Source organism: Protopterus annectens, chromosome 5.part0 (assembly GCF_019279795.1).
Source record: "Protopterus annectens isolate FY-2018-M chromosome 5.part0, PAN1.0, whole genome shotgun sequence".
NCBI classification, from domain to species: domain Eukaryota; kingdom Metazoa; phylum Chordata; order Ceratodontiformes; family Protopteridae; genus Protopterus; species Protopterus annectens.
Window position 1 is genome coordinate 1,073,567,638 of NC_056735.1, and position 72,089 is coordinate 1,073,639,726.

Consider the following 72,089-nt stretch of genomic DNA (forward strand, 5'->3'; position numbering starts at 1 on the left):
GTTTGGTTTATTGATAGTTTACCAGACAAATGCAAAGTTATGACAAGCCAAACAGATATAGGAGGCATAGGTGTGGACATTCTGTGAATCCCTGTAATTCCACGGTTATGGATGGTGCTCACTGACTTGTTGTCAGTACTGACACAGTAACATGGCAGCCTTTATATCCTGATAGTACACTGACCTGTCCCACCCTGCTGTTGTACTAGGCACCATGTACGTTACTCAGAGCTGTGTACTATCCATATGTGTGGCTCCCTTTCCCTCCACCATCTAGCTTTCCTGCAGTAACGTATAGTTCTTCTGGACAGTCTGTATAAGTCCTACTGTAGATGTAACTGACATGCAGATTTGTTGCCATGGGCAGTCTGGAACCATGGACCCTAACAACCACAGTACTATAGTTAGACCAGTAGGTCACAACAGACACCAGTAAGTGCTGTATACTTCCTGACACTATTAACCACAGACATACAGAGCACAGAACCTCTGCATATTGTAGAACTGGAACAAGGTATCAAGTTGATTGTGACCGGCCTGGGAATGTGTGGTCTGCTGCTATTACCTTGCAAGCATACATGTTACTTCAGTTCTATGTGAACATGAGTGAGTTGGGGGGGGGGTCATACCGCTCAACTGTACACATCTTCACTGACTGTCCAAATGCTTGGTTCATATTTTGGTTATATTTTTCAATAAACATGTGGTTGTTTGGCAAATATTAGTGAAATCATTTAAGACTGAAGTTAAAAAGTTATGACAGCCATTTGAGTTTCAGACTTCTTGCCAGCACTACAGAGAAGTCATGCTACTGCAACAGCTGTTATTGCATCAACTTTAGATGCTTGTAAGAGCAATCTTTATGGCATGTGCCTGTTTTTGAACCTTTGCCACACATTTCTTAATGGCTTTGTACAGCTATCCTGCTGTTGGAGGTTTAGACCTATGTATGGGACTCCAACATTGACATCCATGCATTTGTCCTGTGACCCCACTGTAAGTCTCTCACATAGTGCAGAGGATTTTGCTGGCACAGGGCCTACTGCATATTGTGTGGTGGACAGAACCTGGCAGTGTGTGTTTGTTGTCCCACATAGCTGTCCATTGTCTGCTGCTATCCCAGTAACCCACTCCATTCCCATGCATACATGCAGCAATACCATACATATGCTACCACAGTGTACTATGCCATTCATTTATTGTTAAGAAGGGTGACTTACCTTGTGGCAGTAGCAGTTGCGAGGACAGTGTTTTCAGGGCTGACTCTGTTGGATGCACACAGTACACAGCCTGTATATGGTAAGGTATAGGTAGTGTGATGTGTGTGCCATCCATTTTACTGTGTATGGGAGTTGGAAAGTGGTGTCAGTCCCTGGGTCCCTAAGGCATCAGTGTATGTGCTGTGCATTGCCTCTTTGCCAAGGCCAGGGTGTACTGGGTACACCTACATCTGCCTACAGGGACAGGCTGAGGGGTTTCCTCCTCCAAGTCCCCCTGTGCTTGTGGTGACCTTGGCACTGGTGGGGGCTATGTTTCCCTTCCCTTTGAGGTTCCTGTTGCAGCTGTTTCCACAAGATCATATTGTGTAGCATGGCATATACTATGAACATGTGTGCACATGTGGTTGGAGAGTATACTATGAACATGTGTGCACATGTGGTTGGAGAGTACTGCAGGGCTCCACCTGTAATGTCAAGGCAGGGAACGATGACTTGAGCATCCCAAACACATGCTCTATGATGTTCCTAGTTTGTGCATGTGCCTCATTATGGCATTCTTAAGTGTGTGTGTGTGCATTTCTGATTGGTGTCATCATCTACAGTTCCAGTGCATAGCCAGCAGCCCCCATGAGATGGCTGTATGGGATATCCCAGAACAAGGTATATATAGGTAAAACAAGTAGGTATTTCAAGAATAGAATTAGTGAGCATCTACTGGACATTAAAAAAGTTAGAATAACAAATGCCTTGTGTAGACATATCAAGGAGTATAATGATCACTATTTTAAGTTTTTACTGATATAACAATTAGTAAAAGACCCACAAGGGAAATGTGTGGACATACACCTGGATATATGCGAGTTGAAATGGCAGTTGCATTTAAATGCAATGGAATACCCAGGCATCAATGAGTCAATTAACATTTCATGTGTTTTAAAACTAAAAAATATTTTAGGATAGAATCTTGGGTTCAGTAAGGGCGTTTGTTTGCTTGTTTTTTCTTACTTTTGAGACATGGAATCATCTGTCAATTAATCAGTTTGTAATTGTATTTCTTTAATTAGCTTGATTGGATGTGTATTTAAGGGCTGGGTTGTTTTATGCACTTTGTTATGAGGAAGTCCCTGCATTGAGGGAAGAAAGCACTTAACCTTGTTCATTAAAGCTGTGGTTTTATTAACTTTGGTCTTCCAGCTGTGATCCTTCAGTTGCTGTGCTGCCCTGTTCTGGAGGGGGTTTTTTTGCTGTGGTTTTGGTCATCTGGGATATCCCCCCTGGCAAATGCCTGGTACAGCTGTGAGGCATGCTAGATGTGGGAGTCATGATAACTGCTAGGGCTGCCAGCACACACATTGATGATAATGCCCTGGGCATTGCACATGATCTGACAGTTGATAGAGTGATAGCCCTTGTGGTTGATGTAGATTCTACCATCTTCACCAGGTGGTGCTTTGATGTGGACATGGGTGCAGTCTATGGCACCCAGTACCTCTGCGTAGTTTGCTACACAGTGGAAGAGATGCATATTGCTGGTCCTCTCCTCAGGGGTGATGGGGAAATAAATGTGCTCACTGGCATGTCTTAGCATGACATCCAGGAACTGGTGGAGTACCCTAGATGCGGATGCCTGGGAGACTCCCATGATATCCCCAGTAGGCCTTTGAAAAGTACATGTAGCTAGTATTCTTAAGGCTACACATACCTTTGTTTCTACTGGGATGGGTTCCCATCTGTTGGCTCTGGGTCTGTGGTGAGGGCTGCACAGCTCAGTGAGTAGCTAAAGTATGTCTCTGTCCACCCTGAAGTGCTCTACTCTCTCCAGCCCATGTAGCCCCTGAAAGGTTATCCTGGGTCTGAACACTCTTCTCCTCCTAAGTCTGGGCCGGTTGTCAGCATCATCACCATCATCACCCTCAGTCTGTAGCACATAGAGAGGTTGCAAAGCAGCAGCAGCCCCTATCATTTTGTCAGTTAAAATTCCCAAGTCTGTACTTCACTGGTGCTGAGTATGTGAGAAAATAAGATTGAAGGGTGTTTGTATACTTTATACTGGTGTGCTGCAGATGCTGTCTTCGTGGTTGGCTGACTACACATTCCACCTGTCAACTACATTATTGCAGGGTTTGAATGGGCCAATGTGAGTGCCAGAGGCCTATTAGTTATTTATATTTGATTGCTTTTTGTCTGCTATTTCCCTTTACCCCCCCATTTCATCCAGTTTTTAGCCTTTAAAACTGTTGCAGCTAGTGTGAACAGTGCTGAGTAGAAAGGGTCCTCCCCTGGACACAAACACACTCATCATTTCTGAAACCAGGTAAGCATAGCTAAGCAGCCTCAGACACATACCCTTGCTCAGCTGTGCTTAGCTGGTTTCAGAAATGCTAAGCAGTGCTTAGCAGTGCACAAACCTGCTTTGCTGGGCTGAATGCTGCTTAGAATTAAACTTCTAAGCAATGCTCAAATGGGCTAAGCAGAGCTAAGCACTGCTAAACATTGCTCAGTTTTCATTTAAATAAATGTACGAACTGGACATTAATTACTCATTACGGACATATTATTAAGTGTATATGTTTTACATTACATGACGTGGCCCCATGTGCTTTGATTACATTACCTTGGGGTGTGACTGTACTGCATGGAACTCTTGTGTTTACATGGGTGAGTTCACATCATATATCCACTGACATTGGAAATTTGGACTAGCTACACTACCCTGGTTAATAAATATCAATTACTACTTCATTAAATAAAAAAAAAAGTATTTAACAGTGCTTTCCCATGTAAAAGCTGAATGGCCTGTCTTGGTATTTGAACCATGAGCTACTGCATGCAAAGCTGGAACTCTAACCACTAAGCTAAGTCATAAGTAAAAAGTTTGGCTATACATTTCTATAATGCTCTTTCATTATGCAAATACAGTGGAACAAATACAACCATTGCTTGATATATATATATATATATATATATATATATATATATATATATATATATATATATATATATATCAAAACCTGTCATTCTATCAACTTTCTAAGTTTGCAGGAACAATATTTAAAAACTACCCCTATTTCTGACCTTTTCCACCACTTTTAGTGCTGCATTTATCCGGACTTCTTGCTCTAAGAGATTCAAAGGTGTGTGTCTGAGGACACTATTTTAATGTAAAGTACCATACTGCACTTTCACAATGCAGGGGGTGTGTTATAATTCCTGTCACACACACCCCTGCAGTACATTCCATTCACAGATCTCTTTTCAGTGTCCATGGACACTGAAGGGTTTGTAAGCTCCAAATGTGTTTACTCCAAGCATGACACACCACCTTTTCATGTCAGCTGCTTCATCTGCCTACACCATTGCATTATAGCCCCTACATGGCTAGGTACCTGCAGACATGGTGGCTCATTTTGCTGTTCAGTAAACTTAGCTAATTTGCATACACCTGATTACCTATACCTTATTTACAGCACTACACAACAGTCTATGTCCTTAGCAACTACTGTTACCTGCCATTGTATAAGTCTGCATGCTGGCCAGTATAATGGGGAATTTATTTTTAGCTTAAATAATCCACTTTTAATATTTTCATTTTAAATTGTGTCAGATCCCATGCTTGGGCACTGCTGCACTCCACTTGCACATAGCATATGTGCAATTAAAATTAACTTTTGATTTTTCATATTATGCATTAGTTTTACATGCTAATGACCATAGTTTTGGCCATTGGCATGCCTGATGCAACTAATACATTCTTTACTTTGAGTTGTCATAGCCCTGTTTTTTTATTTTGCAGTATTGTACATGGACAATACTGCAAAATTTCCACATACATTTGTAATGCAGACATAGCTCCTACATGAATGCCTGTCTGCTTTCTGGATCAATAAATCACCTCATTTACATGCTTTTCACCAGCAAATGAGGTAATTTGCATTCCACAATTGTCTTCATGTTTGAACAGTGCTGGAAGGCTTGTGCATGCCCCCAGCACTGTTTACTGGATCACACAGCCTCCAAACTCCGTGTTCAGGCTGCAGCACTATGCTTACATGGAGAGTAGCTCTGTGTACACTATATTGAATTACCCCCAATGACTTTTTCACTATTGGACACTTTCTAAGTATATAAACTCCATGAAGCACATGAGATGTACATCATACTATCGTACATAAACTAGATAGGTAGGAGTTCTAATCTCACTACTTGTAACTGTGTGTGTGTGTGTGTGTGGGGGGTTGGTTATACCATTTTGAGGCCTCTTCCACCCTGTTAACCCCCATTGTACTACTTTACAGGGCCTGTTGATGTCATCTATCTTTGATGCACTGTTGGACACTCCCCAAGCATATAATCTCTTTGGCGCACATGAAACATATGTAATACTCTAGTACATACAACTAGATAAGTAGGGATTCTAATCTCACTACTGGCAACTGTTTGAGTGTATATGTGTGCATGTTGGTTATGCCATTTTGAGGCCTATTAACCCCCCATTGCACTACTCTACAGGGCCTGTAGATGTCATCCACCTTAGATGCACCGTTGGACACTTTCTAAGCATCTAAGGTCAGTGGCGCATGTGATAAGTACATAGCCCTATAGTACATACAACTAGATAGGTAAGGGTTCTAATCTCAGTTCTGGTAAGAGTGTGTGTGTGTGTGTGTGTGTGTGTGTGTGTGTGTGTGTGTGTGTGTGTGTGTGTGTGTGTGTGTGTGTGTGTGTGTGTGTGTGTATGTGACATGGTTATACCATTTTGTGGGCCAGTTCCACCCTGTTAACCCCCTCCCATTGGCAAACTATTCAAGGCCTACTGATGTCATCCACCTTAGAAGCACAGTGAGAACTTTTCTAACACAATAGCACTGTGGTGCATACAATACATATGTTAGTCTATAGTGTACATAACTAGATTGGTAGTGGTTCTAATCTCAAATGCAGCAACTTTGTGAGTATATGTGTGGTTGAATGCATATCCCCCTGCAGTGATGAGTGTGGATGTTTGAATGCATATCCCCTTGCAGTTTGTGTGTGTGTGTGTGTGTGTGTGTGTGTGTGTGTGTGTGTGTGTGTGTGTGTGTGTGTGTGTGTGTGTGTGTGTATGTGTGTGTGTGCGCAGTTAAACCATTTTAAGGGACTGTGCAAACCTATTAACCCCCCACTGGCAATCCTTACAGCACCTGCAGATGTTATCCACCTGAATAGTAGTGGCAGACACTGAAAAAACATATAAGCTCTGTGGCGCATGTGATATGTATATAGCGAGGCAGGTAGGGGTTCTACTGTCAAAAAGGGCAGTTCATGAGTGTGTGTGTGTATGTATGTATATCCCCTTGTAGCAGTGTGACTGTGTTAGGGCCACCACTATATCTCTAAACAACTTAGATCAAGACATCTGGATAAAGCCATACAGAAAAGTGGGGGGACAAAGGCAAAACATTAGGGTCAATCTTTACATATTGCTCTTACAAACATAGGAAGTAGATAGCATAACAGATTATGCATCAGTATGCAGTTTCTGCAGGGTATGAAGTCTGAAATGAAAATATCTGTCAGTATTGTCTAATGTCAGTCTGTAATCATGTGCCATTAATTTGTCACAAAACCACAATGTTATGACAAACAGACCTAAAATATGTGCCAAGCATCAGAACATTCTGCAGAAATCTGTATAGGTGAGAGGAATGGCCACCACCTGTCCCACCCTGCATGTTGCAGTCCATGTTTAGCCAGGTGTGATCTGTGAAAACAACTCAAACAATACAGAGTTCTTAAGAGTGTAGGACAACAAACATTTCCTAAAGTTGTGTAACAGGTGCATAAAGCAGTTATGTCACAAAAGAAGCACCTTAATGTAATGAGAAATAGCATAAGCTATGAAAATGTTACACAAAGAAGCTGTTATATTGGAAGACCAAGTGAAACCCTGTCCATTGCACTTGAGGGTATGGTTTGTCCTGCCAACTCTCACCATACTGCAATAAATGTCCTACATTGCACATTTGATAAGGTGGCAACCCTACACTGTGTTGCCTGTGTGTGCAATATGTAGACATGTGGAGTCCTGTGAGTAGCTGCTGTCCCCAGTGACCCATATCTATCTAGGCATGAATGCTAGCTGCCACCACCCACATTTGTAGGTACTGCCTAAGGCTGTGACAATTGTACGTAGTGTGCTGTCTGTCAACGACCCACCAACTGATGCTAACACACTTCAACGGGGCCATACATTGGGTATGGAATGGTGCCAAAGTCCTGGTGTCAAGCTGAATGCAGAAACAGTGCCATCATAACATACAGAAAGGGCATGGCCCCACTATTTCCCACATCAATGGTAACCCCATAAACACACAACCTGTGTTGAGAGACCTTGGTAGTCAGGTTGATAACACTGTTGCATTCAGCCATCAAGTAGTGGCAGTGGTTAGAAAAGGCTTGTACATGGTTCACCACATAGGTAAGGGGAGTGCATAAAGACTTAAGGTGGACATTGCCTATGTATAGTCCTCGGTCAGTGCAACAATAATTCAGTACCATGGCTATTTGGTATGTACCTATTCACACATCTGCAGCAACTGGAAAGGCCATAGTAATATCCACAAAAATAATCCATGGCCTCCAACACCTGTTCCATGCAGACAGCCTTGATTCAGTAGTGGCCCACTCGGTACTGGACAGGTTGTCCACAAGTGGGCTGTAACCTGCCTAGATGGCAATTTTGTGCCCAGCCCTTCAACAGTTGGCACATATATGTGAGTATAACTCCTTGTGCTTTATCAGCATGACAGGCCTGAATCTGATATGCGACATCAACAAAACCTACTGGAAAGACAGGTTTGTCTCCCAGATGTTGTCCTGTCACAGGAATGCACTTCTCAGACATATGAGAGTACCATGCAGACCCTCATCAATTCCAGCCATGATGAGTGGCAGGGAAACCACAAATCTGTCCCAGGTTTCTCACCTGTGTCCCTCAATGACAGGGGCAACATGTGCTGATCAATGATTCTGTTGGGGATAAAGTAATGACTAGGCTTGTAAGGGACCCAGGGTCATTACTCTATAACCTTCTATGATCCTATGAACCTGTGATCCTACAGAACTCCCAGGTGACATGTATCAAGAGTAGCATGCTGTGTCAAGGGGTATGCATGCAAGATTACGCTGTCCACCCCCATTGTCCCTCACACATTGTTCTAGACATATGCACCTAGGTAACCATGCACATATACAGCCGTACTTTGGCAATGTCACATTTCTGGTGTTGCCACTATGCCATCCTGAGCTACTGTACTGCCAGCAGGTCCCATGATGTAACACACAGATGCCTGCAACAGAAACATAATAAGGTCTGGGAGCCAGCAGTCAGTCAGAAATACTAACAGCAATACAGCATAATGGCACAAAGGTACATACACTTTGATGTGTATGCATGACAATTGCCAGCAGACCGCACCTTACTGGGCATAACAGAACTGGACTAAAAACTGCCATTAACTTAACTATATTCACCTTGTGCATCAGACACACATTAGCATGCCCCTACAGTGATGGTATAGATCACAGGGATGTGGCACAAGTATTATCATATGCACAGGGTGTGGTGTGGGGTTGCCAAAGGCTTAAGCTGTGCCACACAGTTGACATCGTGTGTGTGTGTGTCTCTGGAGGGGTGCTGGTCAGCTGGGCCATGGAGAGGAGCTGTGCATGTCTGCTGGTGACCTGCAGTGATGTGTAAGTGTGTGCGTGTACACAGTGAAGCCATTTGCCAGCCCTACACAACGGTATGTTGGACAGCTGTAGGCAGTACATGGTAAACAGGACAGTTTACCATCTCTGGCCATGAACATGGGAACTGGTTCTGCTAGGAGTGCCACTGGCACAACCATGCCCAGGACCAGATGAGGTACTACATGCTGATGGTGACCGGTGTCTACTGGGTTTGTATCCCTCATGGCCTGCCATGTTGTGGTGTGGACATCACCCTCCCATCAGTACTGCTGCTGGTACTGCCACTACGGGAGTGTAACTGTGCACGGCCACATGAGCTTTCAGCTGTTTATCCACTAGATCAACAAAATGGTGTAAGGCATCACCAATGCCATGGATGGAGTCATGCATGTCATGCAGTGTGGCATCCATGACCCTGAGCATCCATCTGGTGTACTGTTCACAATGTGCCTTGACCTCCATGACAGACTGAAACATGCGTCAGGTGACATGTGCTGTGACACCTCTGAAAGGTGCTGGATGGGCAGCAGCCCTCCTTCAAGCACCCCTGTCAATCTGCCTGTGTGAGACCTCACCAGCTCCCTGGCTATGGCTAGTGTCTATAGACACAGATACCATAATTACCACACTCTCCTGTTCAGTGCCACCACCCTCTGACTGTTCAATACCTGTGGTTGCTGGGGACTGGGTATGTGTGGGCATACTGACTGTGTGCGGGGACATTGGGGAGGATGTGAGAAGTCAACCGATGGGACAGATTCAGCCACCAACAACCCCGCCTGTGCCTCACTATGGCCACCATTATCATCAGAGTCTGATGAGACACTGACATCAGGTTGTAAGGGGGACACACTCCAACCGCCATGGTCACCTGTGAGGGGAAGACAACATGACTACATTAATTCCTGCACTACATTGTCTACTGATCCACATACACACACACATAGACACACACACCCGCTACAGGATGATGGCCCCTGGGCACACCAGAGATACCTATGTATTTGTGTGGAAGAGGTATTGTCAACAGACAGAAATGTGGCATTGCTACAGGATAATATGTGCATATATCAACATGTACAATACAAACTGATACTACCCACAGTACTGACATTCACAATATATGTGCACACCCACCCCCCACAAATGCAGCTTGACCTGACATATGTGTACAGGTATGCAAAGGCTGCCACTGTGAATACTACAGTATTAACATGATGACAACTGTATGCTTACCTGGATGCTCCTCAGCTTTGGAAGCTGGGCCACCCACCTCCATGACATATGGTGTTATTGATTTTTCTGAGCTGATGGCTGAACCCAGGTTTTCCAGGAACTCCTCTGTGGCTGAGAGCAGTTGTTGTGTAGCAGGCCCTCCACCAGTGCCAGCACTGTCCCTGGTCACAGCTGCAACCCTTTGCCATGCATGATGTATCAGAACAGTGGCCCGGTGTTGGACCTGCTCATACCTCCTGTCATGCTGGCCCACATGATTAACTGATGCCTTGAGGTCTGCCCACAGTGCAGCACATTCTTGCTGGTTATGGCAACTCCTTGACAACTACACCAGGTGAAGGAGTCTCAGGGAATCAATTATGGTGGTAGTCTCAGCTTCGGAGAAAGATGGATTTCTATGGCAGTACATCCCACCTGAAAGACATGAAGAGGGGACACATCACAGCACCACATGCATTGCTCGCCATGATGTACACACCCTGCACATCTACAAGTGTCACCACTATCCACTGATAATTCCCACATCATACCCTGCCATCCATCACCACAGTATGTGTGTAGCTATCAACAACATAGTGGCAATACATCATGCATTGCCCTCCTGATTTTGATGCTTCCTGATACTTGTTGCTACTTGCTGCATGTCCTATATGGTGTTCAAATGCATTGTTCTGTTGCACTTATTACTGCTTGTTCATAGCCTTTCTACATTGTATGAAGTGGTGTCAGCCTCCTACTGTTGTATTAGGCACCTGGGTTGTAGGGCCACCCCTTAGGTCTCTCCGGCCTTCCTACCTCAGATTCTGCACCATATGGCTGGACAATGTCCTACAGTTTCCCCTGCCAGTCCAGTTCATATGGGCATCCTGGCACAGTGTAGCACCTGCCACATATACATGGATGGCCAACCATCTACACACACCAGCAAGGAATACACTGTGTGAGAGATGCAATGACATTAGGAATCTATAGTCCAAGCTGCCTCCCTGTCAAGCACACATATCTGTCCCCGTACAGGTTGTGAATACAATCAGTGCACCTCACACACCACCCATACTACACAACACACACACACACACACACACACACACACACACACACACACACACACACACACACACACACGCACACACACACGCAGAGGTCCTCAACATACACATACACAAACAATGGGGACCTCTGAGGCAAAGCCACATGTGAGTTCCACAGCCCTACATCCACAGCACATCTCACACATGACCACACACCCGTGTCCCACAGCCACCAAGGCATCAACACATTTCAAACATATTACATATAGAAGACTTCATTGTGAGACACAATGATGTGCCTATCACCTGGCTGTATATGTGGATGGTCAGAGTTACTTGTGTGGCAGGTGACAAAATCCACCATATCGCATATGCACAGTCTCTCACCAAGAGGTACTATCAGGAGTCTGTCACAGTCCATGTTGGTGTGCTTGACCTGAGATGTACGTCCCTGGACTATATGCAGTGAGACATGCATGAGCACACTAATTATGTGTCCCAGGAAGGTATGTCCCTAACCTTATGCAGCATTCTGCTGTGTCCCAGACTGATACTACAATACATTCAGGAAATGATTGACCTTAACATGTGGCTTTTATCCTGTGATATTCCAGGGGTTTCCAGTACCTGTGACCCTGGGATGATATGGTCAACAGAACACAATGCTTTCCCTGAGATGGCCTCCATCTATCTCAACTGGCCTTCAGGTGCCTGGCAATGGTTCTCACCACCCCCATAGTGCCTTCAGTAGGACAAGTGGTGAGTTTATCACTACCAACATACAATTGTCAGCGCAGGACACATTGAAGGCCATGTTGCTAAATGCTATGAGTCTACACATGACTCTGCCCTCAATGTAAGCATTGTTAATCCTGGGAAATGTTGACATCTGTGCAGTCACACACATGAGTCAGAGCTGCAGAGAGCACCCCAGCCTTACCTGATCAACCATGCTATCATACAGTCATACCCAAAGTGTGGGCGGAAATGCCATGGGACATGGCATTTCAGTATATATGACACACCTAAACACCTCCATGCTGTACAGGCAGCAGGATGCACAGGGGACACTGCAGGGGCAGTTCACCATTGATGACACACATATGCAAATCATAGCCAGCTACCAGCCACCATATGTGCCAGGACGCTCATTCTTCCTATATGGACCTCAACAACTGTATTATGATTTGGGTCTGTACCCTGATCCTGGGTCACTTGAATGACCCAAACATACATTGGAAGACATACCCATGCCAGCACACAAATGGCCAGAGAGCCATCAACAGTGGTATTACAAACACCTTGGTGCAACTAGAGGCTACCCCTACATGAGGTGAAGGTGTGTTGCAGTTGATATTACACAACACATGTTACCACTGCAGCATCTCTACAGTGCCATCCTCTGTGGCAAACCAGCCATCATGTGGTCATGTTTGCAGTCACCATCTCCTACAATACACATCTAGCTAGGGTCAGACATACATACACCTCCAACGTGGAATACAGCCAGCTGTGGGGTGGTATACACAGCTTCATAGCCCCCAACCCCTCTGTAGGGACTGGCAATAATATCCACACATACACACAAGAGGTATATGTGCATTTGTACAGATGCATGGAGTCTTTGCAATGATATGTACACATGTCTGGTGGACATCTGCAATACATACATATCTATAATAGGGATGACATACCACTGTCCGAGACAAAGTAGGAGCAGGTACCCATTTTGCAGCATTGTCTCCTTAGCATGAGCAAGTGAATGGGGTCCCTCCTGGAAACCTGCACAGCAAACCCAGGGCACACATTGTCGACATCCACTACAGACTATCATCTCCCATTCTGCACATATTTTTGCAACATCACAGAAAGCAATTGCTTCTGCTCACTTGTGGTGGTCAAGGACACCAGTTCTACCAGTGCTGTAGGTATAGCATACTTGATGCCTGACAGAATCAGTGTAGGCTTCACCACCTGTCCCCTCCATCAGTGCATCAGGATGTCCAAAGTACATTCCCCCTTCTCCTATATGAAGGGAACAGGTCACCAGTGCATGTGAAAGATGGTATACATCTAGCATGGGAGCCTATCACATCACAAGATGCATCCTACATGACCACAAGCATAACCTTGAAACACCATAAGGCATTGTATGCAAAGGAGGCCCTGACTACTGCCTTTATCTCAACTGTGTGAAGGACAACCACTGTAACCCCTTTACACTAAGGTGGGGCATCCACCAATCTGTCACGTTATACACCCATCAGCCTAACTAAGCTGTTCTGCAAGGCTATAGCACAGTTTATAGTGTACCTCATTAACAAGCATGTTGTGACCTCCACACACTCCATCATGTACAGTTAGGCTTTGTCAAGGAAGGGATCATTTCTGTTACACTGGGTTGACTTCTTTGACACAGTCACCAAAGCCATGTATTGGGGGTGACAGAGCACACTGCCTACATTGACCTGGACAAAGTCTTTGACAGTAAAACACACTTGGCCATAATAGATATACACTCCCAAGTATGCATCACACCATATGTTACCAGAGGCATAGCACACTGGTACACTGACATGTCCCAACTAATCCACATTGGGGAATCCACCTCAAGCAGTTGACCCATAACTAGCAGCATAACCTGTTGTTCTGCATTAGGGCCTCTGTTATGTGTGATGGACACATCTTTGGTGCAGGCCATTGGCCTATGGCCGACCATGTCTGCAGATGACTGCATGCTGTCTGCTGTCACTGAATTACCTAGTGATGTGGCCATCTGCTTAGGAGGGTGTCATGCAGATACATGACTGGTGCCAGACACATGGCCTCAGGCCATATACCAGGAAATGTAATGTTAACCCCACTGGGAGAATGACGTAACCACATATCACAGTACTAACACCATCTTAGGCATGCAATCAGTTGTGAGGGATCTGTGCACACAGTTTGATGGCAACATGACGTTTCATCACCATGATGCTTCCATTGTATGGTAAACCTTCTGCATGGTCCACCTCACACATAAGGATATGTCATCCAGGGACATGGGGTCCTAACATCCCTGTATTCCCCTAAGTAAGGCCCATTATTGTGTAAACTGCCCTGTTAGTCATTCTCCTCACACAGAACATGCAATGCAGCAGCTGGGGATATCACAAAGGTTCCCCACCAGGGAATACCTGGGCCTCAAACATCTACCATACACAGGCTATAAGCCCAACCCTCTACCTGGTTTCATACATACTTCTCAGAAGTGACCTCTGTCTGGCATGCAAGGCAATCATGGACTCCACATTGTTGGGACTGCTGCACAAGTGCAACTCAGGCTTCACTCTATTAACACACACACACTCCCTCAACCTGGTGTGTGACATCAACTGGCCTTGTTGGCACCTCAGATGTATGTCCCACACACTCACCCTGCTGTGGAATAGTCACCCTCTCCACATCAGGCAGGGTAGCTATTTACACCTTTGCAGGCAGAACCTGAATAACTGGATGGTTAACTGCACATACACCCTTGTGATACTACCTATGTCCCTGTTGGACTGAGGCATCAGGTGCTGCCTTACATACACATGGGCTAACATCTGGCCTAGGCATATGGGGGTTCAGGGTCCATAGCCTGATAACCTTGTATGGTCTTAGGTATACTGGTTATAGCCTGTGTCCTGTGACAGACTGCATTGTTATGTGTCTACACCCATCACTGCCATTGACTATGGTGTGTCCTGTATGGGCAAAGTTACAGTGCCATGTCATACAGTCAGCATCTGACAAATAGGTGAGTGGTACTACAAGTGCATATGGACATTCCAGTAACATATGTGCTTCACAATAACTGAGAGCAGTGCATTTGTAGTGTAGGGTTCCTCCCTCATAGGTGTCCAACATCTGCAGTACCCAGATGTTTGTGGGATGTGTACATGTGTCTGATATATGTAGACCCCCTGCCTGACACATGAATGTCTGGAAACCAGTTGGACAATATGTATTGGTTGTCCCCTGAGTGTGCAGAATGTGTCTGTGACATGTCAGACCCCTCAGAACACAGTAAGAGTACATTAGTATCTGGTACTGTATTCATTTGCTTATATTGTATGCTCAATATGTACACAATGTTGCTGAGGCAGAGCCTCTGTCCCCCCACTACTACTGCCCATAACCTGTTGACCTGCTGAAGATGGTCACCAGATATGGTAGCCATAGCTATCAGGCAATGACATACAGGTGTGGAGTACACAGTGATCTAGCCAGAGTACATCAGGAACAGTCAGGGACACCTGGACAATGTTTGAACTAACCCTGTATGACATTCACAGACTGAGAGGGGTTCAATGACAGTACATGATGTGATATGTCAGCTGTATCCACCAGTAGTTACTGTCACTACTGTACAACATAAAATCCAGTAGCATTCATATGTGAGCTGACCATTGCTGCGGGGACTCAGGGGCCAGAGCTGTGATCTATGTCACTGCAGACAGAGCCAGAAGAGAAGACTGTAGGTGCTGGACAGCTGAGTAACAGCAACATGTCATTCCAAGATATGTTATTGAGACCTACTTTTGAAATACCTATTTCCCATGACTGCACCCCCCCATCTGCATTTCATTACATGGTTAATTGTATGACATATCTGGTATAGGGCTGTACTCCTTTGTGAGCAGTACTCCAATGGTAATTTTCCTTGGAAATCACCGTCTGTCTTCATGAAGAAAGTCACAGACCTGTTTACCATATGCAGCAACTTGCCTTTTCTAGGTAGTGCTCCTGAACAGGTGATTGGCTGTGCACAAATCTATGACACATACATGCTAATAGCATCCAGAATAGCTGGGTTGCATTTTCATTAGCCAATAGCATGGCAATACAGTGCTATAATTAAGGCCTTCGTGATGGCCTTGGCCCTTTTCCTGGCCTGCGAGGAGGACATTATCGAGATATAGGAGCTAAAGCATCACAGAGGGTAGGTAGAAATACTGTCCAATTGATGTGTTATGTCCACAGTTTTGCATGCTATGTTTGGCCATTGTTAGACCTTCTGATTCTGTGGCAGGTTAATGTGTAACAAAGTGTATTGTAGTCAGTAATCAGACAGGCATATGTGAGTGTCATACATCATTTTTATCCGAATGTGCATGCTCCTGCAGTTGATGCTGGTCTATCAGCTGTGTATGTTTGTAGGGGGAGACTGTGATACATGTCCCTGTCACCTGACCATTTCTCCCCAACCCTTTATGTATGGGTGTTGTGTGGATTCCCTGTCCTAGGTGTTTGGGAGGTATGGTAGGTCTGTAGCAGGTAGCTGAACATAGTTCTGCATGTAGCAGGCCACAGCGGCTGCATTCTGGCCAAGAGTCATACTGGGGATTGTGAAGAAATTGGGGGATAGCAAGCTGTATATCTCTGTGAGGGAGCACTGTCAGCTCTTGTGTCACAGCATGGCCAGGGTGAAGGTACCTATAGCAGTCCAGGTGAGACATGTGCCTCTGGTACATATGTGAAGTAGTAGTGCCATCCAGAGAGTGGTAGTGGACATTTAGGACACATATTCATATTTGTGATGTGTTCCACCCTCCAGGCCTTTGACATGCTACTGTGGGTGGCAATGACTGCAGTAGCAACAACTAGTTCTGCTGGACATTGCAGTGCTCAGTTATTTCTATGTTGTGTTGACAAGCATGTACTTGTCATGCAACAGACTGGACTGTGGGCCAGAATTCTGGGTGTCCAGATGTCAGACATGCTAGGAATGTAACAGGTAGAGCTACTGAGTCATTATTACTGGAGGTGCAGTTGCAAGACATACACGCATGCATGCAGTGTGTTACACAAGATTGGCATGAACGTGTGTGTTTGGATGGGTATGACATTTGACACTCACCTGTTTGTAATGCTTTTGTAACCTCAATCTGCACTGACTTGCCAGTACTTCATTACATATAATAGGTTTGATGATAACCATGCCATAAGTAGGTGGCCCAACTGTGGACATTCTGCAACAGTCTGTGCAGTTGTCAGCTCTACCTGATATCGTAGGCCTCATGTACATCCATCAACATGTCTTTGGCTGTGTACTGGTTTGAAGTCTGCATCACAGGCCCAAGTATGCTGTCATTTATCACATTATATGTAGTAGTGTCACTGATAATCAGGATATCTTTGTAAAAACACCAGCAACTTTCCAGAGCTGAGTTGGCCTAGTGGTCTAGTTCACTTTGCTGTAGCCCCAAGGGGTGTAGATTCAGTACTTGTTAGGGCTGTATATTTTTCCTTATGTTACATCACTGTACTGCATGATATATTTACAGAACACCAGCAGCTCTCCAGAGTTGAGTTGGCCTAGTGGTCTAATGCACTATGCTATAGTTCAATACTTGGCAGGGGTGTATATTTAATGTTACATCACTGTACTGCATGATATATTTACAAATACAGCAGCAATTTCCCACAGCTGAGTTGGCCTAGTGGTCTAATGTGCTATGCTGTAGTTCACAGGATCCTGGGTCCAAGACTTGGCAGCGGTCATTGTTTTATTGATGTGCAAAACAGTGTCAGAATCAGATAACATGATTAAAGCAGTTTTAAGCAGGTTTGCATGACATGCCGCAATGCTACCCAGTACTTAGCCCCACTCAAAGCTGTGCTATTTCCAAAAATAGAAAAGAAAAAAGGGGTGATAGGAAAGTGGTGAAATAGGGGCAAGCAGGGGTAAAAACAATATGAAAGGCAGGTAGGGATGTGAAGAACAGGTGTAGGAAAGGACTATAGCTCTCCATTCCTTCTACAACAGCAGCTGTGCGTGTTGTGGACAATTTGGAATTTGGAACCTCACATCCCACAGGGAGGGGTGTGGGTGACATAACTGTTGATTAATTGCTGGGATGATTGATTGATGGCAGTGTATGTGAGGGTGAAATGGAGAGCTAGGTATGGGATGAAATCTTTTTGTGGGACAGATGGCCTTTTTTTAAGGAGAGAGTGGAATGTTGGGGAAGGGTTATAGGTATGTTTAGGGAGATAAGTTGGGTAGGAAAGGTTGCACTTGCAGACAGACAAGACAGACAAGAAAGCAAACAGTGGTGGTGTATCACACTTGAGGAGGTAAACACTTCAGATGGGGAGGGTGTTTGGGAATTGGAGGATATTGTCCATAAATACCTAGACTGAAATGCAATAAATACACATATATAAAAGGATGTCATCCAGCATAATTAAGAGCTGCACATATTTTAAAGATATTCATTTAAACCCGGTAAAAACATTCCACCTAATTTAATGATCCAGGTGCATTCTTTTTTATTTAAAATATCATGCCATCCAGCTTTCATGTTCTCACTGCCCTTAATTCTATCAATAATAAATAATTTAAAACACACTGTAGGGTGTTGTAAGGAGTGCTTATATAAAGCATTAGAAGGATTTTTATTTCTGATGTTGCTTAGATGCTCAGATATCCAAAATCTAAGTGGCCAAGAAGTTTGTCCTACATAAAAGACCAGACAAGTACATGTCGCAAGGTATACAATCCAATCAGAACTACAGTTGTCAAACACATTGATGTAAAAATTTTTGGAGTATTTTTACTAGTAAATTCTTTTGTTTTGGTAACATGTCTAGAGAAGGAGCAATGACCACAAGAAACACAAGCAGATAAAACCCCACCATCTAATGTACCTTGGGGAGGATCAACATTAGTAATAACAGCATGCATGGGTGTTCTAATTAACCCAGAGAATAGAAATGGGTTAATTGCATGGCAAACAGAACACATGAATAAATGTAATAACAGTCATTATTGTAACAGCATGCCAGTAACAATTACCGCAAAAGGTCAACAACATTGGTATGTCAACAAGGTATGTTAGTATGCACCATTATAATATATAATCAATAATCCAACAGACAGTAGCCTATTGTAACTCCAAGTTCCAACAGACAGTTGCCTATTTTAACACCAAGTTCCTTGCCATCCTTAATTCTCATGCCCCTGCAAACTCCATTAGAACCAAAACAAGAGTTGCACTGTGTCTATCTAAAGATACTAAATCAAAAATCATACTCAGAAACAAGGCTTGGGCCATTTGGCATACCATAAAAATCCCTCTAGATCTAAATAAATGTTGGCGGCTAAGGAATGAGACAAAAAAATCTATTATACTAGACAAAAAAGTTCAGTTGTCATCCTCAACAGAAGAATCAGAACAACCCTCAAAAGTTTTGGCCATGCCTAAACAAATTTCTCTACCCAGAACAAACCAAAACTCCAACCCCCTCAGCTTTTATTCATAAATCCCCATAAGACATCGTTATACTTTCAATAGTTTCTTTACTGAGACCATCTATAGTAAACTAACCCCCAGTTGCTCTAACTCAAATGTTGCTACACCTTCCACCCAACTCTCCTTTATCTTCCAACCAGTTTCTACATCACTTAACCGAGCCCTACTTAAAAAACTAAAACCAAATACCATTTTGGCTGATCTTCTCCCTGCTGAGTATCTGCAAAAAGCAGCAGATGCCATAACATACCCCATCTCTATCTTAATCAATAGAATCATAGCAGAAGCTACCATCCCTTCCATCTGGAAAATATCCCACATTATACCACTTCATAAAGAGGGCAGTTCCACTGAACTGTCTAACTTTAGACCCATAGCTATTCTTTCCCCTCTGGATAAAATTATGAAGAAGTGTATCCATAAACAACTTCTTCACTATCTCATTCAGAATAATTTGTTGACCAACTCTCATCATGGATTTAGGCCCTACCACAGTACCACCTCTGCCCTTCTATCTTTCTTTAATGTTATAAACCAGAAATGTAACAACAATAAAATTTCTTCAGCCCTCTTCTTTGATTTCTCCAAAGTCTTTGACATGGTCAACCACCAATTACTTATCCACACACTGAAAACAATTTCCTTAGATAACCATGCTCTTCTATAGTTTCAATCTTATCTGAGTGGTAGACAACAGGTTGTCCTATGGCAGGACAAGCTATCTAGCCTTCTACCCAACACCTTAGGAGTCCCCCAGGACTCTATATGAGGACCCCTCCCTTTTCCTGTCTTTATTAATGACCTCCATACTGTCATACCAGATGCAACCTGCATTCAATATGTACAGAAAATCGGAATGAGACCCACAGTACGCCAAAATACAAGGTTAACGTGATTTATTTTAATCGCCAAGCCCTGTGTTTAACAGGAGCTTCATCAGACAAATACAAACGGCGCCAAAGACACTTTTTAAAAGCAACCAAATATATGGAACTAATTTACAGAACCAACAGTCAGTGGTTACAACTTTAAATTTAATAGGATATGACGATTTTCTGTGCAGTGGTTTTAAGTTTTGTTTGGCTTTACTGCATTCAATATGTGGATGTCTCCATGCTAATCTGTTCTGCCGCTACCCCATCACATCTTTTAATATTATCCCAGAATACTTTCAATACAGTTGAAAATTGGCTCACTGATCGACATTTGATTTTAAATCCCAACAAAACTAAGCTGCTACTCTTCACCCCCACCCATAGGGCCTCTTCACTATCCTTCACCATAAAATCTAATAATGGTACCATTATCTTCCCAGAGGTCTATACAAAACTCCTAGGTGTAATCATAGACAATAACCTAAAATTTGATTTTCATGTCAATCAAACCATTAAAACCTGGCTCACTATATAAGACTAAACATTTCTTAACCCCATCTGCTAGAATGGCTATTGCCCGCTCTCACCTACTCTCTACCATACTTTATGCCTCCCCTTTACTCACTAATCTGAACAAATCTGAACTTAGTAAGCTGTCTACCTGCTATAATAACATTGCAAGATTTGCCACTGGCATGCCCTACAGGACGTACCACTATCATAACCTAAAACATCGTAGGTGGCTTGAACTACATAGCCTACTCTGTTACAACCAGCTTATAGTGGTGTACACAGTTCTCAATCAACTCAAAAATATGCCTGCACTTAAAAATATTATCCAACTCTATAGTAACCCTAGGCCACTTTATTTATTTTTTATTTATTATTTTATTTTCAGTTTGATTACCGGGGAAGTCCACTGGGCCACGAAGTACCCATTTTCAGTGGAGGCCCGGGGAGAAAAGCTCCATAGGCAGTACAATCAAGGTTACATAAAGCAAGAGATAAAATACAATGTAAAAAAAACAGTCAGGAAGATCTGAAATGCAGAGTATACATAGTAAGAGTGCAAAAAAAATTTTTTTTTTTGCTTTAGGTAATTACATATTTACATTATTTACATACATACTTACAGTCAACTGGAAGTCCAGTAAAACCATTTTGGCGGAAAATAGAAATGAAATAAGAGAGTAGATTGGTGCTGGAGTATAGAGGGCATTAGTGGAGAAAATCCCTTGAATTTATGTAGGGTGAAAGCAAGAACATTTCCATTTGGAGGATAGGTGTAAGAAAAGTTGGGTCTTAAAGGATTCCATGTTAGGTATGGTCCTAAGTGATGGAGGGAGAGAGTTCCATTTTCTACCAAGAGAGAAGGAGAGTAGAAGCTGGCCAGCGGGATGTTTAGGTTTGTGAATGGAGATTAGGTTTTGGTGTTCAGATCTCAGAGATCGGTTAGGGATGTAAGGGGGAAGTATGTTAGATAAGGCTGGGCATTTATCTGGGTAAAATATTAATTTGTGAGCGGTTGTTAGTTGGAGATAGTCAAGGTGGTTACGGAGTTCTAGCCAGTTCAGAGATTGTAGGGTAAGGCAGTGGTGAGTTGAGGTTTTGGATTTAGTGGCAAATTTAGCGATCTTATTATAGCAGGCTTCAAGTTTTGAGGTGTTGGAAGCTGACAGATTAGTTAGAAGAGGGGCACCATAAAGTAGAGAGGGTAGGAGGTAGGTGATTGCCAAGGTGTGCCTAGAGGAGTTTGAAAGAAATTGATTATTCCTGCAGAGCATACCTAACTTTTGGTGGGTTTTCTTTATGTTTTGTTGTATGTAGAGATTGAATTTGAGGTGTTCATCAATGGTAATGCCAAGGAGTTTTGTGGAAGGGACCACTTCTAAAGGAGTGTTGGTTTGGCTTAGGACCTTGAAAGAGTTGTTGTCAAAGGAAGAAGCCTTGGTAGGGAGGACAATTAGTATTTTAGATTTATTGGAGTTGAAGGAGATATGGTTTTGGTGCATCCAGTTTTCTGTAGTGGAAAAGGCTATTTGAGTTTTAGTCAGTAGTTCAGAAAAGTTGGAGGCGGCACAAACTAAGGTAGAGTCATCAGTGTATTGGATGACTGTAGTGTCAGGGAGGACAGTGTGAAGGTTATTTATAAAGATGTTGAAAAGCATGGGGCCAAGGATGGATCCCTGAGGAACGCCGGTAGGTGTAGGCAAGAAGGAAGAGGTAGAGTACTTCCATCTGACAGCCTGAGATCTGTCAGAAATGTAACTGGAGAACCAGGATAGAGTGTTAGGGGAGAGATTGAGGTTAGTGAGATGAAGGAGAAGATGTGTATGGGAGATGGTATCAATGGCTTTAGAAAGATCTAGCAGTACTGTTGATACAAGAAGTCCAGAATCTCGGGCTTGATTAACAGTTTCTAGGAAGGATTGTAGGGCAGTTATGGTGCTGTGGCCGGGACGGAAGCCGTGTTGGGTGGGTGTAAGTAACTGATTCTGAGTTAAGTAGGGTAAACGTTGGTGGTGGACACATTTTTATAGAATTTTAGATAATGGAGAGAGTAGGGCAATGGGGCGGAAGTTAGAAATGGAGGTGTTCTTACCTCCTTTGTGAAGAGGTAGAATGTAGGCTGAACACCAAAGTTTGGGTACATATGACTCTTTTAAGGATCGGTTGATCAGGATACTAATTGGAAGAGCAATACCTTCAGCTGCACATTTGAGGAAGGGGGGGATGTTGCCAGGGGCATTAGATCATGGCTTTAGTTTGAATAAGAGCTTTTTTATAAACATTGTGGGAACTGGTTTGAGCTGGAACTTGAAGGGACAATTATTAGGGATGTTGGTAGTAGAGTTGAGGAAGTTGGGTGGATTATTGTTAGGAAAAGTTTTGGTTAGCTTAGCTATAGAATCTGTAAAGAAGGTGTTAAAGTGAGCGCTCAGTTCTTTATCAGTTAAACTAGGGTCAGGGCAGGGGTTATTCCTTGACCCAGGATGGAGAAGAGAGTTAACAGATTTCCAGAATTGTTTTGGGTTTTTATTATTATTGGACTGAAGTTTATTGTAGTAATTTTTTTGTCCAAGGTGATTAATTTTTTTACTTGGTTGCGGAGATGTGTATATTGGAGTAAGGCAGAAGACAGTTTACTTTTCTGAAAAAGCTTCCAGGATTTGTCTCTGAGATACATGGTTTGTTTAGTCTCTTTGGTCAGCCAAGGAGCAGAATTGGCTTTGATTCGCTTGTTTCTTAGGGGGGCTAGGGAGTTAAGAGTATTTAGGAAGATGGAGTTGAAATGCTCTACAGTGTTGTCAAGGGGGAGAGTGTTTAGGATTTGCCAGTTAATTTGTTTAAAAATGTTAGAGAAAATTGTGGGGTTGAAGTTGCTAAGGTTACGAGTTTGAATGTAATGATGTTGGTAGTGGGAGGGGTTAGCAAAGTGATGAATGAAGGCAGGGAGATGGTCACTGAAGGTGTCAGGGATAGTGCCAGAGAGAGTGATTTTGTTTGGATGGGAGACTAAAATCCAATCTATGATGGACCCTGGGGGGTGGTTTTTGTTAGGACGGGTTGTAGACTGGATTACTTGGGTGAAGTTGTAAAGGTTAATGGCTAGGGAGGGGGAAGGTGTGTTGAATTTATTCCAGTCAATATTGACATCATCTAGAATAAAGGTTTCATATTTTATTTCAGATGAGGCCCAGTGGAGAATATTTTCAAGGGTCGAGATATTATCATCTGGGGAGATATATAAGGAAATAAAGCAGATATTTTTATGTTTATTTAGTCGGAGGAGACTTGCTGTTATTTCAGTATTTTTGAATTGTGGGGTTGGGATTTGAAGGGGGATTAGGGAGAGAAGGTTAGAGTAGATTAGGGCAGAGCCTCCACCTTTTTTATTTAATCGGTCACTTCTGAGGATGTGGAAACCTGGAGGTAAGATTTCAGAATCAGAAATATGAGGTTTTAGCCAGGTTTTGGAGATGGCTAAGATGTCAGGTTGGTTATGATTGATCCAAGCATGTACATGGTGAATTTTGTTGTTATGGCTCTGGGCATTGATAGTGAAGACCTTAAGGGTGCTAAGAGAGGAAGTAGGAGAAGAAGGAGAAGGGGGAGAGGCTTATTTGTAGTAGGGGAGGAAGGGGAAGCAGGGAACGAGTTGCTTGTATTGAGGCAGGGGCCAGGGTTAGGATGTATGTGTCCAGATAAGGCTAGGATATTACACAAGATAACTTTTTGCCTTTTATGTTTGGATTGTAGGAAGTTGTTTTGGGTTAGAGGAAATGTAAGAGGGAATGTTTTTGTAGAGGAGAATAATAGTTTGGGATGGAAAAGGTGCAGTAGGTATGGTGGGATAAGGGAGGGGGAAATGGAGTGGAAGTGAGAGAGTAGAAGAGGTTGAGGGTGAGTGAAAGTGATAGTTTGAGTAGAAGGTAAGTATGTGGGAGCTTTTGAGGAGTACGAAGTAGCATGATAGAGAGGAATTAGTAAGATGAGAAGAGAGCAGGGGAGTTGGGAAGTAAAGAGGATTTGGGAGGGCATGTTTGGAATGGGTGGGATTAAGGAAGGGAGAAATAAGAAAGGAAGTTGTAAGCTAGTTGAGGAGAAAAGGTAAGGAAGTGGAAGGGAGATATAAATTGTGGATAGGAGAGGGGAGGATTAAGTGTAGTGAAAAGGGGAGGAATAGGATAAGAGGGAGGAGTAAGAGTGGGTGGGGAAATTGGAGGAGTGTTAAGATTGGCTAATTGAAGTAGGATTTAGGGGTAATAGTAAGAGGACTGTGATTGGTTAATAGGTATGGTGGGAGGAGTATGTGAGGGATAAATGTAGAGGTGCTGGGGCGGGTTGAATTTTGGGGCAGGGTAGGGGAGCGGAGTGAGCCCACAGGGCGAACAGAGCGGGAACAGCCAGAGGAGGAGAAAGTGAGGAAGGCAATCAGTAAGGAGTGAAATAGTCAGAAGGTAAGTTTAGCAGAGATGAGAAATAGGAAGAAAGATTTGCAGAGAAGTGGAGTAGAGGGTAGATGTAAAGGAGAAAGACAGTGGGAGAAAGGAAAGAGACTTAAAAAAAGGGTAGAGGAGGGCAGTTATAATGCGAAGAGTGGATGGGTAATCCTAGAACAGTAGTGAGGGAGAGAGCAGAGGAAAAGAAGTTAGAGGGCTGTTTTAGGGGAGATGAGGAAGGAGAGGGTAAAGTAGTGGGGACAGTAAGAAGGTAGAGGAGCGCCCCCTAGTGGTCAGTCAGTCAAAGCAGTAGAGACCCCAGGGATAGAATCAGGTAAAGGGAGGAAGGAGCTTTTGAGGTTCAGGATAGGGGGTAAGAATAAGGGGAGAACTAGGAGTGGAAACAGCAAAGAAGACTAACAAACTCTTGGTTCAAACATTCATTTCCATCAACTCAGCCTGAAACTCTTTGCTTGCTAACTCTGTTGGAAAAATTTGGAACTCTCTCCCAACTGAACTTACTTTTGAACCCTCTCTTGCTCAATGTAAAAGAATCTCAAGCAGTATTTTAAAATACATTGTTTATGTCCCTGTTGAAATCCTGACCAGCTCCTTCTCTATAATTGTCTTTAATATTTCTTACTTGCAACCCTAGTTGTGACTTAATTTGTTAGCCCACATCAACACGTAATATTAATTATGAGACACTGTATAACTTGCTTATCTGAAACTGATTCAGTAACTGTCCTTAATATGTATAATGAATTTATTTTTAGTATGTATGTTTTAATCTTTCTTTTCTGTATATATGTTGGAGCTTTTCTCCCTGGGCCTCTGCTGAAAAAGGATGAGTACCCAGTTGGACTATCGTGGTCAACAAATGTAAAATAAAATAAATAATAAATAAATAAGCACAAGGCCCAACATTAGGTTTTTAGAACAACATATGTGAAAATGGAACAATACCCGTAGTATAAGAATATTAATTTGTGATGCAGATAAGGGGTGGGAGGAGAGAAAGACATTCCATTACCAACTGTATAGGTTATATTTTTTTCACAACAGTACTGCTTAATACTCTACAGGTCTGCCCTTACTTTATGTCTACAAGTGCCCTAGAGCTTCTGTAGCATGTACATACTTCTCAAGCTATCCAGATGGGATGGTATTGGCCAAGCTGTAACACCTACAGGTACATAACTACAGAGGACTATTACTCGTCAGGGGAAAATATATGACTAACAAGGTGTACTCTACACTGATGCTGTGTGAGTGTGCTGCTGGCATACTTCAACTGGGTTTATATCTGTGTCCAAAGTATTTGGCAGCAGTGATCTCTATCCATGACAGTGTGACACTTGAGAGACATATATACAGAGAGTTTACACTTATCCTGCCATCATTGGCAGGCATGGGGGTTAGACTATCAGCAGACATTCACAGACACACCAGGCATACAGCCATACCAACAAAATATCATTTAATTTGTCTTATTAACTTGGAATATGACTGTACTTCATGTTATTTTATATAACAGAGTGTTATCACCTTACCGAGAAATGCAGTTTACACACTACTACATCTGGACACAGACATTAGTATACTCTTCATACAACTGCTACAGACATTTATTTACCTGTAAGTCCTGTGGGTAGAAAATCTGTTAACAACACATAACTGTTTCTATAAATAGTCTGTACTATTTGTCTGTTATTATAAATATATCTTAGTACCTGTCCTTGAATTCAAACCCTGGTCTGTGTGTGGCAAAATGAACAACATAGACATTACTTTCATACTGAGCTACTGGACCACTGCTGTGTGTTGATTGAGTGATATGTACCTAAAGCTCACCTAGTGACTAAGTCTGACCTGGTAATATAGGTAGAGTGTCACACAAGACTGCAGTGACAGTTGAACATACATGCATGAGATTCATGCATGACAGAGATAGCAGGTGAACTGTGTATTAATACTTGAAATGCAGGTGTACACAATTATCCCCTAGTGGATGGGAATATGTGTGAACTGTACAGACCATATTGAGGTGCTGGGTTGCCTACCTGACTCATATACATTTGCAGATGGTATATTTGCAGTCTACAGCTATTACAATTTCATACTTGCCTGCATCAGCGTACCTACATTCAGAAATGCATATTGCTGAAATGCAAAGGTTAACACACAACAATCCTGTGAGAAACACACTATAAAACCTTAGACAGTACTACTCTAGGTTCAGATCTTAGTGCAGAACAAATATCATATTGCATTATATCTTTTAGTACAGCTCCATATCTACACTTTAAAGTGACAGTTATTTATTGGTCAACCATTCACTTCATGGTGTTATACCCATGTTTACTTCACAAAACCTGTAATATTTGATTTCTTGAACAACAGCCCAGAATACACACAACAATTGGCAGAAGACAGATTTGAGGGTGACATGACACAGTGATTGGTATACAGCTGAAAATCTTTATTGTTCTAATATTTACATAATGCAGACATTGGAACACATCTGTTATCACAGAATCTATGCAGTACTACCTTTATTTGTTCACAATTCTGACTGCAGTTGTACTGTATTTCCTGTAGAGTAGGAATGCAGTTAATTTATTCCCTTCACATTTTCAATGCTGGTGTACTTTATTACCAGACCATGTATTATTAATACAGTATATACATGTTATTCCCACGCAATTATTAATGCTGTATTAACTTTTTTTATGTAACAGTAGCACGTTTCATGCTATCTATATTGAACTGTACTTGGCAATACTCACTTATATCAGTACAGGTCTATGTACACATTCATTGCAGTACACTCACAACAGACTATATCTACTGGCAGTTACTACTGTACTCTTTCTTAATTAGATTACTATATATTGCAAGATATATCTGTACTCACCACACTCTCAGCGCATCCTGGGCAGGTGCCCTGTGTGGGCCTCCAAGTTGTGAGCCCTCTCCTCTGCGCCTGTGGGGTTTAAGCACACCATTATGCTTACCTGTCTATCAGATATTCATACTAGAATTTGCTAAATCATTGGTTCCTATACTTACAAACTTCTGGGGCATTGTGGTGCTGAACATCTTAGATCCACTGGGCCAAGACATTTCCCTTCCTTCACTTCAGGTCATCATAATGATGACACACCTGGTCACCAGTGCGGGGGATTCCAGCTGCAGTGGTGAGGTCATGTGCCAGACAGTCCCAGGCCTCAAACTTGTATTCAGAGCCTTGGTACTGGCCCTGCAGCAGTCTGTCACCATGGTCTTTGACAAGGAGCCCAATCATGACTCTGGACTCCAAAATGCCCCAGTGCTGCACCCGGAAGCGCACTCCCTCTATGACTCCAGCCATAGCTCCTGCAGTGATTAAACTCCAAGAGATTTGGGCTGTATTCCTACCTGTTCAGCGTAAATAAGGCTATTGTCCTGCCCTTTGGCACTATTGGAGCATTTTTAAAAATGCTAAGCTCCACTTAGCACTGCGTAATCCCACTAAGTTTAGCTGAGCAGTGCTTAAACTGGCGATGCTTAAAAATGCTTAGTAGTGTGCAAACCCACATAGCTGAGCTGAGGACTGCCTAAACTGAGATTGTTTAGCAGTGCCCAAACCAGCTGAAGCTGCACTTTGCTAAGTACTGCAAAAACAGTTCCTGTGTAAGCATTGCTTCGCTTGGCTTAGCAGTGCTTAGCAGAACTTAGCTAAGGGCAAACTAGATATTTAAAAAATTAAAATTTACATTATATTGACATTGATTACTCATGAATGATACTTTATTATTATGTGTATGTATGTTACTTTACATGACCTAACCCTCTGTATTTTAATTACGTTATCTTGGGGTGTGACTGTAATGCATTGGACACGTGTGTAATTGGAGCTTTTCTCCTCGTATCTTCACTGAAAATGGGATTCTGGACCAGCTGCACTAACGGTTAACAAATATCAATAACTACATCGAAAAAAATTAGTATATATTAATGGTATTCCATGTAAAAGATGAATTGCTTGTCTGGGTATTCGAATCGTGCATCTACTGCACACAAGTCTGTAACTTTAACCATTCGGCTAACATAGACTTGAAGATTTATGCTACACATTTTTATATAGCTTTCGGTTACATTTAAGCACTGCTGAGTGATGTGCTGCAGTGTTAAAACCTGTTCATCTATGCTTAAACTTGACCTTTTACATTAAAAGTAAAAGCATTTGGTTTCTATTTTTAGATGTCTGGCACATCTTCATTGCTAAGTGCCGCAGAAACACACACACACACACACACACACACACACACACACACACACACACACACACACACACACACACACACACACACACACACACACACACACACACACAAATAAATAAATAAAAAGGGACAATGACATTTTCACATTTAATTTCAGTGCCATTCAGCACTCTGCCACTACAGGGGGTGTGTTACTGACACCATAACACACCCCCTACATATAAATTGTACAACTGGCTGAGTACAGATATTTATTTACTATTTTAGTGCTGTCTGGCACTTTGACATTGCAGAGGGCGTGTAACACATCCCTCACACTGATTCAATAACCATGTGCATGGCTCTCTCTTAGTAGCATGCCTTCATTAATATGCAGAGCATGCTGCCGAGGGGGAGCTGCAGTCATGGCAATGGTACACTCCGTGTAGGGCTTGCACTATTCCTACATGGAGTTTATTAAATCTGGGGGGAAGTATGACTCATTGCTTTCACTGGAAATACATGTCACAAGAATGCCAAACACCAAATTATTTTTAGTGACAAATACAAACTAGGGATTCTGGAACGCAAAGCTAGATGAACAATGTTTCAAATTGTATAAATTTAATATACCATTCAGATGGTATAATTTTCTCAAGTTTCTGGGTTGAATTTAATCAGCAACACCTAAGTTCTAAAGAGCTGATGCACAATTAATTAAAGGCTTGAAAAGTTTTGCAAACATAAGATATGATCAATTGGAGTAGAGCCGGACAAAATAAACAAATGAATAGAAGCAATCTTTAATTGATCAAATCATTCATTCATTCATTCATTCATTCATTCATTCATTCATTCATTCATTCTCTGATTACCTTCTTATTCCAATTCAGGACAATCCCCGGGATTCAATAAACTCCATGCAGGAATAGTGCTATTACTGCACGGAGTGGTTCATGTCCATTTATCCTTAGCTTTAACAGCAGTGCGCCTTGCATATTCATGAAGGTGCACTGCTGTTAAGGCTAAATGGACATGAAAAGTGAATGAGTGCAGGGGGCGTGCGTAAGTAGTGCACGGACATCGAATATGCCCCCTGCGCTCAGAAAGTGCCATACAGCACTTTTTAAAAGTATTTTAGTGTCCACAGACACTGAAATAGCTAGGGGAGAAAGAAACAATGCATGGGATGTGTGACAGGTTTTGTCACAAACACCCTGCATTGTAAAAGTGCCTTACGACCATAGCTGTCAACTGAACAGGTGTCTGTAGAATGCCCAGATGCCTGCCTCATATACTTCTCAACCCTCTATAGCAATGAAGCTGTATAAAGCCATAAATAATGGGGAGACAATGGCACACAAATAGGGACATTCCCTAAATATTGCACTGAGAAACCTGGAAAGCTGATTGAATAAAAGGTATGCAGTAGCACGGACTTCCTGAAGGGTATGAAGACCGAAACACAAATGTCTGCCATATGAAAGTGCCATACAGCCATAGCCATTAAGTGTACATGTTTCAGCAGAATGCCCAGATGCCTGCCTCACATACTTCTTAAACTTTTAGAGCACGTGAGCTGTACAAAGCCATAAATAATGGGGGGACAAAGGCACACAAATAGGGACGTGTTTGAAATATTGCTCTGACAAACCAAGAAAGTTGATAGATTAAAAGGTATACATTAGCACAGACCTCCTGAAGGGTATGAAGACTGAAACACAAATGTCTGCCATCTTGACCTCCTAGAGTAACAAAGCTGTACAAGGCCATAAATAATTAGAATATACTTTTTTCCATACTAAGGTATGTTTAAGTGTTGTTGAGCAGGTGTGCACATTATGGCCCTCTGCACATCATTGCTTAAACACCCCAGAGGAGATGAATAAAAATATATAGCTAAAATCCTAATGCTGGAATAGCATACTAGTTGGCATTCTGGTTTTCTATACAGGCATTTATGGTTTGAGTACCGAGACAAGCATTTCATTTTTACATAGGAAAGCAGTGTTATTTTTTTTTTTTTTTAAATGATGTAGTAATTGATATTTTGCAACCTGGGTAGTGTAGCTGGTCTAAAATGTAAGGGTGAGTGCATATAACATGTCAAACCACCCATGTATGCACAAGTGTCCCATACAATATAGTCACACCCCTCGGTAATGTAATGAAAGCACATAGAGGGACGTCATGTAAAATAAATTATATACACTTACTAAATGAAGTCATTATTCTGATAGTTTTAAAAGTTAAAAGTGAGTATTGGTTATCAGTGCTCAGCTACGCTTAGCCATTTTAAGCATTGCTTAGACATGGATGCTAAGCAGCAGTCACCTCAGCTAAGCGGATTTGCACACTGTAAAATAGTGCTCAACAATTTCCCCTTTAAGCATTGCTAAAATCAGCTTACCAGGTTTGTGCACAGCTAAGTTGTGCTCAGCATTTTCAAAATCGACCAATGATGAAAAATGGTGGGAATATGGTCTTATTTAAACCACACAGGTGGAAATACAGCCAGTACCTGTTATAGTTCAACCTGCGCAGGAACCATGGCTGGTGTAGGTGAGGGTTTGCATTTTAGGGTGCAGCACTTGGGCATCCTGGAGTCCGGGGTCATGGATGGACTCCAAGTAAGTAACCATGATGAGAGACTGCTGCAGGGCCAGTACCAGGGCTCTCAGTATAAAGCGGAGGCCTGTGACTGTCTCACCCATGATCTCACCAGTGCTACTGGTATCCCCCAAACTGGTGAGCAGGTCCAGTACCACTATGACGACCTAAAGCAGAAGAAGGGGGCACTCTTGAACCAGTGGATCCAAGATGCTAGGGACATCCATGCTCCAGCAGTTTGTAAGTCTCACAGATATAGGTGTACCAAATTCTAGCCTGAGGATGTGATAGGCAGGTATGCATAATGTTTGTTTTCCTCCCCTACAGCTGCAGCAGAGAGGGCTAATAATATTGAAGCCAGTGGAGACAGACTGCTGAGTTTGCACCAACAGGCTGATGAGTAAATATCTATTTTGCAGTATATTGTACAAACAACTAAAAAGGATTACATCGTTTACTACTAGTAGGAATACTATTACTGTGTTAACTGAATAAATAAAGTTTGTCTGACTAATATTCTGTAATAAACATCTATAAAAGAAACTGTTGTGTTTACTCTGGTATGTTGTTGTAGACTTAGAATGGAGCTGTAAAACAAGATATAAATGAAATGTGAAATATATACTGCACTAAGCTCTGAACTCTGAATAATAATGTGTGATGCATCAAAGTGTGTTCCATGCAGCATTGCCTTGTGTTAAATTTTGCTATCCAGTTTGTAATAATCCAAAGGTTTAATGCACAGTACACTATCTTTCATGCATGCATCACAGGATTAGAAGTTCAGACAGTCTAACCAAAAGACTATTATGCAGAAACCAGTGAAACAAGAAACAGAAGTTTCCCAGTAGCTCAATGTGATGAGAAATAGCTTAGTTGTTAATTTTGCACACCCATACACGGTTAAAATTCAGGGAGTGGTACTAAGATGTGTGCATATCTACACACAAGGAATCAGGAATAAATGTAAAAACAGTCAGGTAGTGTTAACAGTTATTTTCTCCACAAGCTTTACAGGTAAGGAAATGTTGGTAGTAGCTGTATGAAGGGTATACTAATAAACTGTGTAGAACTGTTCAACTGTCCTACCACATGCCTGCAAATGACAGCAGGATAGGTATGTACAATATGCACTCTTCTCGATACATGTCTCTCAAGTGTCACGCATGTCACAGCTAGTGGTCATTGCTGCCAATAACCCTGGACACTGATAGGAAACCAGTTGAAGTATGCCAGTAGCACACACACATAGCAGTTCAGGGTACACCTTCTGTGCCAAATATGCAACCCTGACATGTACGAGTCCCCTCTAGTCATGTACCCAGAGTTGTCACATTTTTTCCCATACCATTCCAGGCTGACAGTTTAATAGGTATGATTGTGCTACAGAAGCTATGGGTCATAGGTAGATGAATAGTGAGGGCAGCCCCACAGAGTATTGAGCAGTACTGTTGTGGAAAATAAAAGCATAAACAGTTGTTAATGGACTTTTTGTTTCTCCCCCCACCCCTTATCTTGATCAATACTATAATTAATATACTACGGGTATGTTGTGCTCCAAACCTAATGTTGGGACTTGTGTTCTATTATTGTTCACATATTTGATTGGTTGCATGTTAACATACATTGTTCAAATACCATTGTTGGCCTGTTGCCGTCAATGTTGCTGGCATGCTGTTACGAAGCATACTGTTGTTCCATTTATGCATGTGTTCTGTTTGCTATACAACTGTTTCAAATCTGTTTTATGGAGTTAATTGGAACACCCACACATGCTGTTACAACTAAACTTGAAATGTGTTGTTCATGACTAACCAACATATTTTGTAAAACTTCAACACCACCGCATGTTTGGGAAGGCAGATCCCAGTGGATCCAACTGTCCTTCCTCATCTGGCCATGGCACTGAGCCCCAGCACATCTGAAACCCAACCTGGGACTTCCTCATCTGTTGGTCGTGCACCACCTTTAGGTGGAACCACCTCAGGAGACAGGACCTGTCCCCACTCTGGGAGCAGGCAGGGACAGGAGCCTGTCACCTGCAGTCAGTTCTGGGGTATGGTGTGCAGCATCATCCAAACAGAGTTGTATGACTGACTGCACCAGATGGAGGGATGCCTGGTGCACCTCAAGATTCAAGCTGCCCCTGCTGTCCAGCCCCCAGCACAGCCACCTTTGGGGCCTTGAAGTTGCAGTGGTGATTGTCCATAGGTGGGGACCTCAGTCCCACTGTATCCATTTGGGGGCTCATGGGCTTCAGATTCCCAGCCACCCTCCCCATCAAAGGTGTTTACCCCCTCATGTGTCATACACCTCCCCTATCTGCTGTCTTGTTTGGCTCCCTATCCAACCTACCTTCCCAGAAATACCTACAATCCTTCCCCAACATTCCACTCTCAACTTAAAAAAAAAGTCATCTGTCCCAAAAGAAAATATTGCCTAATGCATAGCTGTCCATTTCGCACACATGTCCACTGAACACCTGTAATCTAGTGCAATTGGCTTGACAACACATTTCTGTTGTCCTCGCCCCTCTCTCTGGTGTTTGAGTGTCCAAATTCACCTCCAAATTCTGTACAAATGCGCAGCTGTTGCTGTATAAGAAATGAACAGCTACAGACCTTCCCTACACCTGTCCTTCACATCTGTAACTACCTTTCATATTGTTTTTCCCTCTGTGTGCTCCTTTTCCACCACTTTCCTATCACCCCTTTTTCTTTTCTTTTAAAGAAATTAGCATGGGTGTAAGCAGGATTAAGCGCCACTAGGTGAAGCCAAAATGGACTAACCATGTTTTGGCATTGCTTAGTGTCGATCAAAATTGCACAAACCCACTTAAAACTGCTTTAATCACACTGTCTCTATCAGTCTCTGTTCTGCCCAGCAACAAAATGGATGACTGTGGCAGGTCTCAAACCCAGGACACTGTGCACTATAGTCAGAGCAATGTACCACAACACCATTTGAACTGTAGGAATTTCTGTTGTTTTTTCAAACATATCATGCAATAGAGGCATTCAACATTAGGGAAAAAGGTCTGTGGAATCAGTTATGCTTTGTATATTTAAATATGCACGTATATTTATATGTGCGGTGATACATATATATGAAAAAAGTATATATATATATATATATATATATATATATATATATATATATATATATATATATATATACATATATGGTTTCACTTCATAATACTGAAATATCACAATACTGAAATTCAAAACACTGAAACCAAAATCCTGAAAACTCAAAATCCTGAAACTCAAAATACTGAAAACACACAGTGTACATATACAGAGTTTAAACAAGATAAATCATATTACTTTCCACAAAGTATAAGGCGGGGGGCAAGCCACCCTGCACTCTCCCTGCTACTGAAATATATATATATATATATATATATATATATATATATATATATATATATATATATATATATATATATACTCCAAGATTGCACTTCACTGCACTTAGTGCAATCTTGGAGTTGATATATTTAAGTAGAAGGGGGTGTGGGGGGCACAGCCTCCCACATGGGGGTGCAGGGGTGCTTGCCACCCTGCTTATATTTGAAAGAATGTAATTAGGTTTTTGTTGTTTACAGTCAGTATATGTATCTTATCTGTCTTCAGTATTTTGACATTCAGGATTTTGATTTTCAGTATTTTGAGCTTCCATATTATGAAGTTTTCTCATTTTCAGTGTTTTGATATTTCAGTATTATGAAGTGAAACCATATATATATATATATATATATATATATATATATATATATATATATATATATATATATATATATATATAAAACATGCAGTGTAGTCATACCTCAGAATCATAACTCTCAACCTCTTAGTGCAGGAAATCTGGACAAAGTCTATCAAAATGGGGGAACAATGGGCCACAAATTGGGACATATTTTAAATATTGCCCTTATAAACTTACTAAGATGCTACAGTAACAGTGTTTGTTTCAGCATACATCTTCTGAAGTATATTAGGTCTGAAACAGAAATGTATATGTCATTATTTACCAATATAACTCCTCAGATCATCACAGTGATTTACCAGACACATACAAATAATTAGTGGAACAGTGGAACAGACCAAAAATGAGCCAAACATCTGGACATCCTGTGGAATGCCTGGCAGTTGACAGGTATGCTCAGAACCCCTTAGTGCAATGAATCCGCACCAAACCTGACAAAGTGGGGGGACAAAGGCATGATAATAGGGACACATCTGAAATACATGAGTAGATAATCTGAGAAAGTTGCTACAGTAACACCGTCTGTTCTAATGTATATTGCCTGAAATATCACAAGTCCGACACTCAATTGCTTCTCATAGGTTAGTGACCTCGCTCCTCATGCCATCCCACTGATTTGTCAGAAATACACAACAGTTATAGAGACTAGGCAAAAGATATGAGCCACACAACCAGACATCATATGAATATCTGGACATAACATAACATTAGGGAAACTGCACTGAGCTGCCAAGCATGTCACCAAGCACCGTCAAAACTACAGTCACACCAACACAACACCACCCCAAATCAGCTCTGTGTGCTTACACATTCATTTGTAAATATAACAAGCACTACAGGGATGTAACAGTAGTGGAAAACAGACACTGGTGTGAAAGTTCATACCCACAACCAAGTGCACCACAGTCACAGCAAAATACTGGTAAAAGAACTGAACACTACAGCATAATAACTGTATGAACAAAAATATCCTGTTTGCCACTCACACACTACCCCTACATATACTGCCCCAAGTCACAGTGTAGTGGGAAGCCTGAGGTGTTATGGGACATGTCACAGTCTGCCCATACAAACATATACAGCTGCTAGACCACCAGAAACTGGAGCAGCATGCACAGTCAGATAGAAAGGGTCCATAACACTCACATGTACCCCCCCTCCCTACACAGCCCAACTAATATGTATACACTACACTGCTACACAATCCTGACAGTTTGATAACAATGACCAGACATACACAGACTCTCAACTGTACAGATTTCCACAGAATGTCCAGGCTTTGGACTCATATCTATGGCATCTTCCTCATAACATGTCTGGGAGTCTGCTACATCACTGGGGTAATAGCAGGAATGCATGCACTAAATAATGATGCAACACACCTCTGAACCTCTTAGTGCATGACATCTGGACAAAGCCTGTCATAATTGGAGGACAGAGGCCCAAACACAAGGTCATATTGGAAATATTGCTGTCATAAACTGAGAAAGTTCGTGGTGTTACAGGGTTTGTTGTAACATATCTTTTCTGAGGGGCATGAAGTCAGAAACACAAATGGATGTTAGCATTTACTGACTGCAATCCCCAGAGTATACTACTGATTTGCCAAGGACAAAAACTGTCTGGCAAACATAACAGGAAAACCTCTGACCATTTTGCAGATAGCCCTACAGTTGAGAGTTATGTCATCCACATAACACTGTCAGACTTGAAATCACGTTGAAAATGCATGTCCAGACATACCCAATTAAACTAGTATTATTCTAGCTGTATAACAGCAAAACTTACATTCTGTCCCTAAGTCTGGAACCTTCTCCCCTAATTAGTTGGGCTGTCTCCACAAGTCTTGTTGTAAGAGGGATTCCCATCTATACATTGTGATGCTGCAGTGCACACACCTCCATGATGTCCTCCTCACAGGTAAGGAAAAGGGGCAATGCACACATGAAGTACTCAATTATATGAGTGTGTTGCCATGCCATTGGCTATTGGAATAACAACACAGCTGTTCTGCATGCAATTAGCAAGTGGGGAACACCAATTGGTGCACATGCCATCACCTGCTCATGACCATTACCTACAAAAGGCAAGCTAATGCATATGCAAAACAGGTGTAAACCTCTATGTAAGTTGACAGAGAGAGAGAGAGAGAGACAGAGAGAGTGAGTGAGAGAGAGAGAGAGAGAAAGACCACAAAACAAACCGAACAAAACCAAAACAAGACTATTCAGGACTACTTGGGAAAAAAACAGGTATGTAAAACAAGGAAGAATGAAGAATGTAATGGAATGCAGTAGGGGGGTATATAATAATGGGAAATAAGAAGTTAAACAAATATGTCTCAACAAGACTTGCTGTACTGATACATTGTTGAACAACCCTTATCGCCATACCATCTGGCTCTGTCTGCAATGACATAGATCACAGCTCAGGCCCCTGAGTCACCCCAGGAAAGGACAGCTCACATATGACTATGACTGGAGTGTCTGTTGAACAATACTGACTTTGACACTGCTAGGCCAGCTACTGGGATGTTGTACATATCCATATGTTACTTGAGACTATAACTATGATACACATGCTTGTGTTGCATATCCAAAAGACCTATACAGGGTATGTGCATAGTAAACTACTGTCGCAGAAGTGTGTGTTGAACTGCATGTGATATACTGAGCTCATACCATTCAACTGTACAGAGTCCTGCTGCACAATAACCATATGTGTGCCTAATATTTGTAGATATTTACACATAGAGGTGTGTTATTTCTGGCAAACCATTGGCAAATATGTGAATACAGACATCAGAACATAATAGCATACTTATGAATGTCAGGCATCCTCCAGGGTATTTCTGACAATGCAAAGCCTACTGTTCTACTAACTAACTTAAGTATGTTACAGCAATAGTAATACAGTGTCAATATATTTGCCCCCCCCATCTATGTGTGCCATCATCCAGATGTCCTGCTCTAACAGGTTGAGCGGTATGACTGAGCAGCAAGAGTGTAAATACTGTGTGTCATGCTGACATAGAACAGAAATATATATCAGGTATCACCTGTGGACATGTATGTAAGAGTAGGTTTAGCTGGAAGCCAGAAAACAACAGACATGAGTTACGAGCAATCAGGTAAATAAGCTGTATATGTTGTACACATGCTTAATATGAGTGTTAGTGCATCCAACAGACATATATGTCTACAGGTACTGGTTGCTGCATTGCCCTGACACAGAAATGGGTACTACAATAAGAATGATTATCAGGTTGAAAATGGAGTAGTAAAATGAACAACAGCAAGATAAGAAACCAAGTTGCTACACCGCAGATAGAGACAACAAAGCCAGTGTAAAATAAGGTTCTGTATTTATTCTCTAGCACCTCGGCCACAGTAAGCCTTCAAGGAGTAACACATAACACAGACAAAAGCATTTATATAGCATCAGCTATTAACAGCAATCAAACAATTAAATCATTCAAGTTAATTAAAATACAATTCAAACAAATTTAAAGTGCATTTGGACAAATCAAATAACACTTCTCCAGCAACAATCTGTATTCAAGCCCCTAGGAATTAAGGTTTCATACTTCAAAATAAAAATAGTTTCTTTTTTTAACAGTGCATTCTTAATCAAATTCTCATTTAGTTCACCTATAAAAACCTGTTCTAAAATAGTTGCTGTTAAACTATCACATTTACCATCATGACATTCATAAAAATGCTGAGCTAAGGGACTCTCTAATTTTTTTACCCTAATATCCCTCAGATGTTCTAATAGTCTCACCTTAAACATTCTTTTCGTTTGGCCAATATAAAACTTATTACAGCCACATCTAATAGCATATATCACTCTCTCAGTTCTACAACTATACTGGCCATTAGATCTATACTCAATATTATTTATATAAGAGAAAAAATTAATTATATAAGGGCAAACACTACATTTCCCACATGATAACATCCCTCTACTCTTAATTTGGTAGTGCAATTTTTCATCAGGTTTATGAAATCTAGTATGCACTATCATATCCTTCACATTTCTACCCCTCTTATAAGAGAACATTAATTTTTTTCAACTAAACTCTTTAATTCAAAATAATTTTTTAAAAAGTTCCAAAAATGTAAGATACATTTTTGATATTCTCACTACAAATATTATATGCAGAAACCATAAATATCTTATCTACTTCTTTATGATTCTTAATATCATTCCTACAGTTATTTATATATAATGGCCCCTTATTAAACCTATTATTAAAAATCTTATTGATATCCAAATCAATCAACTTTATATCATATTGTCTTTTTTCAAACATATTCCTAGTACATAATATTTCATTCATAAATGTATTATCATCATTACATAACCGAGAAATTCTCAAAAATTCTCCATATGGTAAGGCTTCAAGGGTGTGTTTAGGGTGACAACTGGTGCCCATCAAAAATTCATTTGGTAAATCAAATTTTCTATGTATGCTAGTGATAACATGTTGTCCTGAAATACCCTGTAGATTAATATCTAAAAAGGAAACAGTTGATCCACACTGCATACCATCAAAACATATATTGAACCTATTTAATTGAATATCCTGTATAAATTCATTCACTAAATGCTTGCCCCCTTCACATAAAAAAATTAAATCATCAATAAATCTAAAATAAAATTTAACATGATTTTTCACAAAACAATTAGTATAAATACATTCTTTTTCAACTAATCCCATAAAAATGTTAGCATACATAGGTGCAAAGGGCGCACCCATTGCTGTACCTTGGATCTGATGAAAGATTTGATTATCAAAATAAAAATAATTATTTTCTAAACAAAACTAAAACATAATGTGTTAACGGAAAATCTCCCATTTGTTTATGTACTGCTTCAATTCCAAATACATGTTTGATATTGGTATAAAGACTCTTAACATCTAGAGTCAGCCAGTACATACTGTCTACCCAAGTAACATTTTTAATTTTATGAAGAAAATCAAATGAATCTTGTATGTAAGACGGGAGTTTCTGGGCTTCCTTTAACAATATTTGATGCAAAACAACTCCCAAATTATGTAGAAAGTATCTACTAGCCGAAACTATAGGTCTGCCCGGGGGATTCCTACTATCATTACGAATCTTGGGTAAGCAATAAAAATAAGCTGGACCAGAGTCCTCCACACTTAATTTGTTCTTAACATCAGTTTCCAACCAATATCCTAGTCTCAAACCTCTCTGTATTAAACAGGTATACTTATTTTTGGCCTGTTTAACAAAATCTTCTGTAACTACACAATATACTGTATCATCACTCAGTAAATCTAAGCACATTCTATAATATTGTGTATAATGCATAATTATAATTTTATTTCCTTTGTCTGATGGTTTCACAATTAATTCCTTCTGTTTAGAAAAATTAACTAGTTCAGACCATTCCCTTTTAGATAAGTTATAATTAACCTGTGTCAAATCTAAATTATTTATCAACAAATTGACTTCAAATTCAACCATCACATGAAAACTTTTTATACCTTCATGTGAAAATGGGGGCATATAAGTACTCTTAGTATTTACTCTCGAAGTGTCTATAACACAATAGGCATTTAGGTCACTCTCACAGGATACAAAAGTTTCATTAGAGTCCAAATCTGAAACATCATCATCAGTAGTATATGTTTCATTCAATGCAGTTACCACACCAACATTCAAAGAAGGTAAACAGTGAAAATGATGCCATAAATATAATTTGCGCACAAATCTGAACAATTCTATTTTAAATTTATATTTCTTAGGTAAAACAGTGGGTACAAATTTCAATCCATGATTCAATACAGCATAAATACTATCATTTAACTGATATCCAGAGATTAAGGTGAGACTATTAGAACATCTGAGGGATATTAGGGTAAAAAAATTAGAGAGTCCCTTAGCTCAGCATTTTTATGAATGTCATGATGGTAAATGTGATAATTTAACAGCAACTATTTTAGAACAGGTTTTTATAGGTGAACTAAATGAGAATTTGATTAAGAATGCACTGTTAAAAAAAGAAACTATTTTTATTTTGAAGTATGAAACCTTAATTCCTAGGGGCTTGAATACAGATTGTTGCTGGAGAAGTGTTATTTGATTTGTCCAAATGCACTTTAAATTTGTTTGAATTGTATTTTAATTAACTTGAATGATTTAATTGTTTGATTGCTGTTAACAGCTGATGCTATATAAATGCTTTTGCCTGTGTTATGTGTTACTCCTTGAAGGCTTACTGTGGCCGAGGTGCTAGAGAATAAATACAGAACCTTATTTTGCACTGGCTTTGTTGTCTCTATCTGAAAATGGAGTAGTGCCCAACTGTGTTATGACCTCGTGTCCATGCCTACTACAAACAGCTATAGGAGCACCTACATAGCTGTATGGTCTTAGCAATACCTGTCTCATAAAACCTGCCTCCACCAAGGTAGGTCAGACCCCTTTGTTGGACAACAGCAATACACAAACCACATAATAGGTAACTATATTGGCTGTACAGGCCCAAGTAGGTGCAGGCAGCAACTTAGAAGCATGTCTACCTTTGTCTGAACAAGCATATAAGGTCACAGGTGAATCACGGTAAGGCTAACTATGAGTACAAATTGGACACATCCACTCACTCAAGGCCAATCACAAGGCCATCCTCACATATATCTTCAAGACATGTCTTCAGTCTCAGAGGCAACAACCCTACTCACCCTGTACTGGCGGTCATTCACATCACATACACACATGCCATAGCTATAGTGAACCTGCTCCAGAGAGATTACATGGAAACATCACCCTCCTGCCCCCCCCATCAGAATAGGTGGATATGCACAGCACCTGCACCCCTCCCCTCATCATCAGGGAGCAGGTCCATAATGCCTACTGAAAGGCAACAAAATTAGGTCTCCATGGGACATAACATCCATGGCTGCATCCTACATGAACTCAGGTATATGCTCCCAGCTCCATTACACACTGTAGTCAAGCAAAGCCTAAGCACCAGCCACACCACATCCATATGGAAGACAGCCACTATCATCCCTCTGCACAGAAGTGAATGATGAAGAGAGAATTATGCAATTTACTGGCCCTCATTGGAGGGGACATGGCACATAAGGACCAGGAGTGCAATGCAACCTGATACTATGCTGATAGCTGACAGGGGTATGATGTGGTTGTGAATGGTGGCTACTGCTAGTCAATGTTAATGTGCAGGTTCTGTAAATACTGTTTACAAATGTATGAGGTCCTGTGATGTGTTTCCCTGTTTATGTCTTCCAGGTGCAATGTATTGTGCCAGAAATCCTACTTACAAGGAGGTTGAAACTGCAGTAATAACTGACCACATCATCCAGCACAACAGTGTAATGTTCAGCTGGAGCCAACAGCATTTGTGGGAGCAGACCACCTTGTGGGATGACCTTGTCCACAGGGTAAACTATGCCGGCCTTCACACACGAACATATGGGCAGGTCCAGCATGGTGCAACTGATCTGATGCACCATGCCCGGCAAAGGGCTGCTGTTGTGCCCAGGGATTCCACAGCCACAGGTGGGGGTCCTGCCATGCAGAAACTACTTACACCCTCTGAGGAGCTCCTTGCCAATCTTAGGGTACCCACTCCACCCCAACATCAGAGTCCAGGCACCCAGACAACGGGCAAGGAACGTGCAGGTAAGGCCCCAGTGGAGGTCAATAGACTAGTGTAAGCAGCCATACTGGCATCCGTAGAGTATCTAGATGCATATGTCGGGTCAGAATGCAGTTGTGGTTGGGTTTTGTAATGCACAGACATGCACATCTATGGTGAAAGACAGCAAAATGTGTAGTATTGGAGCTTGTACTGCAAATGTGCAGAAAAGCCACACTCATCTTGTACCAATGCCACATGTGAGTCTGCTGACAATACCTCTCTCCCACAACTACATAGGTCCCTCTGGTGTGGATGTGGGACAGCAGCCTGAAGCTGGTGAGTATGGAATTGTCCTGTTGTTTTTTGCCAATACCCAAGGCAAGTTAAGGGCATGCATTTTACCATGCACACAACTGTTACTCCTAGCCATATTGTGTTATGTGCATGTTCACTTGTGGTGAGGTTAACTGCATTGCATCACAGTGGTCACCACAGGGACTTATATGCAGGAGATGTAACATTTCGATAGCATACCTCACAACCTGTCAGTGCAAGAAATCTGGACAGAGACTGGCAAAATGGGGGGACAAAGGCCCGAAAATAGGGACATATTTGAAATATTATTCTTATACAGTGGATATAAAAAGTAATATAAAAATATTTAATTCCACACCTTTTACCACCATTAATGTGACCCATAACATGAACAATTCACTTAAAAAAAAAATCTATCAGGGGACCAAATATGAAGGATATAACATTTCACAATAAGCTGGATGCATACGTGTGCACACCCATCAACTAATACTTTGTTGGAGCAACTTGTGGTTTAATTACAGCATTCAGACTGCTTGGGTATACACCTGCCATCAAGTAAAGAGACTCTGAGTAACACCAAATGATGGTCTGCTGTCCTAGTAGGATATTCCTGACATTTAGTGAACAGATACAACAACAGGTTAAACATTATTGATAATTTTTGTTAAGGGAAGAAAAGTTAAAAAAATTGTTGAACCATCATCCTGCTTTTTCATATAAAAAGGGAACTAGTTTAGCAGACAAATTGGTAAAATCACATTACATTGCCCCTGTAGAAGGTTTTATAATAAATTCACTAATGAGGGAAACTTTCCCTTTTGGTAAATGCAATGTCTGAGTTGGTTGTTCATACTTTTGACAAAATTGGAAATAAGAACTTTAATGTCTTAGGGAATTTTTCATGTATTACTGAAAGAATTGTGTATGCCTTACATTGTCCTTGTAATTAGCATATATAGGTGAAACTAAGAGAATGATTAAATGTTGTTTACAGGAACATGTTAGAGATACTAAAAAATGTAAAATAGAAAGTTCTGTTGCTGTCCATTTCAAAGAATGTCACAATAGTGACTATAAATTACTACAGGCAACTGTTTTAGAAAAAAAAAATGTTAAATTAGGAGATGATGAAATGTTAAAAGATCAGTTGTTATTTAAAGAATCTACTGATTCTGAAATATAATACTCTGGTTCCACAGGGTCTTAATTGTGAGATTAATTGGAAGTATTTGATTTAATGATGTAAGTGTTTAAATTCTTTTTAATTGATTTATTAATTGTTCTTAGTGGGTATTTAAGGGGAATGCTTTGGTAATGTTGTGTATAATTCTTGAAGACTGTTGAAGTCGAGGTGCTAAATTTAGAGAATAAACTGGGATCTTGTCTGCAACTTGTGTGTCATTTTGGATACTTATTTTGCTTCTTTTATGTGGTTCTGCATTTATGGCGACAGATCCATCGGTTAATATTCCCCATGTGTTCAGAGAGGGCTCCTCACCTGTGTCTTTGGGTTCACAGAATGGTTCTCAACAACAGACTATGGATAACTATGTTACACAACCTGTTATAGGTAATATGAATGTTGCTGCCACTAGTACTGTATGTAATGATGTATCCGGCTCTATGAATGGAGTGGAATCCATGCCTGGTTTTATGCATCGGTTAATGCAAGACAGAATGCATAGAATGAACAATCCATTTGCTTTGGTGGGTAATAGCAAGTCTGAATCATTCCCTGATGAAATACAAACTGTTATGGATAAATTTGAATACTTATTACAAAAAGAAACAAGGTGTCATTTTAATATTCTGGGTCTGCAACATTATTTAGATCTGGATATCTCCCCTATATGTCTTTGTGCTTTCAAATCTCCCTCCACAGCCTTTGATGTGAGTGACAGCATTGAAAAGACATTCAGAGACTGCTGGTTGAATGCAGCACACAAGTGTGTAATGGAATCGGCAGCGATATTGAATGCACGTGATTACATCAAATAGAAAAAAACTCAAGGAGGAGATTAAACAGGCTCATTTAGAACTTATTAACAAGATTGGGGCTGTATGAACTGATAGTCTGCTAACTAATATGAATGACAAACTTAAGAAACTGGAAACAGACATTGTGGAACAGAAAACAGGGAAAACAAATCGAGATATTCGTTACTATAATGGAGGGCGGGCTTTTCTTTGGAAAACCAATCGGAAAGCTCTAAAATTGGCATCCTCCTTAAGTCAGAAGGGAGATTTCAAAAAGACTGTTTCAGTCTCATTTGTTTCTTCAGAGGGTACTTCTTTTACTACTGATTCAGATGCAGATTCCAGGTCTTTTCCCTCCTTACCACCAGCCCAACAGCCTGAGGCACATCAGCAATGGTTTTGTCAGAAACAGAGAGAAGAAGAAAGAAACTATAATCAGAAAAGAGGAACTACAACATTTACATCAGCAAGTGAAGGACACTCTAAACCGAACTTTAAATGAAGTTGATGGCAGTAATTGTGCTGCCATTAATCAGGTATCACTAGTTGTTATCTTATCTGGGTGTTGCTTAACAAATGAATAATTGGGGGTATTAAATTTGGGGTTAAAATTTGTCCCTACTGTATTGCCATCTTGGCATACCATTGAGCAATTTTTTTTTAGATTGTCGTGTAAACTGCAGTTAAAATGCTATTTTGATGTGAATATGTGTGAGACTGATATAGATATATCTAAAGATGAATTATTTTATTCTTGTGATTCTGAAAATTTTTGGCATAGTGAACTGGATAGTAACACCAATCACAATGCTTATTGTTTTCTTAATACATCTGGTATTAAATATAGAAGTACTTTTATACCTTCTTTTAGAAACAAAAGTGTAAAAAATCTTATGGCCATGCTATGTTTTTCTGTAGTACAGATTTATAATGAATTTAGGCATGATAAATCTTCTGCTTGCTACAATTTAACTAAGTCTGAATGGATAGCATTAAAAGAACTGGTTGATAGTAAACATCTAATTATAATACCAGCTGATAAAGGGTACAAAATTGTGATTTTACACTGTAAACAATATCTCAAGATGTGTAATTTACATTTACAAGACAAGTGTTTTTAAGGTTGTTAGTACTGAAAATTATTATGGAACATTAAAACAATATGAAGCCTTATTAGCTAAAGGACAAAGATTAGGTTATTTAACTAAGGAAGATGTTAATAAGAAGTGGAGTATAGAGAAATGCATTATGGCAACTTTTTATTGTCTACCAAAGCTACATAAGAATGGGATAGATCCCCCAGGTAGACCCATAGTGGTGGCAACTAAATATTGTTTACATAATATTGGTACAGTTATACATGATTATTTATTGCCTTATGTACAACAATTGGACTCATACATTAAAGACTCTTTTGACTTTCTTACTAAAATTACTGAGATTAATTGGAATTCTAGAATGTATTGGGTGACTTTGGATGTTACCAATCTATATACTAACATCAAACACATAGATGGTATCTCAGCCCTGCATTCCATTCTGGAGGACTGTCCTTTATCAAATTATATTATTGAGTGGGTAGAATTTAGTTTAACAAATAACTATTTTTCTTTTAATGAACATATTTTTCACCAGCTGCAAGGTACAGCTATGGGGGCACCTTTTGTCCCCAATTACGCCAATCTGTTTTATAGGTTCATAGGTTCATAGGTAGGTACTAGGCTATCTGCCCAAGGGCATTTATAAGCCTAGCCAGAGTGTGTCTGCTTTCACTGCCCCACTGATTAATTAACTGATCCTCTGTCAAGCAGAGCCAATGAAGTGATCCCAGGGGTGTATTTTCTGTTACCCATCCACTCATCAAGGTTGCTCTTGAAGAGTGTTAGTGAGGGGCTCTGCCTGATGTAATTTAGAATTTTGTTCCAAAGCATGGGGGGTCTCTGTGACAGGAATCTATCCCTCCAGCATGTTCTTTATATTGTTGTGGTGAGGTTTAGCTCACTAGAGCGAGTGGCTCGCAGTGACTTGGATTTCTTTAGGTGGAGCATGTCCATCAATTCTGAGTTGGACATGGCTTTGCAAGTCAAGCAGAGATCACCTCTGAGTAAGCGATATGCTACTGAGTACAGCCAGAGGTTTTTCAGTCGGGCTGCTTAGGGCATATGTTTGAAGCCAGTAGTCCTCTTGGTGAGGTACTATTGCGGTCTTCCCAGCTGTTGGAAGTGTCTTGTGAGGTACATCCCAAATGGGGCATTGTACTGTATGATGGGTCTAATGAATGACAAGTAGAGGGGCACTCTAACCTCTCTATTTCTAGATGTGAACCCTTTAGTAATTAGATGGGCCACATAGAAGGATTTCCTAACTACTTTGGCAATATGACTGTCAAAGGAGAGATTATTATCTATGTATGTCCCCAGATCTCTTACTACCTCTTCTCTATTAAGGGGGCTGCCACCTATGTGGTAATTCATGGGTGTTTTGTTTTTCCCAGACGGGATGACTATGCATTTTTTGGCATTTAGCTTGAGGCCATGACTTTGACACCAGGTGTCCATCTCAGTAAGGCCCTTTTGGAGGATGTCCATGTCAGCCGGAGAGTCAATTATGGCTCCCAGTTTGCAGTCATCAGCGAACTTGATTAGTCATAACCCTCCTGTGTTTGCCTGTACTTCTGAGAAGTATATGCCAAACAGTAGGGGTCCCAGGACCGAGCCTTGTGGGACACCACTTATGACTGGTTTAGAGATGGACCTGGAGCCCGCTATTCTTAGCGTGTAAATTCTGTCTGTAAGCCAGTTGGCAACCCATCTCGTGACGTAGGGGTTTATGTTCAGGCTGGTGAGTTTTTCTGTAATACCTGAGTGGGGAATGGTGTCGAAAGCCTTGGCGAGGTCAAGGTAGGATGTGTGAATTACCTTTCCCTCGTCTATGGCCTTGGTGACTGTCTCGAAGAAGTCAACCAGGTTTAGTAGGAATGATCTGCCCTTAACAAAGCTGAACTGGGTCAGGTCAAGTGTTTGGAGGTTCCCAATGTCTTTGTCAATGAGTTCCATGATGATGGGCCCCATAGCCTTGCAGACCAGGCTAGTCAGGCTTATGAGGTGATAGTTACCAGGGTCAGTTGTGGCCCCTCCTTTGTGGAGAGGAATAACCGTTGCTGTGTGCCATTCTATGGACATGTAGCCTGTGGAGAGGCTGAGGATGAACAGCGTGTTTAGGTAGGGGGTTATTTTGTTCTGTAGTTTGTGCAAGATGCAGCCTGGGACACCATCTGGTCCCATTGATGCTGTGTTTTTGGCTTTTGAAAGGGCTGATTTCATCTGTGCGTCTGTGATTTTTGGGACACTACACTTTTCCGGTATTGTTGTGGGCCCTTTTGGAGGTGAGAGGGGTGTGAAGTTTACACTGAATCTATCTGCCAGGATGTTGGCAATATCTGTAGGTTCAGTATATTTTGTGCTATTTTGCACTAGTTCAGTGCATATCTGTGAGTTGACACTTAGATTCTTAACATAGCTAAAGAAGGCTTTGTGGTTATCTTTTGAATCCTTGGCTATTTTTCTTTCGAAGTTAGCCTTGGATGATTTCATTAGGGACCTTAGTTTCTTACTGATACTGATCAGGGATGTCTTTCCTTCTTGGGATTTGCCTTTTTTAACTAGTTTCCTCCCTTGATTTTATAGCCTGTTTATTGCAGGGGTCCACCAAACTGGTTTCCTTCTCTTAGAGGAGTGAGTCCTGGTTTTGCTAGGGATGGCATGATCCACGCATCCTTGTATGTGCTTAAAGAGTGCATTTGTAAAGGTTTCTGCATCTTGGGCAGTGTTATCCTTTAATGTGGGGGCTGTGAAACTTACCACCTCTGTCTTAAGTAAGGTAAAGTTTGCTTTATAAAAGTTTTTTACTGTGGTTTCCTTAGTTGGGGGTGGTGGTGGGGTGTGGACATCCAGAGTGATTAGTTTATGGTCTGATCTAACCAGTGACGGGTTGACCTCCGGTGTGAAACACCTGTCACCCATGTTGGTGATGGCCAGGTCCAATATGTTTTCACCTCTGGTAGGGGAGTTTACCAGCTGATCCAGGGCATTTCAGTTGATGAATTCCAGGAAGTGCTGGGCCTGGGAATTTGTACTCTAGTAGTTTTGCCAGTGAATGGTAGGGTAATTGAAATCGCCCAATATCAGGGTGTTCGGTAGGACCTTCATGTTTTCCAGTGTCTCCAGAAAGGTGGAGTGGTGGCTTTGGCTTTGTTTGAAAGAAAATACATTTATCAACATAATTTTTTTAAGAAGCATGTAATAAAATATTATATATACACTGCAAATCTCATTTTTGTTTGTCAGGATGGTATAGAGACAGTTCAGGGCTTTGTGGTGGATCTACAGTGTAATGAATATAACCTATCTTTCGACGGCCTACAATTTGGAAAAAAAAAAAGATTTTCTAGATGTACATTTGGTAGGCATGGAAAGAGATGAAATTTTTACATCAATATTTAGAAAATGTCAGGATGAGGGATAATTCTTACATGGGTCAAGTTTTCATCCTAAGCATTTAATTAATTCCCTAAATTATGGGGAATTGTTATGACTGCACAGAATTTCTAATAATGTTGAGGATTTATATAAAGCTGTCCTCTCTACTTCCCAAATGTTTCTAAGGAGAGGTTACTTGTTATTTACTATTTTTGATGCTTTGGATAACATTTATAAAAGCTATAAGTTCAAAGTTAGTAAATTTAATCATATGAGATATGTATATAGGAGTAGGAATGTGCAACTACAAAACAATGTTTATGTAGCTATGACGTATAACATCCTTAGTGAACAGATACAACAACAGGTTAAATATTATTGGAATTTTTTGTTAAGGGAAGAAAACTTAAAAGAATTGTTGAACCATCATCCTGTTTTTTCATATAAAAAGGGAACTAGTTTAGCGGACAAATTGGTAAAATCATATTACATTGCCCCTGTAGAAGTTTTGTGAGTTGGTTGTTCATACTTTTGACAAAATCGGAAATAAGAACTTTAATGTCTTAGGGAATTTTTCATGTATTACTGAAAGAATTGTGTATGCCTTACATTGTCCTTGTAATTAGCATATATAGGTGAAACTAAGAGAGTGATTAAATGTTGTTTACAGGAACATGTTAGAGATACTAAAAAATGTAAAATAGAAAGTTCTGTTGCTGTCCATTTCAAAGAATGTCACAATAGTGACTATAAATTACTACAGGCAACTGTTTTAGAAAAAAATAATTGTTAAATTAGGAGATGATGAAATGTTAAAAGATCAGTTGTTATTTAAAGAATCTTTACTGATTCTGAAATATAATATTCTGGTTCCACAGAGTTGTAATTGTGAGATTAATTGGAATTATACAACGACCCCCCATTAATATTCAAAAACGTGCACGCTCATTGGTCAGCATGCATGTTGTAAATCTGAGTTATAGTAATGGAAAAAGGTCCAGTCGCCCAGACTTTTTCCATTACTATAACTCTTACAGCAACACTGTCTTGCTATGTTAAACGAGTTTAACATAGCGAGACAGCTTTAAAAAAAGCAATGGAGGGAAATGGATAGTAACACCAGTCACAATGCTTATTGTTTGCTTAATACATCTGGTATTAAATAAAGAAGCACTTTTATACCTTCTTTTAGAAACGAAAGTGTAAAATATTTTATGGGCATGCTATGTTTTTCTGTGGAACAGATTTATAATGAATTTAGGCATGATAAATCTTCTGTTTGCTACAATTTAACTAAGTCTGAATGGATAGCATTAAAAGAACTGGTTGATTGTAAACATCTAATTATAAAACCAGCTGATAAAGGGAATAAAATTGTGATTTTACACTATAAACAATCCCCCGGATTCACGAATCCTCTGTGTAAGACTAAATAAGTCTTACTCAGAGGCTGCAGTTGAACGGTATGATGTCAGCGTGCCATGAATATTCATGAGGGCACGCTGACTCAACAGGAAGTCTAACACAGACCTTGCAGGAAAGCAGGGGACGTGTCCGACTGCCGAGCAGTCTAAAGGTCCACCCCCCTGCAAGTGTCTGAAATGCCAAATGTCAACACACAAGAGCGAGTCCGCTCAAATGTTCATGTACACAACACCACACTCCCTGACATTGTAATCCCCCAGCACAGTTATAAAAAGTAAAACATTTAATTTTTTTTTTCTAATTCCCGATGTAGCGGCCCGTATTTGCGCGTGTGTGCGAGGGTGTGCCCATTGCTTAGCTGCAGTTGGCAATCCCGACATGGAAGAGCTTAAGAAGGAATGTTTATGCAAATTACGCAAAATAGCAATAGCGTAATGGTAGAGCGTTCGCACAAAGAGGAGGCATTCACGGTTCGAGTCCCACCACTCCAAAGTAGTATATGAAATAATTTCTGACATATATGATTAAACTTTTACTAAAAACCATTGAAATGGCCTATGTATCAGTGAACAAAATATATATTTATAAAGGATCTTGACATATAATTGCCCGCAGTTAAGCAGCGCTTTACCCAGCAGAATATAGTTGCCCACAGTTAAGCAGCGCTTTACCCACTGCAATATAGTTGCCCGCAGTTAACCAGTGCTTTACCCAGTGCAATAGAGTTGCCCATAGCTAAATAGCGCTTTACCCAGCGCAATCGGTTTGCGTGGAGGTGCGCACTGTGCCAACCAGCGTACCGTATGGCAACGTGGAGCAACGTTGAGCAAAGCTGCTTAAACAGAGCAACACCCATAGCCTGTCTGGACAGTAGTAAAAAAATGAATGACAAGGTTCGAAGCCAGGACTCTGTACACCATAATCAAAGAACTGAACCACTAAGCTATGACAGCTTAGGATAAGCAGCCCCTGTTAACATACATATACTTATAAATGGGAGAATAACCATTACTAAGCAGGTCTGCAGTCAGACGAGAATTTTCAAAAATGGCCAATCACAAAAAAGTGTGTGAAATGTGGCATATTTATGCCCCATAGGCGGGAATACTCACCATAACTGATTGTAGCTCCCATCTGCAGTTAGAATGGCTGGTGCTGGAGAGGGTACATGCTTCCAAGCACAACGTTGGGGCATCGAGGAGTCGAAATATATGGTTTGGCTCCTTGTCCACCGTCATGAGTCAAGAATCCTGCAGGGCCAGTTCCAAAGGACGGAGTACAAGGCAGAGGCTTGGAACCGGTTAGCTCATGACCTCACCAGTGTCACAGGCGTTCCTCAGACTGGTGAGCAGGTCCATCACCACCATGCAGACCTGAAGAGACAGAAGCAGGACCTACTGAACCAATGGATACAAGAGGCCCGTGGGATGCAAAATGCCCCACAACTGAGTAAGTAGCCATGGAATGCAGTATGTAAGAAATGATAATTGATTCTGTATAATGGATAGGTATGTCTCAATATCCCTTCATTTACTTCACAGCTGCAGGTGTCCATGCTGCAGATCAGCAAGCCTATGCAGATAGGCTGCTAAGGCTGTGCCACCAGGCAGGTTAGTGATTATTCTGCATGTATTGTTATATAAAATAGGTGAGAGAGCCTGAAAGAAAGTGTTGTAGTCCAATAATACAGCCATAAAATGCCCTGAATAAGTCCTCTGCATCTACTGTTATATAAATAAGTCAGAGAGCCAGAAAAAGAGTGTAATAACCCATTAAGAAAGGTAATATATGTCCGGAATAATATCTCTGCAGGTACTGTCATATAAAATAAGTAAGCGAGCCTGAAAAAGAGTGTTCTAATCTATTAATAAAGGTATAATATTTCTTGAATATGTCTTTCATATGCACTGTAATATCAAATAAAGGAGAGAGCCTGTGGAAAAGTGTGTAATGTAATTAATAAAGGTATAAAACCTGGAGTATGTCTGTGTCACTTACTTTGAAATATTGTTGTACCCTTGCATTATACAAATAGTACTGTCTTAATAAGTGCTGGCAACCCACAGTTGGGCAGTCCCATCTAAAGTGGGTGATGGAAGTGCTAGTAGCTGTGAAGCATATATACAGTCATTAACAGTCAGTTACTGGCTGGCATGCATAAGTAAATCTGGCACACGAGTAGCTTGTTAATTTGTTCCCCAGAAATGTGAGTGTGTTACAAAAAATGCAGGGTTCTGTACAAATTGAACTGAAAATGTCATGTGAACACATCCAGATATGTAGATAAAGAAATATAAATAAAACCAAGAAATATGTAGCAGTAACATCTGCATCTTGGTCAGTTAGTATGTCAGATATAGGTCAGGTATATAATGAACTAGCCAAACCCATTACACAATGTAATGCATGTTGGCAAGTGTAATAATACATTTAGGGAATATACACCTGCAGTCACTAGGAATGTAGTGTAGACTAAAAGTACTTATAAGATGTTAATTGAGGTTTCTTTCGACACCCTACTGTATGTGCATAAACCATGCAATTCCACACCTCAATGGCTATGTGTAACCTCAAATATTTGTTGGGACATATGTCCTATTGTTCTATAAATATCTGCATTCACTTTGATGTATGTGCCCTGTTCAAACACCACAATCATGGTGGCCTGTTGCTACCAATCATCCCTGCATGCTGTTGGAATGTCCACTGTTGTTCAATATATGCATGTGTTATGCTTGCTGTTCAACTGTTGGAACCTTGGTGTGTTGGGGTTAATGGGAATATTACTGCATGCTGTTACAACTAATTTGGAATGCTGTTGTTTATGTTGTAATTAAACACACCTAATCACAGAATGTATGGGAAGTCTGGTCCCAGCAGGCCCACCTGTCCCTCCTCAGCTGACGAGTGCACCTGGCACCAGCAGGTCTGGTGCCCAGCCTGGGCTCGCCTCCTCCATTGGTCCTGTGCCACCTTCGGGTGAAGCACTGCAGGGGATGGGGCTCATCCCCCCGTGCAAGCGTGGGCAGAGAAGGGCCACCTGTCACCCTTCAAAGGGTCTGGGTTGTGGTGCTTAGGGAGATCCAGCATTCAGTCGCTGATCCCCTACGCCAGCTCGAGGCGAAAGTGGCGCATCTCACGGGTGAGCCTGCCTGTCCTATACAGCCCCAAGCACAGCCACCCTCAGGGCTGTGAAGGTGCATTGGTGACTGCCCATGGGTGGGGATCTCAGTTCCACTGTTACCATCTGTGGGCTCATGGGCTTGCGATTTCCAAACATCCGTCCCCGTCAGTTGTGTTCACCCACCCAATGTGTCATACAATGGCCCTGTATGTGTCTTGTTTGCCTTGTCTGTTTACCTCCCCAACCTACCTCCCCAAACATACCTACTTCCTCTACCTCACTTTCCACTCTCACCTGAAAAAAAAAAAAGGGGGCAATCTGTACCCACAAAAAATTACGCCCCATACATAGCTGCCCATTTCACACATATGTCCGCTGGACATGTAAACTGATAATTATAATTGGCAGTATAACATACTTTGTTGTCCTCACCCCTCTTCCAGGGGTGGAAGGTTTCAAATTTCACTCCAAATTTATTGCATATGCACAGCTGTTGCTGGTAAAGAAATGGGCAGCTATGGACCTTCTCTACACCTGTCTTGCACATCCCGAGCTTGTTTTTCTACTGTCTTTCTCTATTTGTGCCCCCTTTTTCACCACTTTCCTATCTCCCCATTTTCTTTTCTTTCAAAGGAATTAGTGCGAGGGTTAGTGGGAGTAAACACTTTTAAGTAGAAGTAAGCAGGTTTAAGCAAGTGTGCGCATGTGTGCGCTTAGCTAAGCATCACTAAGCATCACGCAAACCCATGCAAACCCGCTTACAACTGCTTAAAAGTGCCTTAGTCACTCTATGTCAGGGCCCTTGTTCTGCTCAGCAGCAAAATAAAACACCTCTACCAGTCTCGAACCCCAGACCTTGGACACACTAGACTGCATGAAGTACCACTAAGCCACAGCTGATATACAATAGCTTGGTGCTGAAATAAATATATCATGCATTACAATGAGGGAATGTAAGGAGAAAATAGGAATGGCATAACACAAATTCTGTTCTGTGGGTCTTTACCAGCAGTTGTTGTGGAATTGCATGACATGACTGTGAAAAGAGAACCAGCCATTCTAGCAGGGAATAATGTTACAGTAGCACCTTACAAACCCCACACAGTATCAGACCAGGATAAACACTGGCATAGTTGAATAGGGCAGAGGCCAGACTTCCCAACTGTGACTGCTTTACAGGGATGTCCCTGATTCATAAACAAATGTTAGCTGTGCCCCTCTGAATCACTCTGAAAAGTACTAACATTAGGCAGAAAAGTGGGGAATCACACTTAATGAATAATGTCAATAAGTGAGAGTAGACACTGCTTGCACATCAGAAATAAGTGTAGTAATACATATGCTCCAATTCCCAAGAAAGTCTCAACTGAAATATGTCTGTAATATATTACAGGTGTATCTCACTTATATGTACCTTTCCCTGAGGCTGTTCAAATATATACCTGAGAGTATCTGAGGCCTGGCAGAGGCAGAAACACACAGGCATATCAGCATTTCTGCTGTTACACACTCTGCAAATAGCTTTGGAAGGAGTTCCACAAGCATGCCATTATGTAGGAGTACAACACATGAATATCACAGGATGTAGCCATGTACTGCTAGCAACCAACTGTGACAATGCCATTGTTCCAGTGCTGAAAAGACTGGTGTGGTGCACAGACAAAGAATAATAGGCTAACCTCTGGCTACCATCTGGATATGTCCACAGGTGGGAGCTACGCAGACAGACTACTTGCCTTGATAGACTAACAGGTACACAGCAACCATGTATGTTCAGCAAGATAAACATCACATGATAATAAATAAAGCTCTTTGCAGCTCTGCACCCCTACCCAAAAGTACGACATACCTGTGTATTCAGACAAAACCAAGGGTGTAGGTAGGCATACTCAGTACTGAAATATATCCAGTTGTCTTGAGCAGCCTGTGCTAATGTCAACACAAACAAACCACAAACTGTTCAGAAGTGAGTAACTTAATAATTACAGTATAGCAGTCCACAAACAGTGCATGTGCCAGAGGAATACATTCCAATAACTACTTTTGTATGGCAGTTAATTGTCTAATTCAAAAAGAAAGTACATACTCCCATGTATCCTGTGTTTACATTTGGAGGGGTGAGTAAACGTCTACACTGAGAAGTGTGTACTGGAAGCAGCAACATTCAGGTTTGAGTACAACATGCATATCACTGGCTACAACCCTAGCTTCAGATATGAGACATATACCAACCTTCTGACTGACACAACGGTGTCCACAGCAAACAAGCATGGGCCCGACCTTGGAAAGCTGAAAGGGCTACACCTACCTAACCTAGCATTTTACAGCAGTGGGCTGCAATCACAGTGAGTACTGCAATTACCACACAGCAGGCTGCATGCAATTACTAAATGGTGGGCACCAATTGGTGCAGAGGCTAGCACATGTGCAGATACCTAGAAAAGCAGGCTGTACCTGCTGTCCACACATGCAATAATATCATTGCAGGAACAGAGAGATAGGGAGCGAGACAGAGAGAGACAGAGACAGAGAAAGAGACACAGACAGAGACACAGACAGAGACACAGACAAGAGACAGAAACAGAAACAGACAGAGAAAACCCAAAAAAAACAAAAAAAAACCCAGTAACAACAGATGGAGCAGAGAAATACAAAGGTAAGGTATGTAACTCATATGTATTTGCCAGCATGTAGTAGATGTTCATGAAGAGTACTCTACACACTGTGAATCATCCATATGTGGCAGCAGTACATATCTATATGTATCTGCACATGTGCATAGGGCAAGGGACATACTGCAACTGTTAGTGAAGGGTGGACATTTATATGTTGTTGAAGGTTGTTATGTGCATATATCTATGTAGGTTGTAGTGTGTGGCATAGAAAACAGCATGCAGTGCTGGTATATGTCATGTGATGGTTAAACGCCGTGGGACTGATTTGTCAGATCTGCTGTGTTACAGCCAGTGAGGCCTGCTAAAGCTACATGGGCTGAGGACACCAAAATGCATTCTGCACAACACTGAGCAATATTATTACATAACTGTGTATCTCACAACTGTCGCATAATTAATATCCCCACCATGAAAGGTGGACTGTACATGTGTCTATATGTACATCTATATGTACAGCAATGGATGTTTAGATGTATGTGTATATATCTATATATATATATATATATATATATATATATATATATATATATATATATATATATATATATATATATATATACATAGAGAGAGAGAGAGAGACACGGGGTCATATGTACCGCAACAGGTGCGTGGTGACCAAGGCATGGACTGAAGACCAGTGTCGATACTGCAGTGCCACCCCTCCTTTACAAAACACTGTACCCATTAACTACCACATAGGTGGAAATCTACCTAACACTGTAGGTGTGATAAGGGAACATGGGACACAGGTGGACAGTAGCCTCCCCTTTGATAATCACAGTGCCACACTAGTCTTGTAATCTGTCTATGTGGTACTCGTCATCACAACAGGTGTGTCATCTAGGGAAATATAGGTCAGTGTTCCCCTCTACTCATCACAATGCCCCGTGTGGTATGTACCTCACATGACAACTACAGCAAGTGGAAAGGCCACAGACATACCTCACAAAGAGTAATACTGGCCTCAAACAGATGCCCCTATGCAGACTGACTCACAAAACCACAGCTAGACTGTGTTGCATACCGCCCACACAGAGGTGACCTCTGCCGGACATACAGAGGTATGTCACACCCATAGCTGTTTGACAACCACCATGTCAACATATCACAATCCCTCCAGGCTGCATGCTCTAGGGCCCTAAACCTCGTCAGCTCACTAAACAGCACATGCTGGAGGGATAGGTTCCTATCTCAGAGATATGCCATACTCTGGAATAAAACACTTTATGACGCAAAGCTTTCGGGAATAACCCTTTCTCAATACTGAATACAAACATGTATTAAGCAACTGCTTTTATACAAGCCAAAAGAACATGTGACTGCAGCCAAAGTCACATGACATATTCAAAAATACATTTCAGAAAAATAAATTTCAAAGAATATCAAAAAGGTATATATACATATTTCATAGAAATACTTTCCTAAAAAATACTTTTCAGAATAATATGCATATGGATATACATTTCAAAAAAATTTTTTTGCAAAACAATGCAAAAGATATACATACATATATACTCAATGAAAAGTTTCTTAAAAAGCCTATATAATTGTATATACATGTATAAACACACATACGTATTAAAACCTCACACATTTAAATACAAAAAAATTTTGCACATTAAAACTGTATAAGACAAATAAATCAGTAAGATTCTCATTTCATACTGCGCTGTAAACCAACAAGGATAGGTTTAATGCTAACTGTACTATTATGCCAGGGTGCCTATCAGCCCTAAACGTACTATCCACTGATACTCCTTAGTTTCAAGGAAGTTGTTAGTATCACCACCTCTATTAGAAGGAACAACCGAATCTATGACTCTAAATTTAAATTTATGTCGGTCTCCCTGAGTCTCAATGTGTTTAAATAGAGCATTCTGAGCACACTGCCTCCTGATTTCTGACTTGTGTTCAATAATCCTGTCCTTAAGTCTACGTGTAGTCTTACCAATGTAGTATGCAGGGCATGTAATACATGTTGCCATGTATACCACATTGGTAGAAGTACAAGTAGCTTGTATACGAAAATTATAAGTGTAGTGTGTAGTTGTATGCATATACTTACTAGATTCCAAGACAGTAATCAAGTCAGAACAACAGGAGCAGTGATGGCATGGATACGTGCCAAAATAAGATAGAGAACAAATAGGTCTATCAAAAGACGGACTTGAGGGAGGGCAAAAATCTTTGTAACACAGCATACTTTTAAGACTTCTCATATTTCTAAAACTAAAAAATGGCTTATCGTCTTAACAATTTCATAAGTTCAGGGGATGCCATTAGAATGGACCAATACTTATAGATTGTACGCTTTACAAGGGAGACCTTACATGCAAAACCAGTTACATGTTGCATGTAAGGTCTCCCTTGTAAAGCGTACAATCTATAAGTATTGGTCCATTCTAATGGCATCCCCTGAACTTATGAAATTGTTAGGCGATAAGCCATTTTTTAGTTTTAGAAATATGAGAAGTCTTAAAAGTATGCTGTGTTACAAAGATTTTTGCCCTCCCTCAAGTCCGTCTTTTGATAGACCTATTTGTTCTCTATCTTATTTTGGCACGTATCCATGCCATCACTGCTCCTGTTGTTCTGACTTGATTACTGTCTTGGAATCTAGTAAGTATATGCATACAACTACACACTACGCTTATAATTTTCGTATACAAGCTACTTGTACTTCTACCAATGTGGTATACATGGCAACATGTATTACATGCCCTGCATACTACATTGGTAAGACTACACGTAGACTTAAGGACAGGATTATTGAACACAAGTCAGAAATCAGGAGGCAGTGCTCAGAATGCTCTATTTAAACACATTGAGACTCAGGAGACCGACATAAATTTAAATTTAGAGTCATAGATTGTTGTTCCTTCTAATAGAGGTGGTGATACTAACAACTTCCTTGAAACTAAGGAGTATCAGTGGATAGTACGTTTAGGGGCTGATAGGCACCCTGGCATTAATAGTACAGTTAGCATTAAACCTATCCTTGTTGGTTTACAGCGCAGTATGAAATGAGAATCTTACTGATTTATTTGTCTTATACAGTTTTAATGTCCAAAATTTTTTTGTATTTAAATGTGTGAGGTTTTAATACGTATGTGTGTTTATACATGTATATACAATTATATAGGCTTTTTAAGAAACTTTTCATTGAGTATATATGTATGTATATCTTTTGCATTGTTTTGCAAAAAATTTTTTGAAATGTATCCATATGCATATTATTCTGAAAAGTATTTTTTAGGAAAGTATTTCTATGAAATATGTATATATACCTTTTTGATATTCTTTGAAATTTATTTTTCTGAAATGTATTTTTGAATATGTCATGTGACTTTGGCTGCAGTCACATGTTCTTTTGGCTTGTATAAAAGCAGTTGCTTAATACATGTTAGTATTCAGTATTGAGAAAGGGTTATTCCCGAAAGCTTTGCGTCATAAAGTGTTTTGTTCTCAGCTCTCCTTGTGTGATTTTTGGATTCGTTTGCAGTTTGTTTTTTCCCCATACTCTGGAATAAACCACCTAGCAATAGCAAACAAGGCTCCTCATTAGCAGTTGTCATAAATACCCCTGATGATTGTTTGGGAGATAGGTAATAGACCCCAGGAATCACCTCTGTGGTTCTGGTTAACAGGGACAAGTGAAATCAAATTACATGTGTGTCAAAGACCAGGGTAGTATAAGGCTAGGCTGCTCTAGGCCCTAGGGCCAATAGCGTATTACCTACCTATGACATGATGCACACACACATGTACTCAATGCAATACCTGCTATGTGAGGTTGAATGAGTGTAACGCTGAATGTGTGCAAGGTCTGTAAAGGTGTGATAGCTTAGTGTTAATTTGTATCTGACATGGTAGTTTGTGTCCTAGCTGTGAGGCCAGCAAAGATGTGTATGTTATTGCTAGGCAGACATAGTAGTATGGCATACGTTGTGACGTAGTTCCTTGTTGATGACTGCGGTGTAGGCTAAAGCAATACATGTATGCTTAGTGAGTGGTACTGCTCGTGAATCCAACTCCCATATGAACTGTAGTACTACCTGAAGCTGTAGGCCTAAACAGCACAGTATGGTGTATGTTCACATTGCTTGGAAACACTGTCTTGTGTGTTTCCTGTAGTCTGCACAGATTACATACCTCAGGCATAAGGTTTTGTAAGTAGTGGCACACAGTACTGTATGGTACACAGGTAAAGCTCATCTGGGTTGGCATACATTCATGTGTTGTATGTTTGTCTGATGTGTGTGTAATTATGCCTGTACATTGCCCACAGTCATATGTGTGTTACAGGCTGTACGTGTGTATCTAGCAACATATATACTCTGTTACAGCAGTATGCCACCTATATTAACAACTGTGCACATATGTTAGGCAGGGGTATGGCATCAACAACTAGGGTGGTTTACTGGTACTACTGTAACTGTACTTTACATTAATTGCAATGGATGACATCTTTCTTCGTGCATTAGCGCGATATATACCCCTGTGGCAAGGTTGTGCATTGTGTCACAAACAGTGTGCCGGGTACTGTTGTTTATATATAGAGTGTGCCAGGCACTGTCAGTCAGTTGTGGCCTGAGCACCAATATGTGGTATTGAACGTGTGTATCCTCTGACAGACAAATGGATGCTATATATGGCAGTTAAGTGATATCTGTAGTTAAGGGTGTAAAGTGTGCCACAGGACTCGTTCACACATATTGTTCATTTCTCTTTCAAGCTGTTGGCCCACCAACGTAATCCCTGTTACACAGCAGCGGAGGAACAGGAAATCCACCACAGCCTGGTGCAGCACTACTCCCTGCTGTTTTCCAGAAGCAGCCAGCACCAGCATGAGTGGAATGCACTGTGGCAAGATCTTGTTCATTGGGTAAATGACATAGGCATGCATAACTGGACATATGAGCAGGTACGCAATCACTGCAGTGATTTAATTAGACATGTCCAGCTGCGTGCGTCTGATATCCATAGACAACAGCTTGCCCCAGGTGGTGGGGTGGCCACTCACCCACCCCCCTCACCAGAGTGGAGGAGCTGCTCCTAAGCGTGGTGGCTCCTGGCCAACAACAGCAACTGCCACAGACATGTGTCATCATGGAGGCCGGAGCCACCCAGCATGTTGACATGGAGCGTGCAGGTAACATGCCCTATCTGTAGACTACAGTTACCTGCATTGTTAGATTATGCATATGTGAGATGTGTAATGTGTGTTTAGCAGTTGTGCTGCCTAGTGTTGTGCAGTTCTGATATTTGGAATATTATCTGTACACCTGTGACTGTCGACTGTTGTTCTACTGTAGTTTAGCAAACCCACAGTAGGAATGCCAAAGTTGTGGCCACTGACGAACTGTCTCATATTCTTGTAGGTCCCTCTGGTGTGACAGCAGGGCAGACGATCCATGCTGGTGAGTGTGTTATAACTTCAAAATTGGTAATGAAATGTGCATGTCATAGGTGAGGTGTAGGCCATGTACACGTAACACACCTACGCATAATGCATGCTGTGCATGTTTGCTGTAAGACATTGCACATCTCAGTAATGTCAGTAGCTGCCTCAATCACATGCCTCAATCACATGCAATACACAGAGCATCAGACACACTTGTGGCAACACCGTACTGCACATTGGATAGGCATAGTTGATACCTGTACACAACATAACACGTTTGTCATACGCAGTACACCTCAACATGCTAACATGGTGTAACCACACACCCGCTGTAAGTTCACACTTCAGTATCCCACATGTCATCCACACAGCACACATGATATACCTGAGGTGTAGAGGCCTATCATGGGGCTGTGCAACACTCTTCAACACATAACACAGTCATGTTAGGCAATGCTCCCTATTGGGCACCTCACACACCCATGTACAAAGTGTCTGTGCAATTGTGAACATAGCCATGGCACTGCATTTCAGGTACAGCATGCTAGGCGGTGGTCTGTCACACATTAGTAGCCTTGAGTGACCACATGATGCATGATGATGATGGCTCATGGTACTACACCTCATCCAGTTACAGTGACCACAGTACTACACATAGCAGTCATTGCTTTGCACCTCAATGTTGTGTGCAAGCATATGCACCTATACACAATATGCATAGCATGTTGTGTGTTTGCAAACATATGCAACTATAGACAATACGCATAGCAGTCGCCATCTGTACAAAGTGACACATATATGTCCTGGAATGCTATTGGGTGTAAAGGGCACATGACACGCATTGGGTATGTGTGGTGTTTAATGTTGCAGTTGTGTAGCATGCCATGTCATGGCTGGCACCGACATATCTGCAATATGTCTCACACTCACCATAACCACTGTACAAAGTTAGTAAATTTAATCATATGAGATATATATATAGCAGTAGGAATGTGCAACTACAAAACAATGTTTATGTAGCTATGACGTATAACATCCTTAGTGAACAGATACAACAACAGGTTAAATATTATTGGAATTTTTCGTTAAGGGAAGAAAAGTTAAAAGAATTGTTGAACCATCATCCTGTTTTTTCATATAAAAAGGGAACTAGTTTAGTGGACAAATTGGTAAAATCATATTACATTGCCCCTGTAGAAGGTTTGTGAGTTGGTTGTTCATACTTTTGACAAAATTGGAAATAAGAACTTTAATGTCTTAGGGAATTTTTCATGTATTACTGAAAGAATTGTGTATGCCTTACATTGTCCTTGTAATTAGCATATATAGGTGAAACTAAGAGAATGATTAAATGTTGTTTACAGGAACATGTTAGAGATACTAAAAAATGTAAAATAGAAAGTTCTGTTGCTGTCCATTTCAAAGAATGTCACAATAGTGACTATAAATTACTACAGGCAACTGTTTTAGAAAAAAATAATTGTTAAATTAGGAGATGATGAAATGTTAAAAGATCAGTTGTTATTTAAAGAATCTTTACTGATTCTGAAATATAATATTCTGGTTCCACAGAGTCTTAATTGTGAGATTAATTGGAATTATACAACAACCCCACATTAATATTCAAAAACGTGCACGCTGATTGGTCAGCATGCACGTTGTAAATCCGAGTTATAGTAATGGAAAAAGGTCCAGTCGCCCAGACTTTTTCCATTACTATAACTCTTACAGCAACACTGTCTCGCTATGTTAAACAAGTTTAACATAGCGAGACAGCTTTAAAAAAAGCAACGGAGGGAAATGGATAGTAACACCAGTCACAATGCTTATTGTTTGCTTAATACATCAAGTATTAAATATAGAAGCACTTTTATACCTTCTTTTAGAAACAAAAGTGTAAAATATTTTATGGGCATGCTATGTTTTTCTGTGGAACAGATTTATAATGAATTTAGGCATGATAAATCTTCTGTTTGCTACAATTTAACCAGAAATAAGAACAATGACCAGCACTCGACTCTGTAAAACACCATCAACCAACCACAAACGAATTGACCTAGGTTTCGTCTTTATTCAGACTTCTTCAGAATAATACTAAACAATTCAAACCATCCAAGCTTAAATAAGAGGCAAATCATGACATCATTACCTAATTAATTAATTAACATCCATCTTACTTAAAGTAAACTGAACACACTCAAACAATGTTAAAAAAACTGAATTATGAAATAAAAAGCAAAAAATAGCAATATATATTAATTACACAAGACATACAATGAAACATACGATAAAAAGATGCAATAAAAACAATAATTTATAATCCCATTACCCAAGAATATGCTTTAATTTTAAAATTGGGTCAATACTAACGTGGTCATTGATGCCAGGAAAAAACATGGCATTCAACCTTAATTGCCACCTCATTTCACTAATATCAAGATGAAGGTCTAGGACATTACCCTGTACATCACTAACAATTTGTTGTATCACACAAAATTTAAATTCATGCCCACCATGCAACTCAATGTGTCTGTACAAGGCATTTGTTTTTTTCTTTAGCCTTATATCTGACATATGTTCGATAATTCTGTCTCTAAAGGCTCTACTGGTTTTACCAACATAGTATACTGGACATTGACCACATTGTGCCAAATACACCACATTTTTAGTGTAACAGTCAAAATGTCCATATAGCCTAATAGAAACACCAGCCACATTCAACTTAGAATTTGTTGGCAATACGAGATGACACACACTACATCTACCACATTTAAAATTTCCAATATGCCTACCAGTTGGGTTAAAAATTGTCACCCTTCTCTAATAATTGCTTAAATGATCTTGCCTTCCTGAATACACATTTAGGAAGGCTACCCAACTTTTCCCATACCAAATTATCAAGCCTAAGTAACTTCCAATTATTAAAAACTATATCCCTGATGTTAAGTGCATCAAACGAATATGTAGTAATGAAGTAAATGCCACATTCCTGGCCCCCCTTATCAGCATTGGTCATAGTTGCTTTGTTTCCTCCATGTTTAACATTAGCTATATCACCGTTATCCTCTACACCCATAATGATAGGTTCATTACTCATTCTACCCTTTAATAGCGACCGATATGTACCATCAACTCTCTTTTGCTTTACCTCCTCTGCTATGACCTTACACATACCTTCAGGATAACCTCTCCTAATGAGCATACTCATAATAAAATCTACCTCCCTCAAAAATTCCAATTCATCACTAACCATTCTGGCAGCCCTGACCATCTGGCCTTTAATAATTGCTTTTTACTGGTGATCAGGGTGCCAGCTAGAATAACTAAGATATGAATTGGAAAAAGTGGCTTTCCTGTGGATGGTAGATATTAGGGCATGCTCAATGGGTTCTATTTTCAAATTAACATCTAAATATGTAATCCCCTGTTTACTGAAGGCATGGGTGAACTTCAAGAAGTACACTGTGTCATTAATATATTCTAGGAAACAATTAACTGCTTCGACACTACCTTCCCATACTATAAACAAATCATCTAAAAAACGGGTGTAGTGTTGAATCTTAACTAAGTCTGAATGGATAGCATTAAAAGAACTGGTTGATTGTAAACATCTAATTATAAAACCAGCTGATAAAGGGAATAAAATTGTGATTTTACACTATAAACAATCCCCCGGATTCACGAATCCTCTGTGTAAGACTAAATAAGTCTTACTCAGAGGCTGCAGTTGAACGGTATGACGTCAGCATGCCATGAATATTCATGAGGGCACGCTGACTCAACAGCAAGTCTAACACAGACCTTGCAGGAAAGCAGGGGACGTGTCCGACTGCCGAGCAGTTTAAAGGTCCACCCCCTGCAAGTGTCCGAAATGCCAAATGTCAACACACAAGAGCGAGTCTGCTCAAATGTTCATGTACACAACACCACACTCCCTGACATTGTAAACCCCCAGCACAGTTATAAAAAGTAAAACATTAATTTTTTTTTCTAATTCCCGATATAGCGGCCCGTATTTGTGCGTGTGTGCACGGGTGTGCCCATTGCTTAGCTGCAGTTGGCAATCCCGACATGGAAGAGCTTAAGAAGGAATGTTTATGCAAATTACGCAAAATAGCAATAGTGTAATGGTAGAGCGTTCGCACAAAAAGGAGGCATTCACGGTTCGAGTCCCACCACTCCCCTTCCTATTTATGTTCTAAAGTAGTATATGAAATAATTCCTGACATATATGATTAAACTTTTACTAAAAACCATTGAAATGGCCTATGTATCAGTGAACAAAATATATATTTATAAAGGATCCTGACATATAATTGCCCGCAGTTAAGCAGCGCTTTACCCAACGCAATATAGTTTCCCCTCAGTTAAGCAGTGCTTTACCCAGCACAATAGAGTTGCCATAGCTAAATAGCACTTTACCCAGCACAATCGGTTTGCGCGGAGGTGCGCGCTGTGCCAACCAACGTACCGTAGGGCAACGTGGAGCAACGTTGAGCAAAGTTGCTTAAACACAGCCACACCCCTAGCCTGTCTGGACAGTAGTAAAAAAATGAATGACAAGGTTCGAACCCAGGACTCTGTGCACCATAATCAAAGTACTGAACCACTAAGCTATGACAGCTTAGGATAAGCAGCCACTGTTAACATACATATACTTATAAATGGGAGAATAACCATTACTAAGCAGGTCTGCAGTCAGCCAAGAATTTTCAAAAATGGCCAATCACAAACAAGTGTGGGAAATGTGGCATATTTAAGCCCCATAGGTGGGAATACTCACCATAACTGATTGTAGCTCCCATCTGCAGTTAGAATGGCTGGTGCTGGAGAGGGTACACGCTTCCAAGCACAACATTGGGGCATTGAGGAGTCGAAATACATGGTTTGGCTCCTTGTCCACCGTCATGAGTCAAGACACCTGCAGGGCCAGTTCCAAGGGATGGAGTACAAGGCAGAGGCTTGTAACCGGTTAGCTCATGACCTCACCAGTGTCACAGGCTTTCCTCAGACTGATGAGCAGGTCCGTCACCAAATAGACATTACAAGGTAAAAGAAACTAAGGGTAATGCTGCTCAACACCAGATGTCTTACCCTCAAAATACATGCACTCAGGACTCTCCTCAGTATGGAGAATGTCAATATCTGTGCAGTAACAGACACCTGGTTCAGGCTCCCAAAAGCACACCAGCACTACCAGGTTATACTTCATACCATGCTTTTTGGCCACAAGACTCGGACCGGCCAACAAAAATAGGGGGAGTATCCATATACATCACAGATAAACACACTCCAGGTTAGTAGCACTGCATGAAGCATCAGAGACCATACATGTGCAACTAACTGTGGGCAAAACTGCCTTTCAGTTTGTAGCCTGCTACAGACCACCCTCCCAAACTCAGGAACCCCACTCGGCTTTCCTGGGAACACTGGAGAATATGAAGGTCTCCCCAAACACCATTATATTGGGTGACTTCAAATACCCAAACATTGACTGGGAATACTACTCAAGCCCCAACACCCTCACCCAACAGTTGCTAGTATTTCTAAACTCAAATGCTATGGTACAACTGGTCACCACACCCACAAGAGGGGAAAACATATTGGACCTGATCATCACCAACATGGGGACTCTATGTTCCACACCAGAGGTATACCCCTCATTGGTAAGGTCAGACCATACATTTATCTCACTGGACATCCATATCCCATCCCCACCCCCATCCTAGGTAATCTCGGTGAAGAACTTCTCAAAAGCAAACGTCACACTTCTCCAAACCAAGGTGGTATCCTTCAAAGACCCTGAGACAGTGGTAAATACGGCTCAGACCACTGAATCCTTTACAAACGCATTCTATGGACACCTACTGGAATGCATGGATCGTGCTATCCCAAATAACAACAAGACTCACTCTTCCAAAGGCAGGGGACCTGTCTGTTGGACCCTGGCCATTAATAAGCTATACAATGAAAGGAGGAGGCTACTACATGATAGAGCACAATCCCAAAAAGGGAAGGCATCTCTGATCAGTACTAGCAAAAAGCTACGATCACTCATGAATTCATCTAAGGCCCACTTCTAACGGAAAATTGCACCAGACACTAAGGACAATCACAAGGCCTTCTTTAGTTATGTCAGGAACCTGGGTGGAAACTCACAGATATCTGTGAGTTACTGCATACTGACTAAACATACCCTGAACCCACAGACATTGCCAACATCCTGGCAAGCAGGTTCAGTGCAAATGTCTCACCCCCCATCTCCCCTAAAAAGCAACTATCCATCCCAACAGAGTGTAGCCTCCCTGACATCACAAATGAACAGCTGAGTGCTGCCCTCTCCAAAGCAGACAACACAGCATCAATGGGACCAGATGGTGTCCCAGCCTGAGTCTTACACGAGCTTCATGACAAATGTAACTCTCACATTAAGTCACTGTTCAATATCAGAGTTACTATAGGATATGTACCCAAGGAATGGCATACAGCAACAGTGGTCCCACTCCACAGAGGTGGTGCCACAACGGACCCCAGACAATATCGCCCTATAAGCCTAACTAGCCTGTTCTGCAAAGCTATGGAGTGTATTGTCGTGGAACTCATACACATAGACATCGGGAACCTACAGACACTGGATCCTACACATTTCGGATTTGTTGTGGGCAGATCTTGCCTCTTGAACCTGTTCGACTTCTTTAAACAGTTACTAGGTCCATAGACATAGGGAAGGTTGTCCACATAGCCTACCTGGACTTCGCAAAACCCTTCAACACAATACCCCACTCGGCCATTTTACATAGGCTCACCAGCTTCGACATCAACACATATGTCACAAGATGGATTGCTAACTGGATCAGGGATAGCAACCACATGGTCAGTATTGCAGGTGCCATGTCTGACTATACACCAGTTACACGTGGCATCCCACAAGGCTCAGTTCTGGGACCTCTCTTGTTCAATATATATTTCTCTGATGTACAGGCTAACACAGGAGGAATATGGCTGGCCATGTTCGCAGATGACTGCAAACTGGGTGCCATAATCAACTCTCCAGCTTGCACAAGCATCCTCAAACAGGGTCTCACAGAGATGGATGACTGGTGCCAGAGCCATGGCCTACAGCTAAATGCCATTAGATGCATAGTCATCCCCTTTGGGAATAACAACGTGCCCACACATTACCACATAGGTGGTAATCCATTACATATGGTAGGAGTTGTTAGGGATTTGGGGACACAAGTTGTTAGTACTCTCGCCTTTGACAATCACATTGCCAAAGTGGTTAGACAGACCTTCTATATAGCCCACCTTATCCCAAAAGGTTTCACACCTAGATCAAGTAAAGTCATTGTGCCCCTATACTCATCAGGCCCATGATTGGATATAATGCCCCATTTGGGATGTACCTTACCCGACACATGCAGCAACTGTAATGGCCACAAAAGTACCTCAACAAGTAGATCTAGAAACTCACACAGATGCCCTGCGCAGTTTGGATAAAGTAACTCCAACTCTACTCAGTCGCTTACCGCCTACTCGGATGCGATCTGTGCCTGTTATTTAAAGCAATGTCCAACCCAGGATTAATGGACATGCTCCACCTCAGGATATCTGAATCCCTTGGAACTACACACTCCAGGGATGTAAACCTCAGCACAGATGTTAATAGGACATGCTGGAGGGACAGATTCTTATCCCAGAGGCTCCACTCACTCCGGAATTAAATCCCAGTCCCACATAGGCAGAACCCCCACTGACCACCTACAGGAGACATCTTGACAAGTGGATGGGTGATCATATGTTTATCCCTGGGATATCTTCTGGGTCCCTGCTAGACAGAGGCACAATAGACTAAATGTAAATGGGCTATCTTGTGTGACCTACTATTCACAGGCACAGTGTACTAATCTAACAGGGTTGCGAAAGCCAAACACACTCTGGCTAGGCTTATACATGCCCTAGGGCAGATAGCGTAGTATCAACCTCTGAACCTATGATAATGTTCGGGATGCACATTGTTTATTGATGATACTGATTGCAGGTTTTTTATCTTCTTTGCTTTTCCACTTTCTATGAACAACCTAAATATCTGCAGAACATATTTGATTATGACAGGGTTCCACTATATTATATATGTGTCTGTTGTCATATAACTGTGTGCACAGGGTGGATTGCTGAATAGTGAGAGGTTCCTGGGTTAACACATGCAACTGCCGGATATGTGTGGCCCACTGCTGTACTCAGACATGGCCTAAGTGTGTGAGCATGCACAGTTCGGCCTTTCAGTGTTTTGTTGCCTAACATTTGTCTCATTTATTCCAAGTGTGTGAGCATGCCCAATGTGACCTTTCAGTATGTTGCTGTCTGAGGTCCACTACATTTGTTGATGTGTGTGAACATGAACAATATTAACATTTATACTATATGTGTGTTGAAAATCAGGTTATATTCTTACTGCAGGGCTCACCTTTGTGTCATAACTCGACAGGGATTATGCTGTGCCTGCAGGGTTTCCATGAGATACTTTGCATAGACTTATCAACATTTCTTCATAAAGGCTGACCACTGAAAAACTGTCATGGTTTAGTGGTGCAGTACTATGACTATAGTGCACAGTATCCTGGGTTCGAGGCCTGTCACTGCTTTATATTTTTATACTGAGCAGACCAGACTGCTTAAGGGCCACTAGAGCAAATATGAGCATGTTGGCTTTTGTTCAGCTATGCCGAACTTAGACCAAGCTTGTCCAACATTGCTCAACATTAACCAACATTGCTGAACGTTGCCCAATATTGCTCAACATTGACCACAGTTGTGCTAGTTGGTGTGTGCAATTTTGCTTACATATACTAAATGGTGGCAAAAGCTGTTTAGCACTGCTTTATATTGCTTAACACATGACAATCATGCCTCAAGTGGTGCTGCAGGGCTGCCTATGTCAGATGCACATACTACACTCCCTATACATGTTTGAAAAGAGGTAGTGTCAAGTTAGGCATCCCTTTTACTATATGTGCGAGTCAGAGAGAAGTATCATTTCCAGTGTTCCTACTGAGCCAGTGTATGTGCTATGCGTTGCCTCTTTGCCAAGGCCAAAGCAT